Below are 72,089 nucleotides of genomic sequence, written 5' to 3' on the forward strand. Positions count from 1 at the left end.
GACGATGAAATGCAAATTCAAATGTGCTTGTGGTGGTTTATATTCAGATGTTATGTTGTGTGATGCGATCGTGTACAATGTAACTGATGTCAAACCCAGAGAACAGATTGTGACTCAGTCCGATCCATAATTTCAGCAAGTAGTGCAATACTAGGTCAGTACGATTCAGGTGCCCTGTCAACCGACAAATTTGGACAGCCAGCAGTTTGTCAGTTTGAGTCGTACCTTGCTCGCGACTGGCCCATTAAGCAACCCCTTGCGCGTGAAATGGCGTAAACAATTTTCCGTACCGCGTAAGCAGCTCGCTATACAGGTGGCTACACAGGAGAACTGAATTAAGTCATGCTCTCAGTGTTATTCATGGCACAAACCCTAAGACTGCCCCTCCTGACAAGAGCAATCTTACGCTTGTGGCCAGACTGGATGTGTACTATCCGTTTGTTTGCAACGGACCAAATATAATAATTCGGCCCACTCACAAAAATGTAGTCACAAGGCCCATGCAATTAATGCAGCGTATTCAAAGACTGCAATAGGCATTAGCAAATCTAAGCGAGCGAGCTGTTTCTTCAATGCTACGCCAGTCCAACAAACTTTCTGGTCATTTGCTTCTTTCTGGAAAACTTGTGAAATTTCAGATGGAATCTGGTACCTCTGTTACATTGGTAAATCGTCACACATATGAACTGTTAGGTTCCCCACGCCTGTCTAAAACTAGCGCGCACCTGACGGCTTTTAATAGACGAGACATTTCCGTTCTCAGAAAATGTCATTTGCCTGCCATGTATCGCTCGCTTACGCGATTGTGAGAACGTATTTTGCGTTGATTCTTTTGATTAGTTTGGCTTTCAAATTCTGGACAATATGTTGTCAGTGTCTGCATTCAGTGCTGAAGAGCGTGTCGCTAGTTCACTGATAGAACGTCCGTAACTCTTTTCTGAAGGTTTAGGCAAGGCTAACAGTTTTGTTGCCAATAGTACTATGAAAGACAATACTCAGATGAAATTTTGTCGGACAGAACTGTTCCTATGGCATTACTGGACAAAGTCGCAGCTGAACTTAGAGACTTGCAAGATAGCGGAAATATTGTGCCCATCCGAGCTAATCAATGGGCAAGTCCACTGGTTTTGCTCCCCAAACCAGGTAGCATTCACCACCTGTGTTGACTTAACGTCTAAGGTCAAGTCTACGGTCAACCCACAAAATGTGACTGATACTTACTCATTGTCACGCCCAGGGGGTCTCATGGACAAATTAGGCGCTGGTCACTACTTTTAACAAAACTTATTTGCACGACACGTATCTTCAAATAGCGCTCGATGAAGAATCACAAAAAGTGGATACTCATTTTCCTTTGTTAAAATATTTGCGTTTACCTTTTAGCAGTGCTTCCGTACTCACCATTTTCCAACGGTATTTGGAACAGCTGATTGCTGAGGTGCCGAACTGTTTAAACTGTTTGGACGATATCGTCGTAGCAGGTCGTAAACTTGAAGATCACTGGGATGAGGTGCTACCTTTCGTGAAGTTTGCCTACAACACCGCCAAACAAGACAACACAGGATTTACGCCATTTTTCCGGGTGCATGGGCGTGAGGCGACGACGTGGACGTGAGGCGATGACGTGGACGACGACTACATCGGTCAAGTGTTAACCAGAGCTGAGGAAGCTCGGCAGTTAGCTCGACTCTGCACACTGCAGGTTCAAGAAAACAATCGCTGAAGGTATGACGAGAGCCATCACCCTGTGGTCTGGTTCTTCACTCCTGTTCGGAAGGTTGGTCTCTCTGAGAAGCTCCTCAGGCGCTACTTTGGACCTTATGAGATTGTAAGACAGTTGTCTCATGTTACTTATGAAGTTGAAGATTTCGACCCCAACACAACGAAAGATCAGAGATAAGGTCCATGTCCTATGTCCAATTAAGGCCCTTAAGGGTCCTGAAACCCAGGGTAAATTCGAAGCTCCAGCGACAGGAAACAAGCGGAAAGGTGACGAAGAGCGCAGCGGCAAAAGAAATTCTAAGAAGATCACCACCAGGGCGAGAATTAGTGATCAGGAGTATGCGGAGCTGATGACTCGTTGCCAGACTAGGACGACGTAACACCGATACGCTGTTCTCTTAAGGAGGAAGCAATGCTGCACGAGAAGCCGAGTAGCTCCGTAGTGTAGTGGTTACAACACTAAACTGTTGCATGGAGAGTCTTGAGTTCAAGATGAAACGTCCCCTTTGAACAATTTATACAAGACTGTGCTTAAACTGACACACAATATTTTTAGCGCAACGCAATCTGACTTTCAAAATTCCCTACAAAAGAATGGCCCTGACTAACATTAATCTATACCTTTCACAAATCACTTACCTCACAAAAATCTTCATTACTCGAACTACTGCAATACAGCGAGCGCCACTACTGCCAGCTAAATAAAAGATTCAAACTACGGAAGGCACTAACTACTGATAGGGATAGTTAGCAAATGAAAGATTTTAATAGAGAACAAACACTGTATTTACCTTAATAATCATAATATATATAGCAGTTCATGACAAATTTCAAAACACCGCCATCTCTCTCCCCACATCCACCACTGCTGGCGGCTCACCTCCAACTGCGCAACGCTATGCGCTGTTCACATCCAGCTGCCGCTGCCCAACACTACAATGGCAGACAACAATGCAAACTAGCCACAGACTGCACACAGCACAGCCAGTGATTTTCATACGGAGCGCTACGAGGCATTACCAATATAAAAATCTAAACAGCCTACTTACGATGACTCCAGTGCACTGTACAGATTTAATTTCTACATTTGGCTGGAGTACATTCTAGAAGTATCCACAAATGTCAAGAACCAATGTACTGGAATGTTCCGTAGCTGTATATGTCCTGTATGTGTTCTGGCCAGAGGCAGTTTGCTCCACGCAGAATAAGTCTTCGTTCATTGAAGTTAGTGTTCGTCATTTATCTAATTACACCTTCTTCTATGTGACAATATTGTAGTGGCACCACCGTTTAGGATAGGGAAAGTTAGCTTTGTGTAATATTTTGAGCTCAAGTTACATCCAGGTGCGGGGCTTATCTCAGTGAGTTACGCATAACAACAGTTGTGAAGCACAATACCGGTCACAGGGCCTTCAGATTGCTGAAAGAGTATACATAGCGGTTTTGCTTGTCGAAATTCACAGGCAATAGGGGCCCACTGGCCTATGTAGCATGTTATGAGTACGTGACACGAAGCAGCACATATAGCAAAACAGAGGTGCACAGCTGCATATAAACAGGTGCAGGTTTGTAATGAGATTCATTCAGTTGTGGCAGCTCTCCTGGATGGCAGGGTGTGTCACACCACCTGGTACACGCAGCGCCAACTTCACAGTCTACAGTGGGTCGCTGGTTCGACCCTCTGAGGCTGAAGTGGGGTCCATAGCCAGCCAGCGGTGGGCCACTCCATGGCTCACGACCGTGGGCAGGCGTCCTGGCTGTCAACACATGCCGGAGGCAACCCGAGGCGGGGGCCACAGATTCTGACGCAAGATTATGGGCGCTTGTTGTCGCCGTGATCTCAGCCACGCCAGCGAGAAGCACGCAGCTGGCCGCCTGCGGCCCGCACTGAGTGGCGCTGAGTTTTCAGGGATGCAGACTGCTGAGTCGACTGCCGGTATCCTGACGGCGACGCAACTCCACTGGCGTACAGGGCAGACTCAGCAGGCCGTGCATGGGTCGTTGAAGCAGCCATTCTACTCCAAGCCATTTCGCCGACAGCAAAGTGGTGTCCTCAGCATTGTGGAACCCAGTGAGGCAGATCAAGAGTAATGAGGGTACTGTAGTTGTAAACAATAAATCACTTGGAAAGCTCGGACGAATCTTAAAACGGTGCTTTGTACCTGTTCCTGCTACATTTTGTGTTGCTGTTATATTCGGTGGCAGAAGTTGCCACTATAATATTTTTGTTAAGTTGTCCAACCCTTTAGAAAAGTTACTACAGGACCCAAATATATTATGATTAGATTCAATTGATCTGGCACTTAGCGCTTTGCATTTTCTATCAAGGTAACATGATAGAGGGGAATTTTTTGATTTGACTGCATGTCATCTTTATCAGTTATTGAGTCTAATAGTGGGCACACGTCTAGAACAATTGTTAGTGGACGCTAGGAGTTGTGGGGCGTCGTTTAGTGCATTTCTGGAGCTAATATGCCATAATTACTTGTCCCCCCGAGTGCGACATGAAACTATTGGTAGGGGATATCTTGAAGTACAGTATGATAACAAGCTGTTAGAGAAGTATGTTAAAAGGGTAAAGGATAGTGCCAGAAGCTTATGTCTTAATGATAGTGAAGCGGAGGTAGTAGAGCATATTCTTCAGGGGATGCGTCCTAGCGACAGTTGCAGCGCTCTGTTTTGTGAACGCCCATAGGGCTTCAGACAATTAGACGAATTGCCGTCCGGTGTGGCCCAGCAGTTCCAGGCGCTTCAGTCTGGAACCGCGCGACTGCTGCGGTCGCAGGTTCGAATCCTGCCTCGGGCATGGATGTGTGTCATGTCCTTAGGTTAGTTATGTTTAAGTAGTTCTAAGTTCTAGGGGACTGATGACCTCAGATATTAAGTCCCATCGTGCTCAGAGCCATTTGAACTAGATGAATTGATCAATACGGTACAAGCTCTCATCTATGCTGACCAATAACGGGGCAACGGAAAAGGTTCTCAGCAGTGGATTCCATGGGGCTAAAGTGTTTTGAGTGGAAGAGCAGTGGGCATGTTGTTAGAAACTGTGTTACAATAAGGTGTTTCAAGTGCAAGAACAGGGGGCATATTGCCGAGAATGTATGACGATACTGCGAGCGTTGATCCCGTGTTAGGGCGTTCTGTACGAGAATTTAAGCGGTTCCCAGCGATAGAGTTCCTTTTTTGCGCAGCACTAAATGAGGAACCTGTGTGTGCTCTGCTGGACAGTGGTAGCTTCGCATGTTTAGTGGATGAAAGATGGGTGTCTCCACACTGTGTACACTGCAACTTGCCGGACTTATCAGACAAATTTGGCTATTGCCTACTACCCAACGCAGAGAAAATGCCAATTTTGGGGACAATTAAGGTTAAGATTGGAATGGTTGAGTTTACGTGGAAATTTCCTGACCAAGTGCCCCGTAATCTGTCGGTACCGGCTATACTGCTTGCCGATTTTATCGGAAAGATAGGCTTGGTCCCCAGTGAGGTCGGGAGAAGATTTATTTCGAGTTTGCCAGGGGAAAGCCTTACAAGTTCTGTAAACATCATCTACATCGTCGGATTAACGGTTCCAGACTCGTAATGAATGCAGTGGAATCTGTTTCCGTGTATGACCTGGAGCATTTGTTGTCAGAGCGGAGACAGCAGATTGTCGAGTTGTGTACCAAGGTCATTGATGTGGTAATCGATCAGTTTCGTGAGATTAAAGAAGCTGAGTATAAGATCGAATTAAGGGACAAGGTTCCCGTAAGGTGCTCACCATACATGTTATCCCCACCTCGTATGAAAGCATTAAGGGAAAATATTCGGGAAATGTTGCAGGATGGCGTGATTAGACCGTCTAAATCTCCGTTCTCTTCGACTTTATTTATGATGCCCAAACCGCAAGGGGGGGGGGGGGAGGGGGAGAGCGTCCAGTGGTGGATTATAGGGCGCTTAATATAAAAATTGAAAAACGAAACGGGCTGAGGAAAAAAGATTTCAATAAGTACAAAAGAGTAGTGGATGCACAACAAACATAAGGAAATTCAGCAAGATCTAAGTGGAGGTCAAATTGATAGAGCCTATTCTGAAATTAAATCAATGCAGATAAAGCCAGGAACACAAACAAATATGGTCAAGAATAAAAACGGTGACCTTCTTTTCGAATTAGAGGATGTATGCACAAGATGGAAAGAGTATATTGAGGAACTATATGAAGGAGAAGATATTGCTAATGAGGGGGAAATTCTGACAGAAGAGAGCAGTGTGGATATCAACACGATAGTGCCACCTATACCTAAAGAGGAATTCAATTGTGCCTTGATTGATTTAAGTAATGGCAAAGCGACAGGCACAGATAACATCCCAGCACAAATACTGAAGGAAATTTGAGACTCAACAAAAGAGTACTTATATATACTTATGAAAGTAAATTATGAAGATGGAAAGGAACCACCAACAGATTTGCTTAACAGCAAAAGAATCATAAACCTAAAAAAAGAAAATTCTCTTGACTGTGAGAACTATAGAACTATCTCCTTACTATCCCACACTTCCAAAATAATGTTAGACATAATAAAAATCGAATAAAAAAGAACACTGAGGCAAACCTAGGAGAAGATCAATATGGTTTCGGATCCGGAAAAGGAACCAGAGAGGCAATATTAGCTCTGAGGATGGTATTAGAAAGACGAATTGGAGTTAATAGGAAAACCTACTTGACCTTTATAGATTTATAAAAAGCATTTGACATGGTTAATTGGAAATCGTTGTTCCGAACAATGAAGGAAACAAATTTTGATTGGAGGGACAGAAGTTCAATCGGGAAATAAAAGGCAGGAAGCAGACATAGAAGTGAATCGTGTGAAGAAGAAAGCTAAAAATAAGGAGGGGAGTAATGCAAGGATGCCCATTATCACCATATTTGTTCAACTTATTTATTGAAAAAACCATTGTAAAATTGAAAAGAATAAGCAAAGGAATTAAATTTAACGGGGAACGAATACAATGAATCTGTTTTGCGGATGATATAGTAGTACATGCTGATTTAGTAAAGGAAATGGAATTTATGCTGCTAAAATTAGCCAAAATCCTAAGAGAATTTAATCTAAAAATAAAAAAGAAGGGAACAAAAACTATGGTAATAGGGAAGACAAAAGGAAATGGTAAAGTTAATATTAAACTAGAAGATGATGTTCTAGAACAGGTTCAGAACTTCTGTTATTTGGGGAGCACAATCACTGACGACAACAAAAGTACCACAGATTTAAAGAGAAGAATAGCCTTGGTAAAGCAAGCTTTCCAGTATAAAAGGAATTTACTAACAGACAATCATATAAGCCTAGAAAGTAGGAAAAAGTTTGCCAAAACGTTTGTCAGGAGTGTCTTCACATACGGATGTGAAGCGTGGACTCTGGGAATTGCAAAGAGACTGGAAGCAATGGGAACGTGGATATGAGAAGAAAGACGAAAACAAGCTGGGTAGGCAGAAAAAGTAATGAACAGGTCTTAAGAGAAGTGAATGAGAACAGAACGCTGCTAAATTATATAAGAAGAAGAAAATAAAAAATGGTAGGACACATAATGAGACACAACCAGTTCCTAAAGAATATTTTTGAAGGAGAAGTTTTAGGGAAAAAACCAAGAGGCAGGCCAAGAGCAACGCATTTTAATAACCTCAAAGAAGATATGGGGATAAAATCGTATGAAGAATTGAAGAGGATGACAATGGAGAGAGGGACGTGGCTAAATCGACAAGGCATAGCCTTTAGTTTATGATGATGAGAGTGTATATCTCTCCCTGATTTGCATTCGTGTTTTTTCTGGTTCCACAAGAAAAAGGGTTTCACTACCTTCGACTTCAACAAGGCGAATTATCAAGTGCCTCTAGCGGAAAATTCTAAACCGGTGACAGCCTTTGCGACCGACTGATCACTTTATGAGTACAGTAGAGTTCCGTGTGGATTATCGACAGGTGCAGCTGTGTTGTCCCGTATCCTCGACAGAGTTTTTTCGGATCTTAAGTTTGTGTGAGGATAATTTGGTGATTTTTAGTAATAGTTTTGAAGAGCACGTTGTGTATGCTCGCGAGGTACTCCAAAGGTTGCGAAAAGCCAGATGTACTGTCAAATCATTTAAATTCGTTCAATCTGAAATATTCTTTCTGGGGCATACCGTGTCCCAGAACGGAGTGAGAATAGACCAAAGTCGTATTGAGGCCATTTATTCGTTAAAAATGTTAAAGCCATGGTTCGTTTTATAGGAATGATTCGAAAATTCATTCCTAATTTTGCCCTGTTAGCTGCCCCCTTAAATGAGCTTCGGAAGAAGAGTAGAAAATTTGAGGGGTTACCTTCGCAGCAGGCATCATTCGAGGCTTTAATGAAGGCGTTGGCCACTGCCCCTGTGTTAGTGATGGCCAATTTCAACAAGGAGTTGATGCATCCATGTCAGGAGTTGCTGCAGTTCTGTTACAAGAAGAAGAGTCGCAAAGACGCCCAATCGGTTACACTTCAAGTTGTCTTTATCCGTTGGAAGCAAAGTATTCCGCATACGAAGTTGAGACCTTAGCAGTCCTGTTCGCGCTGGAAAAATTTAAATTATATCTGGAACACAAATCATTTCTGTAGGAAATGGACAATAAAGTGCTCAGTTGGGTGCTTGCAAGACCAAGGCGAACAGACAGAATAGCGAGGTGGGCGATACGCATTTTGTCGATCAAGTTCGGGGTTAAGCATATTAGGGGCTCAGAGAATGTTGTGGCTGACAGCTTAAGCCGAATGTTCGAGCCGGAGTTCGAGGAGCAGAAGGACGAAAATGGAGGTTTCGGAGAGGTCAGAGGTCGGGATAGCTGAAACTGTGTGACTCTAGGTGATGGGGTTCTATCGCGAGAGTTCAATGAGCACAGTTGTGCCATTTTGAGCAGGTTGCCACTGCTCTTCAAAGATGTCACTCTGGAGCGGGAAGAAGATCTCGTACTGCACAAGCTTAAGCAAAGAATACAACACGGTGAGGTTGTTAGGCCCTATTGTCAAAAGAGGCAAGTTTTGTTTTGTTTCGCTGCCTCGGCCTCGCTAGGGTCTTCAAATACTATCACCAGTAGGATGACACTTGGGGATTTTTAAGACTCTCATGAAAATTAAGGATCATTTTACTTGGAAACGCATGGAGAAGCAGATTAAGCAAATAGTATCAGAGTGTAAAATGTGTGGGTTTAGCAAGCCGGTGGGGAGCGCCAAGCAGGGATTTTTAGCTTCGGAAGAGGCGATGGAGCCCATGGAGAGGTTGTATATTGATTATGTAGGACCACTTCTGCGTTCGAAAGTTGGAAACCGTTATATCTGTGCTTACGTGGATGCCTTCACGCGCTTTTGCCCGCAACGTAACCTCGAAAGCCTCCATACGGTGTATAAAGAATACGTTTGGTGTATTTGGACCCTGTCGTGTGTTGGTTTCTCACAATGCAACGTCCTTTAAGTCCACTGCTTTCGAAGCGGGAGAAGCTCATACTACCACCACACCAAATTATCCGAACCCGTCTGTGACAGAACGGGTGAACTGGAACTTGAGGGCAGCTCTGGTCGCATTCCACAATAATGATGAGGCTCGCTGGGATAGTTAATTGTCATGGTCAGGCTATGCCTTCAATACTGCTACCCATGAGCCCCATGAGACCACCCCAGCGAGATTAATGTTTGCTTTTAAATCTAATTCCTCCCTTGCGAATTTGTGGTCACTTCATTGCTTGCCTTACCAAGCCACTTGACTTTCTTTATTATTCTCCAACGCTACATCTCAAATGCTTTGCCTGTCTTCCGTTTCGGTATTCCCACAGTCCAAGATTCATTACCATAAAATGCTGTGCTCCATACGAGAATTCTCTTTAAATTAAAGCCTTGTTTATTATTAGAAGACTTCTGAGCAGGAGTGCCTTCTTTGCTCTTGCTGGTCTGCTTTTTATGTCTTTGCTTCGACCGTCATTTTGCTTCAAAGGTATCACAATTCCGTAACTTTATCTAGTTTGTGCTCATCAGTTTTGCTACTAAACTTCCTGCTATTCTGATTTCTGCTGCGTAATGTTACTTTCGTTTTTGTCCAGTTTACTCTCAATGTTTAATCTGTACTCATTAGACTAGGGGTGTGCAAATGCGCTATTCCCGGGCGCGGGCGTCCGCGTGCTTCCGCAACTTTTGCCGCGGGCGATGCCAGCCAGCAGTTCTCCCTCCATCTTCCTGCTGACGTCATTCCTGTGTTTCCAGCGTGCGCACTGGAAGACGGCCCGTGTACTTCGTGCCGTTAGTGTTGTCTGTACCTAAGGGTCTTTTGAGTTCGTGGTATGCCAAAATTTGTGAGTGTAAAATGGCTGAGGAGGAGCTAAGATCTTCAAAAAGAAAATCGATAAAATCTCTTTGCTTCAAACCGCAGTGTTAAGAAAATTACGTTTTTCTGAGTGTCTCCTTTGTAATGCTTTTCTATAGGTAGGGAGGAAGTACAAAGTGAAGCAGCATATGCAAATCCTTCATGAGAAAGTGGTAATTTCTTTGGCTGCTGAGTAAGGGGAAGCCAAACTTCTCGAGCTAAAATAGAAGAGAGAGAAGTAAGTTCATGTAGATACGTGTCGTTTCTTGAAAATGTAACTATTATTTATAAAGCATTATGTATTTTTTGCCTCGATGTCATTTCCTCCCCCTAACGTACTTACAAAAAGAGAACCATATCACTCAGAATGATGGTGCAACTAGAGCGAACTATCACATAGTACTTAAAATAGATAGAACAGAACGTTCCTTAAGAGATGATTAATTTGTTTAGTTTTCTTGCCGTTGCAACAATCTTATTTCCAGGGACTCTTTCTACTGTCGAAAGAGTTCCTCGTTGACATAGAAGAGTTTGAAGACGCGTCGAAGAAATGACAAACGACATACAAATGCCACTGAAAAGAGCAAACATTCAGCTTTTTATATCTTTACCTTTGGCTGTAAGCACGTGTGTAACGGACGTTGCTCAGATTGCTGTATTTGCGAGAGGTGTTGGCGGTGAGTTCAACGCCATGGGGGAAATACGTGATTTAGTGCGATTGCTCGCTGCAGTTACGGCTGACGAAATATTTTCTTGCTAGAAAACATTATTGACAAATATGAATTTAGTTGTGTGAAACTTTCGTCGATTGCAATGTCTCGTCAGAATAATGGTTTCTTTGGCTTAATAAGCAAAAAGGTGAAAGATGGAGGTATTCAGCAGGAATTAACAGTGATACAATGCATCCTGGCATCGCTTTTCTGCTGCCAAAATGTGCCAGAGTAAGTGGCGTGAGGGACGCTGTTGTACAAACCGTTAATGAACTGAGATCGGACGGTTTGGGACATCGACAGTTCAAATCCTTCCTTTCAGAGCTACACTGTAGCTATAGCGATATGTCAATCTGGCTATTTTCCGTATTTTTGTTAAGTACGCTGGTTGAGTCTAGATGTTCCTTTAGAACGTTTTTGCGCCTTGCATAAGGACATCGCGTTCCTGATAGACATGACAGGAACGCCATTTGAAGAGTTTGATGACACCCTGTTAATAATACATCTTACATTCTTATTTGACCTTACAAAGTACCTAAATTTTTTGAGTACAGCCGGCCACTGTGGCCGAGCGGTTCTAGGCGCTTCAGTTAGGAACCCCGCTGCTGCTACGGTCGCAGGTTCGAATCCTGCCTCGGGCATGGATGTGTGTGATGTCCTTAGGTTAGTTCTGTTTAAGTAATCCTAAGTTCTAGGGGACTGGTGACCTTAGATGTTAAGTCCCATAGTGCTTAGAGGGACGAGTCTTGATTACAACTACGCATTCGTTCTTCTATCGTCTGCTGGTGTCATCTGAACATGCACCTTTCTTTCGTTTTATCGAATGTATTGAACAAGGTACATTAGAACTCACAGGAAATTGGAACACGATGTACGAGCTAGTCGCACAGGAAATAAAAATATCAAAAATATAATTTCCATCAAAGGCAAACGTAGGGAAATATAACGACCGTTTTACAACATAATAACTGACGTGTAAGGCCTTGTGTGACGAGATAGCTCGTGAAAGGAAGTACACTAGCGCAAATTTATCTGGCTTTCTTCACTGAGATGTGGCACCATTAAGTTAGTAGACTGTTCTATCTGGCGTAATTAGTGCAAGGATAGTATCGACTATCCATCTTGCGACCCCTGTGCCAGTATCTGTTCTCGAGTAAGAAAATGCGATCTGCTCGCGCATCGTGCCCGCAAGGCGATGTTAACGCCTAATGTGTCCGCTGGTAGCCTCGCGTGCAGCTAATGCGTCCAGGCCTGCATTAGACTGCTCATTTCATTCAACAGACCCTTTAACTCCTCTTCATCTTCACCGAGGATAGCAACTGCATCAGAGAGTCTTATCGCCGAAAACCTGTGACCTTGAATTTTAATCCCACTCTTGAGCCTCCCTTTTATATCAGGCATTGCTTCTTCGATGTATAGACTGGACGATAGGTCAAGAGAGTGCACCACTCTCTTAGACTATTTTTATTTCAATTACTTTGTTTTCTTTAAAGTCAGCACCGCTGTTAGACTGATGTTTATTTGCAGTGTTACATTTACATTTACACTATCATGATTTCGGCTTTAAATGAAACAGGTTTACTGTTACCAGTCACCGTTTTATATATTTCCACGACGCGTTTCAAAGGCTTAAACCTCCATCATCGGGTGGATTTCGGCTTGAAAGTGCTTTAAGTGTTATACAGTGCCTAAGATGGCATACTCTCGTATTTAAAATCATTAGACACGTTTAAATACGAGTCTATGCCATCTGAGGCACGTATAACACTTTAAACACTTGATAATGGCACTTTGAAGCCGAAAGCACGATAGTGTAAATGTAAATGTAACACTGCAAATAAACGACAGCCTAATGGCGATACTGACTTTAAAGAAATATATTATGACTGTGGCCACGCATTATGAAAAAATTACATCGGTTTTGTTTTGGGTTGGGTTGTTTGGGGAAGGAGACCAGACAGCAAGGTCATAGGTCTCATCAGATTAGGGAAGGATGGCGAAGGAAGTCGGCCGTGCCCTTTCAAAGGAACCATCCCGGCATTTGCCTGGAGCGATTTAGGGAAATCACGGAAAACCCAAATCAGGATGGCCGGACGCGGGAGTGAACCGTCGTCCTCCCGAATGCGAGTCCAGTGTCTAACCACTGCGCCACCTCGCTCGGTGGTTTTGTTTTCCAGTGTTATTGTTCTCTCCAGTTTCTTGTGCATATTTCCCATTATGCGTCTGTACCTACAGCTAACTCCCATTTTACCTCAGAATTTCGAACATTTTGCGCCATTTTGCACAGTCAAATGCTTTTCCTAGGTTGACAAATGCTATGAGCTTATCTTCATGTTTCTTCCACGTTGATTCCGTTCAAACAAATTTCGGTCTTGCATCAGGTCGTAGATAAATTCATCGCACCATATTTTGACAGGGCACCTGCCAGTCATCTTAAGGTGAGCCATCGAAAACTGATGAAGACCTTATTCTTTTCTTTACTTCAGTTTCATCCCCCTGCCCCGTGTGGGCAGGGATGCACTGGCAGCGGCACCCTGACCCGGCTCTTCAGCTGAACAAAACACAAAAATGTAATACAGAGTGATTTTCAAAATGAGAAGAGGATAAAATATGAATAAAGTACAAAAAACATGGAGAATGTAAACGGGAGACATTGTCAGAAGTTAAAAACACAAACCGCATAAATAAAAACCACACTGAATGAAGACGTTGCAGAAACACGAGCATTACTTGTGACACAATGGAAATGTAGACCACAGCAGTAAGACCCATATGGCATGAAAACATTTGAAAACGCTATGTTTGTAGCAGAACACAAGCGGAAATCACGAATTACTCCACAGGTTAAAATGAGAAGGACTTGCCAAGGGTGGGGAGGCCAGAAGGAGGGAGAGGAGAGAATTGATGTGGATGGAGGAGGGGCAATCCGGGAAGGAGGGCAATGACAGGGAAAGGACAGGAAAGGAACAAGAAAAGGATAGGAGGGTAGGAGGTAGGATGCAGTAAAGGGAAGGGGAGGAGGGGGGGAATAGGAGTTAGGATGCTGTAAAGGGAGTACAGAGTTGTAGCAAGGTGGGTAGGTCATAGAAAATCCTCATGGGGGATGAAATATGGATACGGAAGATGAGGTAGAGTGCACAACATTCGAGGATCTGGAGGAATTTATAGAATTTAGGAGGGGTGGAGATTCAGGTGACATTGGTATAACAGAGAATGGGTCAGATCAAAGATCTGCAGGTACTAGGATGGTAGGAGGATGCAACCCTCAAGTCTGTCTGCATAGGAGTTTCAGAATGTGGAGTCTGTTGCGGGCTTTGTGTTTGATGGTAATGAGATGGGGAGTCCAGGTGAAGAGGCAGTCAAGGATGAGACCAAGGTATTTCAAGGTGGGAGGAAATGGATTGGACAGTCATAGACAGTAAGGTAGAAACCAACGACCTGGAAGGAACAGGTGTGCAGTGTATGATGATTGCCAGGGATTAGGAAGGATTTATCTTAGTAAGCCACTGGTGAATTGGTTAAGGTGAGTTTGAAGAGACCGTTGAAAGGTAGTCCAAGGGCAAAGAAGTTGGTATCATCAGCATAGGGAAGGAGATGGTTGCAGGGGGGTAGTGGTTTGGGAATATCAGCAGCGTACAGGAGATAAAGGAGAGGAAAAAGGACAGATATTTGGGGCACACCTGCAGTGGGGTAGAAGGTACAGGAGATGGTGTTATGGATGGTGACATAGGAAGGACAGTGTGAAAGGGACGACATGTTGATATGGACATAATTAATAGGGGGTCATATGTCTGAATTTCGAAAAGGAGACTGAAATTCCATACATGATCATAGTCATTCTGAAGGCTAGGGAAACAAAAATGGCAGCCGAAGGGTGTTAAGTAGGTGAGAGAGGAGATAGGTTAAGGAGCTGTTTGTTGGCCAGAACCAACTCTGGATAATAGGAAAGAGGTGGTGCTGATGTAGGTGGAAATGGATATAGCAGGAGAGAATGGATTCGAAAACCTAGCATATGGGACAGTAGGGGGAGGTGACAAAAGGGGCTTTGTTGGGTTTAGGGAACAGCAGGATGCAGGAGGTTTTCCACATGTCAGGTTGAAAACCAGTTGAGAGGATGGTGCTGTACAGAGGTGGCAAGGGCGGCGAGGAAGGAGGGAAGTCACTCCTTCACATGGTGGTGCAATCGCGACCAGGGCTGGTGTTGCATTTGGTGCAGAGAATGAGTTGACCATCAGGTGCTATAATGGGAATGTTTAATTGTGTCTGCAGCATATGGTCCAAGTACTGGAAGCTAGGAACAACTGGCAGGACAGTGGTAGCAGTAGATTCATGGATGGCAGGGAAGAAAGAGTTGTCAAAGTGAGTTTCGTCAGGGGTGGAGACGATGGAGGAGAAGTAGGATGCGAAATGATTAGCCTTACTGAGATTCTCATGGAAGGGGACGCTGTCGAGGAGCAGTTAATGTGACTTGGGGTCGCAGCCAGGAAAGCGATAGAACACAGACAAGTACAGAGAGAGTGTCGTTGAGTGATGTACATGTCCTATGAAAGTGCTGGCTTTCCTTTGCTGTAGAAAGGGTACAAATGTGTCTCTCTATTTGTTGGTGCTGAAGGAGCATGTCTCGGTCGCGAATGTGGAGAATGGATAGATGTGCTGGAGGAGGAGGACAAGATCCCCTTGTATGGAGTCAATAAACTGATACCACTGCTGGAGGTCTGTGCTGTCAGTACTATGGGTATTGAGGCCTGCGGAAATCACATAGATGGACAAGGTGCAATCAGTGTAGGTCAGTAAGTCATGTAGGATGGGAGTAGTGGTACAAAAAGAGATGGTGGTGCAGGTGATCATCAGGGTGGAGAGGAAGATGCTGAGAATAAGGTGCTCAGTATGGTTGTTAGGCAGGGGTTGTAGCCTGACAGGATACGCTTGAGATGGCCAACAGCAACTACATCTTACGCAATGGGGCAGGGATTGTAAGTACGATGGTGGACTTACGGAGGGGGTATCGACAACATGGTAAGATAGAAGGAAGGTTTCATTGAGGGTAAAGGCATCTGTGTAGTGAAGGATGCTGTACTGCTGTTGCAACATGAAGGATGATGGAGGAGATGGAGGTAGGAGAAAGGCTTAGACGAGAGTGTCAAGATATATGAAGACTAAATGTGCTCCATTGTGGGAGTAAGAGGCGAAATTTTTAAGATGGAATGGGCAGCAAGGGAAGTCTGCTGGAAAGGGTGGATATTCTGCAGGGAAATAGTGACGAAGCAGATGATTTCTTCAGTAGTAGGGGGTGGGCAAAAAGAATTCTTGGGATGGATTGGCTGATCTATAGGACACGTGGGAAATGTGAATTTGGGTTTGCTGGGAGTGGGTTTGGATTTACCATTATTGGAAAAGGTTGGGTGAACTTCGCTGCAGGTGTTACAGGAAGGAAGGGGGTGAGGTTGGGACATTGTTAAAGGGAGTGTTCTGCTTTGCAGTGTGGGCAGATGGGTGCATTTTCGCAGGCAGAGGTGAGATGATTATTGTAGACAAAACACTTCTGGAAATGGCAGGATTTGGAAGGGCAATAGGACTGCTCAACTTTATGGTGGCTGTTGTAGACGAGGGCGCCCAAAAGGTCAGTGAAGGAGGCAGACTCAGTAAAAACTCTCATAAGGAAGGTTATAGGTGGTATGGGTGGAGCGTTTAACAAGAAATGACAATGTAAATACATTAATGGACAATATCTGTGTTTGAAGGTTATGTTTAATCTTTTAACCAATATGCTCGACCAAAACTTAACGGAGTAGTCAGACATACACAAGTATGCATACTTCTGTATTATGGTAGCGATATTTGTGTAATAGAGTAAGAGTTCTGAAAAAAACTGTATGTTGCATATGTTTGCAAGGCTTCCACTAACAGTAGTTAAAATCACAGGGATAACAGCAACCGCAAATAAACCAAATTGTCAACAATTGTTGATTACATTTGGATTGAGTTCATATACATTTTAGAACCCAATGTTTGTGATCACACGGTTAAATATACCAATAGTTCTCGGGACAGACTGGCTTACAGAACACAAAGTCACATCAGATTTTCAAACGAGCACAGACGAAAACATAGTCACATTACAGTTTGATCCAGTGACTAATCTAGAGGCGAATCTTACGTTAATATTAGAAACTAAGATAGTCAATGATGATGACAGGAAATAACATCATTACAGCCTACTGATGAATCAAGAGGACATAGTTGATAATGTATATACATCAGCGAAACTCAACACACATGAGATAGAGCAGATGGCTTCTTTTTTTAAGTAGCCAAATGGATGTTTTTGAATGAGACCAGAAATTATAAAAGACTTCGCTCGTACCTTACAGATTAAGGTTACACAATCCACTCTTTATAAGAGCATATCCAACATCAGTTTCCATGAAAATGTTAGTCTAATAGGAAACTGACATGATGGTTTATTGGAATTTCATTGAATCTCCTAACAGTTGGTGTATAAACATCTTAGTTGTAGTCCAAAAACACGATGGAACTGTGAGAGAAGTATTAGATGCTGGAGGTGTTTATAAAACAATTGAACCTGACAGACAGACCACCTGTAGTGTAAGAAACCTTAACGGAATTTACAGGGGCAAGATACATCAATACAATGGATCTCACTAATGGGTATTAGCAAATACAACTTTATAAAGCCTATAGAAAGTGCACAGCTTTTCTATTTGAAGGACAATAATATCAGCTTCATATATTACTCCTAGGGCTGAACGTTTCAGAGTCAGTGTTTGTAAGAGCCTTAGGTAAGCCATTGGAAACAACTTAAGAGATGAGATTTTAATGTACATTGATAACATTGTAGTTATATCTACCACATGGAATAAACACTTACAGATGCCAAATGGATTTTTCAATAGACTAAGATAACAATGATTTACAATTAAACTGTCAAAATCTGGTAGGAATGAGGTGACATTTTTGAGATACAAAGTGATTACAAAAGGAATCAAACTCGACCCAAGTAGGCCAGATACTATTAAAATTTGTCCAGAACCTACAAACATAGGACAACTAATGTTGTATTTAGGAATGGTGGGATTTTATGGAAAATTTCTTCACAAGCAGTTCCGAAAGTATCACAATTATTGAAATTATTAAAAGTAAACATATCTTGAAACTGGGATGAGCATTGTTCAGAGGAGTTTAACGATATAAAGGGAAGTGTAGGGAAATTACCTACACTATTTCGCCCAGACTTCACATTACGATTCTAGCTGTCAGCAGATGCATTTGATTGCAGTCTGTGATGCTTCATATTTCAGGAACACGTTGTGCAAAAGCCAGTAGGCCATACACCAACAGCTTTGGCCAATAGAAGTAGACTTTTATGCAGCAGACTCACTACATGGGCTCTCTTTTTGCAGAAATTTACATTTTCCATAAGGCATGTAAAAGGAACAGACAACTCAATACTACACTGAAGAGCCAAAGAAACTGGTACACATGCCTAATATTTTTTAGGGCCCCCACGAGCATGCAAAAGTGCCACAACACGAATTGGCATGAGCTCAACTAATGTCTGCAGTAGTGCTGGACGGATGTGACACCATGAAACCTGCAGGGCTGGTCACAAATCCGTAAGAGTACGAGGGGTTGGAGATCTCTTTTGAACAGCACATTACATAGTATCCCAGATATGCTCAATGATGTTCATGTCTGAGAAGTTGGGTGTCCAGCGGAAGTGTTTAAAATCAGAAGAGTGTTCCTTGGGTCACTTTGTAGCAGTTTTAGCAATTCTTTACACGTGTGGTCTCGCATTGTCCTGCTGGAATTTCCAGAGTCCGTCGGAATGTACAATGGACATGAATGGATGAAGGTGATTAGACAGGATTATTACATACATGTCACCTGCCAGATTCGTATCGAGACGTATTAGGGGTCCCATATCACTCCAACGGCATACACCCCACACCATTACAGAGCATTCACCAACTTCAACAGTCACCTGCTGAAATGCAGGATCCATGTATTCATGAGGTTGTCTCCACACCCGTAAACGTCCATCCGCTCGATACAATTTGAAACGAGACACGTCCGACCAGGCAACATTTTTCCAGTTATCAACAGTCCAATGTCAGTGTTGACGGCCCTAGGCTAGGCGTAAAGCTTTGTGTCGTGCAGTCATGTAGGGTACACGAGTGGACCTTCGGCACCGAAAGCCCATATCGATTATGTTCCTTTGAACGGTTCGCAAGCTGACTCTTGTTGATGGCCCAGCATTGAAATCTGCAGCAATTTGCGGAAGGGTTCCACTTCTGTTTAGAACGATTACCTTCAGTCGTCGTTGGACCTGTTCTTGCAATATCTTTTTCCGGCGGCAGCGATGTCGGAGATGTGAGGTTTCAACGGATTCCTGATATTCACAGTACTCTTGTGAAATGGTGGTTCGGGAAAATTCCCACGTCATCTGTACTTCGGAGATGCTGTCTCCCATCGCAAGTGAAGCCGATTATAACACCACATTCAGCTTCCTTTAAATCTTGATAATTTGCCACTGCAGTAGCAGTAATCACTCTAAACAACAGCACCAGACACTTGATGTATTATATAGGCGTTTCCGATCGCAGCGGCGTATTCTACGTGTTTATATATCTCTGTATTTGAATACGTATGCCTATACCAGTTTCTTTGGCACTTCAGTGTAGATGCCTCATCAAGATTACCTGTTGGCTTACAATCAAACGAGGATGTAAAGGACAGAGGAACATTTGCCATAAACCTCTAGAAAATTATATTCAGACGCTCAGTCGTATGTTAACAACTCTACAGCAGTGAGATAGTTGTTTCGATAGATTTTCAAAGTATACAATAAAACAACCCTGATCAAGATGAAAATTGGTAGATAACGATGGATTTTTGCTTCATAAAAACAACAAAATCGATAAAAGGTTACTATGAGTGCCTGAAGACAGCATAGATTTACTTATATAGTATGTGCACTTAGATTATGCACACTGTATACCGCTTATATGTATCATGCATATGAAATAATACTAATACTTTAAAAATATGATTCGAAAGGTGAAGGAAATATTACACTTCTCTGAGATAGGCCAGAAGGTAAAAATAAGTACTTTAGGAGTAAATTGCTGTAACCCATTATTAAAGGAAAAGTTTGGGAGTTAGTGCCATAGGATTTCTCTGACCCAATGCCTAAAGATCAAGGAGGATTGAGATGCATCCTGGTCATTGTAGAATGTTGGGCAAAGTTGGTACAGTTATTCCGTCTAAGAAAAACTGCAATCAGTAGCAAAGTAAATAAATTACGAGATTATTACTTTAAAGCAGTCGGTAAACCGAAGAACCTGTTAACAGACGATGAGAGCCAGTTTACGTCGAAGAACTTCGAAGAGTTTTGACATGGGATAATGTAAATCATATTTTGATTGCGCGCTAGTATCCGCAAAGATGTACATGAGTTGGGGCACTTCTTTCGAACTTTTTGTACGACTAAACTCTTTAACACAATTAATGTTAAATGAACTGCCACACTTGGTCACTAACGTGTCACCAGGAGAGCAACACGGCAACAAGTAGAAGAGTGTTAAATGGCCAGAAGAAAACTTCGGCCTGTGGCCGATGCTATAATAGAATATTGACGAATAGATGGCTAGAGAAGCTGAGAAACGGAAAGAGAGATAGGTAAAAGGCACCCCTACATCGTGCAGTGTGGGATATGTATTCTTGGCTAAAAGTTACCAGAAAAATGACTGGTGTGGAAAGACAATGAGCAAGTTTTACACACTGTATAAGGAGCCATTCATGACAACCAGGATTTCGCAGACAACGACAGTAACACTAACCAATCCAACAACTGGCGCGGAAAGGGCATTTATAATACGTAGGAATTTGGAACATTCATAAAAAATTAAAGAGCGATTAAGTAATAATTCATTTCCTTCAAAACTGTATGGTGTAACAAGCTTATTAGGAGTTTCTAACAAATTAAATGATCCAGTAATAGCATGTAGTTAGTGCTCAGTAGAGTTGATATGATGATGGCAGCACATCGTTTATAACAGTCAGGTAGAGGTAAGGCTAATATGTGCTAATACTATACTATAAAATTATGTATGTTGTTTTATGTGTCTTAAATTAGTGGCAGTAATAGGAAGGTGATTACGTTATGAGTCGTGATGTTGACAATGTTAGGATTGAACTCGACGTGAGGTATTAAGTTGGGCAGTGAACCCAGCAAGAAAAAAAGTTGCCTATCAGAGTTTCCACACTGATAAAGATATTGATATTGCTGCATGTATGTAGTGAGTTAAGTAGCAGCTCCAAGATGAGGAGCCTGTTCTCGATTATGAGGGTGTTACGTATGCTTTTGGTACAATTGCCAAGCTTGTGCTTTATGATGAAAGAGATGTTGAATATCTACAATAGTGTTAATACTGATAGCATTATGACTGAGCAGAAATTAAACCTTTTTTCAGTTCCTCCCCTTGTAACCATTTTACGAATTGCTAAATGTTACTTCTGACTCTTATAAGTTTTATAAGGAATGGATTATGAGGAATTAACATTTACGTGACATAAATTGTTTCATATGTTCTTTTGTATTTGACATTTTATATCGTTTTTAGTCTGATTATAGTGGATTTTACAGTGAAAAGTAAGCTTCATAACTACACCCAAAAAGGTGTTCTACGAATCTTTGCATACAAATACAGAGGTTCTTGGGTTGTAATATTTCTTCAGTTGGTTTACTAACGAGAATTATACCACTGCTGTACTATATAGCTGAAGTATTTTAGGTGGTACATTGTCTAATCAGCTTAGGTTATAAAGGTAAAAACGTTTCAGACCGCAACTACATCGGTCTGTTACTTTTACGAAGCGTAAAATAAATAAATAAAAGGTTGACTTATCGCCTGTGAAGATAAACTGAAGAAATGATCGAAGTTCCTTGCAGACTGCATTTAAAAATGGGGTTCCACTGATATAAAAGATGTTAGTAACCTATTGTTTTAAAATATTGTAAAACTACTAATCTTTTGCGTGAACTTGTTTTTCGGTTTTCCTTCCTTTTCTGCTTGTTCGTTAATAAGGGACGGCATATGTAAGGGTACAAAGTCTGCCTTACATATATTGTTTTATACCCATGTTGTGTAGGTTTAAAAAAATTAATAAGCAGAACGAGTTGAGAATCAGAATGTTTCTGGTTAAGGAGATAATTATCTTTATTTCGTTTTTAGAATTGTTTCTTTTTCTTAGCCTGCGGTTGCTGTATTCTTGTCTAATATGTTCCATTCGAGCTACGTGCGACGCCAACAGCAGTCGGTCTGCCGTAATATCATCGAAAATAGCAGCAAAGACAGTCCAAGCTGAGCGTAGCTCCCAAAGAATACCGAAGACCGGAACGTAGAGCTGAAAGAATGTCAATGGAAAATTCAATTATTTCTGCTTGTCTGTGTTAATGAAGAAATAATAAACATTCATTCTCTATTTGGTGAATGGTGCTACTCCTTTAGTAAGGAATGTAATACAAAATAAAAACGGATTACGTCGAGTCAGTCGACATTTGTTCCACTGAAGGTGCAAGATGCTCCAAGTTCCTCGCAATCTGCATTTAAAAACCGAGTTTCACTGAACTCTTAATGTTATCACCTTTGCTTTTAATTTCACCGAAGATTGTTTTGACTATCCTATACATTGAATCTGTCCTTCCGACGATCATTCCTTTTTCGATATTTCCATATTTTTCATGCATTCATTTCCTCTTAGCTTCCCTACACTCCCTGTTTATTTTGTTATTAAGTGACGTGTTTTTCTGAAATTGCCTGGACATTTTTGTACTTCATTCTCTCGTCGCTCTGCAGAAGTATTTCATCTCTTATCCTTGGTTTCTTCGCAGCGTCCTTCCCTGTACCTAAGGTTTCTTTATAATTACTTTGATTGCCCTCTTTACATGTCTATTCCTTTTCAACTGTACTGCCTACCGAGCTATTCATCATCACAGTGTCTATATCCTCATTGAACTTAAAACGTATCTCTTCATTTCTTAATAGTTCCATATCCCAGTTATGTGTGTATTTATTTTTCATGACTAGTCTCTTAAATTATAGCCTACTCTTCAACACAACTAAATTGTGATCTGAATCTGTATCTGCTCCTGGGTACACCTCATAATCCAGCATCTAATTTCTGGAATTCTCTGCCTGAAGATGATGTTATCTGACGGAAATATTCCTGTACCTCGCGGCCGTTTCCAAGTATACCTCTTCCTCCTGTGATTCTTGAGCTGAGTATTCGCTATTACTAACTGAGATTTACCGCAGCGCTCAATTAGCCTTCCTCCTCTCTTGTTTGTACTGCCAAGGCCCTATTGTCCCCTAACCCTTTCTTCTGCTCTGTACCCTACAACCGCATTCTGATCCCCCATGACTATTAGATTTTCATCGGCTTACCCGTTCAATATCCTCGTATACATTCTCTATTTATTCACCTTCTGCTTCAGACGTAGGCATGTATACCTGAAATATCTTTGGCGGTGTTGGTTTGCTGTCGATTCTGATGAGAACATCACTAAACTGTTCACGTAACACACTCCCTTCCCTACTCTCCAGTTCATAACGAATCCTACTCCCATTATACCATTTTCTGCTGCTGTTGACATTACCCTATACTCATCAAAAATGATATCCTTGTCTTCTTCCATTTTACTTCAGTTACCCCTTCCCAGATTATCTAGTTTCTCTAGCACGTTCAAGGGTCTGGCACTTCACGTGCCGACTCGTAGAACATTATGCTTTCATTGGTTATTCATATTTATCTCATGGTCACCTTCCCCTTGGCAGTCCCTTCTGGAGATCCGAAAGGGGGCTATTCTAGAACCTTTTGCCCATGGAGAGATTATCGTGACACTTTTTCAGATAAAAGCCATATGTCCTGGACGTTGGTCATTGTTGATTCTCCCCCCCCCCCCCCCTCTTTCGTGGGCATTTATTAAACCTAAGAGAATGTGCTGAACCTCTATTGGCTCGTCCGCCCTCTTTCGCAAGGCCGTTGGCAGAATGAGGGTGACTTCTAACACCGGAAGTCTTCGGCCGCCAATAATGATGAGTTTTACTCCAAATTAAAGTGGTGGCTGTGTAACGGTTTTAATACGAGGGCTTCGAGAATTTATACTGACGAGTCATGTTCCGCCTAGCCCTGCAATGCTCCTTCAGCCTTTTGCAGTGGTTACAGTGGTTTCTTAGGGACAAAAGTGTAACTAATAAAACATTTTATTTTAAAAGAAAAGATCACGAAAATCAACATTTCTTCTTGCTTTCGAAGAGGGCTACCTGCTTAATCTGTCTCCAATCTGTATGATCATTAAAGATGTGTCTCTACCGTTACATATAATAGAAAACTGAGATAAATATATGCTTTTGACATTGTGTGTGTATTGTATTGTGTATTAAACTGGGGACCTAGAAACAATGGAGAGGTTCCGTCCCGCCATAGGCCCCGCCTGGTTGATAACCCAACAACAGGCCACAGCAGTCCACCCACCCCACCGCCGCCCCACACCGAAACCAGGGTCATTGTGCGGTTCGACGGTTCGGCTTCGAGTGTACGGACATGTGGAGACTGTTTGGTAGGAATCGCCGACATAGTTTATCTGAGGCAGAATGAGGGGAACCAGCCCGCCATTCCCGAGGTAGATGGAAAACTACCTTGAAAACCATCCAGAAGCTGACCCGCACAGCGGTCCTCGCCACTAATCCAAAAATGGTTCAAATGGCTCTGAGTACTATGGGATTTTACATCTGTGGTCATCATTCCCCTAGAACTTAGAACTACTTAAACCTAACTAACCTAAGGATTAGTGCTTGGGACGGCACGCTTTCCTGCTCGGGAAGCAGCGCATTAGACCGCGCGGCTAGGTGGGCGGGCTACCCTTGACATTAATCCACACACTCTCCTCTCAAAAGCTCATCAGCTAGCATTAATTTCAAAGCATCTGTAATTGATGTTGTTGGAATTTGTGTACAGAGAACGCAATAAACGCTTAAATCAGTTTAGAATTTCTCTCTTGCAAGTCTCATTTATTATCTAGCTGTCAGCGAGCTGTCAAAGAAACACCAGCATGCTCCAGTGCCCCCCAGCAAAACGGACAACAGCAGTTCTATTAGTCAGATTATATGTCAGTGTGAAATGCATTTTGTTGCTGATTAGATTGTGATGAGCCTGCTCAGTGGCAGATAATTAACTAGTGGAAATGCTACGAGATTATGATATAAAATGATCTGTCCATTACCGGGCAATGAACAATGCTGAATAACTTTTGTTCTGTGTTACCACTAAAAGGACTAATAAAGCACCTTTCCGGCACAATTCGATCAGTGTGCACACTTCAGACACCTTATAGTTTCCCATAAAAGGATAAGACCCTTAAGTTTAAAATACGTAATGGCAAGTTCATTGAAGCATAGATAATAATTACCAAGGTAGAAACATGTTACTTGGTGTTCTGCAAACATTTTTATTTATTTGTTCTCAGACACCTTGCGATAATTTTCCTGGGTTTCCGCCTGTCAGCAAAACGACGTAGTTAATGTTTGTGTCCTACATTCACAAATGGAAGTGCCATACAAAATGAGATTGTTAATTTAAGAAATAAACCTAGTGATGTTGAGCTGTAGTTACAAAGACGGATTAAATACACCTATTATGATGTTTCCAATTTCACGATGTGATTTTTTCATTTATGCATAAATGAATATACTAACAAAAACATAATGTAAATGCTGGAAAAAAGGAGATCCTATGCTGTAAGACACGACGTACCATGAATGAACTACCAGAATGGGATGCGTATCGATGGATGTGATGCAGTTGTACGGAAGACAAACAGTTGATTACAATTTCAGAAAAAACATAATGGTTTATCCAAGATATTATTGGTGTGACGTCACGTGCGCTGCACTGCTGTTGAAATTGCTCGTCAATATTTTATAAAGTTTTGGTGTTCAGTTACATATTTTAAAGTTTATTTGTGTTAATATTTGCTGTGAAAGTAACTTATTAGTGGATTTTCATTAATCTTATTGTTTCTTCCTGTGTTATTGACTCGAGTGGTCTGTTACTGGAGAGTGTGCTTACGTCGTTCGCCCAAGTCTCGCGCCTCTGTAGTGTGTTTACATTTCGCGGCGTGCCGTGGCAGCTGTAGCAGATATGAACTTAAGTACTGACAAACTTATTTGTGCACTATTATACAATAATTAAATTTGAAATTTCTCAGCGGATTTTTGTGATGTTTGTGGCGAAATAACGATTTAATATACTTTTGGGAAGTTTCTCTCGCTGTGTTTTTAGAGTTGTCTGTGCGTTGAAGTCGTTTAGTAAACTTCGTGCTTTAGTTTTCAGCTATAATTTTCTTATGGTTTCTAATGAAATATTTCAATAAAATTTTCACTCAGTGCTTTAACTTGGTTGAGTGTTTCAGTGGCCGCTTGAATTTTTGGTTTTAGCTAATAATTTTGTGAAATTGGTAGTGGTATTAGCTATGATGTAGTAGTGTTAATACAAGTAGTTGCTTTCTTAGTAGACAGAGTTTCGAGACCACTACTGCTAGTTCTATAAATATCTCTACTGGTGTAACTAAACTTAGGTAATGTAGATGTATCCAGAATGAATCTGGGTCCGGCACACAGTTTTAATCTGCCAGAAAGTTTCATATCAGCGCACACCCCGCTGCAGAGTGAAAATCTCATTCTGGAAACATCCCCTAGGCTGTGGCTAGGCCATGTATCCGCAATATCCTTTCTTTCAGGAGTGCTAATTTTGCAAGGTTCGCAGGAGAGCTTCTGTAAAGTTTGGAAGGTAGGAGACGAGGTACTGGCAGAAGTAGAGCTGTGAGGACGGAGCGTGAGTCGTGCCTGGGTAGCTCAGTTGGTAGAGCACTTGCCCGCGAAAGGCAAAGGTCCCGAGTTCGAGTCTCGGTCCGGCACACAGTTTTAATCTGCCAGGAAGTATCAATGTAGATGTAGTTTTTTTCGGTACCTGTAAATATTACAATGAGTGAGAAGTGCGGGCTTAGTCGTAGGTTTGTGTGTAGTGGGTTACGGTGTGGGATTTGTACAAAGTATTTTCAATGGGGGGAATACAGTGGGGAAGCCACTGGGCATTCTAGCAAGATCCTCTCCTGGGAATGCAGAATGTAGGAATAAATTAATAGAACAGCAGGAGCGTAAGATCTGTGCCCTTCAGGTGCAGTTACAACGCTCAAAGGAGGAACTAGATAGGTTAAGGAAGGTGAAGAGTGGTGGGGAATGGGAAATGGCAAGAAGGCAGGTAGGAGAAGGAGGTATTCAGACAGAGTATGTGCAGTAGATGTGACCGTCAGAGTTGAGTGGAGAGGACCTCTTGTAGCTGTAGATTTATGGAACATGCAGCAGTCCTCAGCCCTTAGGAGGCTTAGGTCAGATGCAAAGTCTAGCAGAAAGAAGAACGTTCTGCTGCTAGGTAGTTCGCACGGTAGAGGTGTGGGCCAGCAGTTGCAGGAAGTGTTGGTGAACGAGTACCAGATCACCAGCATTGTGAAGCCTAGTGCAGGGTTGGCTCAGGTGACTGACTGCATAGGGGAGTTATGTAGCAATTTTATGAAGGGGTATCAGGTACTGATAGTGGATGGAGTAGGGAACAGCCTTGATACGACCGGGAATATGATGTAGGTGGTGACATGGCAAAGATAGCTACTCAAACTGGTGGCACTAATGTGCATTTCGTGCAACTTGTTCAGCCTGCACCCCATTAGGTATGCGAAGAGGAGGCTGGCAAAGCTTGTGGGTGACAGTGTAATTAGTAGTGATTGGATCACTCATGGAGAAACTTCTGTAGTAGTTGGAGTATGAGCTGCACCTTTTTCACATTGAAGTCAGCTGATAGTCCCTCTAACTAAGGGCTCACCGTCAGAGGACGTCATGTTTCTAAGCAGACAAATAGAATGGGTATTAGAGATAAAGTTAGTCGTATGTCGGAGCACAATTTCAATAATTTGGCAATTCAGAGGCTTTCTTTATCAAGATAAAGGTTAGTTGGCTGTTTTTCAAGGAGTTCCTTGTGGGGTGGAGTAGTGGCTATGTATATTAAAACCACTATTCCATTTGAGTCTGTAGGCGTATCATGGCACTGCACTGAACAGACATTTGAATGTTGTGCTGGGGCAGTTGAATTTAGTGAAACTAACTTCGAATTGTTGTTGTTTATAGGTCCCCTAACTCTGACTTCTCTGACTTCAGGGCATTTCTGTTCAAGCTAGAGAGGGTTCTTCATTCACTTTGTAGAAAGTAAAAATTTGTTATATAGGGTTACGTCAATATTAATTTTGTATATGTTTGTGCAAGAAAAAGGATTTTGGTAGATCTCCGAAATTCATATGATCTGATGTGGACTGTTTTTTTTTTTTTTTTTTTTTTTTTTTTTTTTTTTTTCAACTAGGGTGCAGGGGAACAGTAGCAAAGCCATAGAAAATATTTTTATTCATTCTTCATTACTAGAAGGGTTTTCTATTAGTAAAACGGTAAATGGCCTTTCAGACCATAATGCACGAATTTTGACTCTAAAAGGCTTTTGTACTCAAACAAATGCCACTTATAACTGCAAACTATGTAGGAAATTAATCCAACAGCAGTAAAGAGTTTCTTAAACCTAGGCAAGAAACAACAGTGGCAAAATGATTATAGTGATGATAACATAGATGTTAAATGTAATGCTTTTTTTAACACTTTTCTCATGCTCTTTGAGAGTTGCTTACCATTAGAGCATTCTATATGGTGTACTCTTAGTAACAGGCAGCTTGGGTGGCAGAGTAGTGGAATAAAAGTATCATGTAGAACAAAGCGGGAATTATATATAAATGTTAGTAGTCACAATCAAGCTGCAGGAACCCAATAGAAACAGTATTGTAAGGTGCTTAAAAATATTACTAGGAAGGTAAACAGTTTGTGGTATGCAAATACAATAGCTAATTGACAGGATAAAATTAAAAACATATGGTCAGTTTTGAAGGAAGTGTCTGGTCAGCAGCACAAGGTGACGATATAAAGTCCTTTCGTAGTAAAAATATTTCTATTACTGATAAATCATATATATGTAGAGTATTTTACAATCATTTCCTGAGCATTGCTGGTGAATTAAATAAAAATTTGGTTTCTACAGGGAATCATATAACTTTCCTGGCCAATACCTTTCCGAGATTGATGTCTGAAACACTCCCCTGTGATACAGACACTGGGGAGATTGAGTCAATGATTAAATCAGTCCAGACTAAGGACTCTCATGGTTATGATGGAGTGCGTAGCAGAATATTAAAGTGTTGTGCTGCCCATGTTGGCCATGTATTTAGCCATCTTTGTAATTCTTCCTTCAGGAATGGTCAGTTTCCTGAACGATTAAAGTACTCAGTAGTAACGCCTCTTCATAGAAGGGAGAAAGGGATAATATAGTTACTTTTAGACCTATTTATATGCCATCAGTGTTTGCTAATGTTATTCGTAAGACTGTGTATGTAAGGATAATTGATCGCTTTATATCACACGATTTGCTATCAAATGTACAGTTCGGGTTTAGAAGTCGTTTAACAACTGAAAATGCTATATTCCCTTTTGTCTGTGAAGTACTGGATGGGTTAAACAAAAGGTTTCGAACGGTAGCTATATTTTTAACTGAGGTATTTGATTGTGTTGATCCCAAAATATTGCTCCAGAAGTTGGACCATTACAGAATACGCAGAGTAGCTCACAGGTGGTTCACATCTTACTTCTACAACATACAGCAAAAGGTCATTATTCACAGTGTTGAAAATGGCTATGATAAGGTGTTGGAATGGAGTGCAGTCAAGTGGGGAGTGCCAGAGGCGTCAGTGTTGGGGCTACTGCTGTTCCTTATTTATATAAATGATATGCCCTCTAGTATTACCAGTAACTCTAAAATATTTCTGTTTGCTCGTGACACTAGCTTGGTAGGAAAGGACTTGTGTGCAACATTGGCTCGATTTCAAATAGTACAGTGAATGACCTAAGTTCATGGCTTGTAGAAAATAAACTAATGCTAAATCACAGTAAGACTCAGTTTTTACAGTTTCTAGCACACAATTCAACAAAACCAGACGTTTTAATTTTACAGAATTGGCATATGATTAGTGAAACTGAACAGTTCAAATTTCGAGGTGTTCAAATAGATAGTAAATTGTCATGGAAAGCCCACGGTCAGGAACTTGTTCAAAGACTTAATGCTGCCATATTTATTATTCGAACGCTATCTGAAGTGAGTGATCCTTCGACACGAAAATGTCTACTTTGCTTATTTTCATTCGTGTATGTCGTATGGTATTATATTGTGGGGTAACTCTTCCCATTCTAAAAGGATATTTTTGGCTCAGAAACAATCGGTTCGAGCAATAAGTGGTGTAAGTTCACAAACTTTTGGCGACCCCTGATGACGAATCTGGGTATTTTGGCATTGACCTCTTCCTTACTGTCATTTCTTGTCCCAAGAATAAGCAGCATTCACTCAATTAATACTCGGAAGAAATCCAACCTGCATTTGGATCGAACTTTCTTATTTGTGCAGAAAGGTGTGCAGTATACTGCGGCATCTATGTTCGATAGACTACCACTCTAATTCAAAAATCACACCAGTAATCCACGAGCTTTCTAATTATCTGTTATTAGTTGAATCTTGTAATTTCTTGTAGTGACACGTTCCATGACCTTAGAGATTTGCTCCTCAATGCGGCACTACGGAACTTGACGGGTAAATGAGTAAATAAGGAAGATCTGTAGAAGCTGAACATGTCTATTAGCGGTCCCGCTCTGCCACTTATGAAAACAGTTATTCGGCTTGGCATTAGCTCACAGAGTTGTTGGCTGTCCTTTTGAGGCATATAGCGCCAAATTCTATCCAACTGGCGTGTTAGGTCGTCAATATTCCCACGGTTCTGCTCGTAGTACTCCTAATGTCCTCTTTTTGGGAGACATCCAATGATCTTGCGGACCAAGGTAGGGTATAGCACGCGCAAGGACACACTCTCCCCTAACGAGGGGACGAATTTTCTTACTGAAACGTAAGATAACCGATCGCGGAATTAAAAAGCAGCTACAGTCGGTTATTAATGGAATGGGCTCAGGACCAGATGAAGTACCTATAAGATTCAATAAAGATTTTGCGAAAGAACTTGCCCCCTTTCTAGCAGTAGTTTATCGTAGATCGCTTGAGCAACAAAAGGTATCTAACGACTGGAAAAAAGCGCAAGTCATTCCCATTTACAAGAAAGGCCGTAAGACAGATCCACACAATTATAGATCTATATCGTTGACGTCAGTCTGTTGTAGAATTATAGAACATGTTTTATGATCAAGAATTATGACGTTTTTGGAAAATTAACAGCTCCTTTACAAAAACCAACATGGATTCCACAAACAGAGATCCTGCGAAACTCAGCTCGATCTGTTCCTCCATGAGACCCACAGCGCAGTGGACAACGGCGCTGAGGTTGATACCGTGTTCCTTGATCCCTCAGTAAGACATCTGACACAGTCCCGCATTTCCGTTTAATGAAAAAAATACGAGCTTACGGAGTATCGGAGCAGACCTGCGATTGGATTAAAGACTTTCTTGCAGATATAGTTCAACTCGTCACTCTTAACGGAAATAAATCGACAGATGTAAAGATAATATCCGGAGTACGATAGGGAAGTGTGATAGAGCCGTTTCTGTTTACAATATATATAAATAATCTAGTAGAAAGCGTCGTATGCTCTTTAAGGCTATTCGCAAATGATGCAGTTGTCCATACCGAGGCAGTAACGCCAGAATATAGTTAGAATTTGCAGAACGACCGCCAGAGAACTGATGAATGGTGCCGACTCTGGCAGTTGATCCTGAACGTAAATAAATATAACATATTGCGCATACTTGGGGATAAAATCCACTATTACAGGGCTACACTATTGATAACAGACACCTGGAGACAGCGTCGGCCGTAAAATATCCAGGTGCTCTGGATAGTTATCCAGAGCGACCTTAAGTGGAATGACCATATAAAAGAGATAGTGGGAAAAACAGACACCACACTCACATTAATCGGAAGAATCTTAAGGAAATGTATCTCATCCATGAAGGAAGTGGCTTACAAGGCGCTTGTTCGTCAGAGTCCTGTTCATCTATCTGCGATCCCTATCAGGTAGGACTGATAGAGAAGATTCAGATGATCCAACGAAGAGCGACGCATTTCTTCACGGGATCGTTTAGCTGGCGAGATACCGTTAACGAGATGCTAAACTAACTCCACTGGCAGACGTTACAAGAGAGGCGTTGAGCATCACGGAGAGATTTACTATTGAAATTTTGAACTGCACCTTTCAGGAGGTATGGGACAACATATTACTTCCCCCCCACGTACATCTCGCGTGTTGACGACGAGGAGAAAGTTCGAGAAATTACCGCAAATACAGAAGTTTACCGACAATCATTCTTCCCACGCACTATTTGCGAGTGGAACAGACTTGGAGGGATCAGATACTGATACCGAAAGTATCCTCCGCCACACACCATTATGTGCTTGCGGCGTATGATGTAGGTGAAGATTTAGTAAAGGAATGTGAATGCTACTTAAATGTAAAAGATGGCACTCCTTTTTTCTAAGGAGCAATACTATTACTGAACGACACAGGAAAGGAGTTAGAGATCTGATACAGAATATAATTAAATGGGGCATTGTTGAAAAGGTTGCAGGCGTATATAACAACCTGGTGATTGTAGTAACTAAAAAAAGATGGATCTGTAAGACTGTAAGTGCCTAGCGTCCAGTTAGGGCTTTAAATAATGTAGTGTTACCAGAATGTGATCGGCCAGAAAACATCGATGAGTTGCTGGAAAAATTTAAGAGATATAATTATTTTACATCCATGGAGGTGACATATGGTTACTGGACTCTGCCACTGGCCCGTGAATCTAGAAAATATACTGCTGTTTTTATTGAAAGCAGGTGTTATCTACATAACGTGGTACCCTTTGGTTTAAATATAAGTATGTGTGCATTTGTCAGAGCTATGTAACAAGTGTTGAGGGGTGAACTACTTAAAAAATAACAGTGTATGTAGATGATATCTTAATTTCGACTGCCACATTAAAGAACATTGTGTTGTGTTAAATAAGGTTTTAGATGCTCTTAAAACAGGGGGATACAATTCAAATTGGAAAAAACTGATTTTGCTAAGAAAGAATTAAAATTTGTAGGTCACATTATTAGTGGGAAGGGAAAAAGCCAGGCTTGGAAAAATTAAAGGCTATTCGGGAATACAGATTTTCGAATAGTAAAAAGAATTTATAAGGGATGTTCGAATTATTTGGACTTGACAGTTGTGTTGTACCAGGCCAATTATTTAATACACCGTGTTTAAGAAATATGTTGAAAACAGATGTACCATGCAAATGGACCAATAAATGTTAAATTGCATTTGAGGAATTAAAGGACGCTTCACGTGAAAGCCAAACACTTTATCATCCCGATTTTTTCAAACCTTTTTGCTTAATAGCGGATGCATGTGGATACGGTATTGCAGTGGAGTTGCTTCAAGTATACGAAGAAGGAGGCGAAGAGATTAATAAAACTATTGCATTCACGAGGAGATCGTTGCAACAATCTTAGAAAAATTATTACGTTTCGGAACAAGAGGCGTTAGCGATCATTTTTGGCTTGGTAACATTTAAACAATACCTGTTGGGACTCAAAGTAATATGCGAAGGCGTGTAAAAGAAAGGGTTGAAATGTGTGACACATGCCAAAATGTCAGAGCAAATAATAAATAATTCCAGGACTAATGTATATTGTTGAGCCACAAAATAAATTGGATCTTGTACCTGTGATATTTTTGGTCCATTACCTATGTTTCGACGTGGTTGTGAATACGTTTACGTGTTGGTACATGGATTAACAATATTTGTGAAACTATACTGAATTAAGAAAGCTAATTCAAAAGTGTAAATAAATTGCAGGAAGAGAGTACCTAAGGCTATCTTGTCTCACGATTATCTCCAATAAATTTAAAAAACGTTAAGAAAGCCGAAACACTGAGCATATAAAGATTTCAGCGTATTTTTCGCAAGGAAATATGCGTGAAAGGACCATGAAGGAATTGAAAAGATAGTCATACTTATGCCATAGAAGACATGTGGATTTGGTGCAACATATAGAATATTTTGAAGACGTAATCAATAATATAAAGCATGAGGCTACAGGGTTCGCTCCATGTGAATTGATGTGTGGGGTAAGACCAAGTAATTTACTGTTTGAACTGATAGTTTCTCATTTTTGCAGACATGGCTATATGTGCAAAGGAAAACATTGCTGGAGAAAATATTAGGAAACAAAGCATTGGAACGTAAAAGACGATACGATGCTAAGGCTCCACCAACGAATTTCCAAATGGAAGAACTGGTGCTAGCCACAACAAGGGAAAAGTCAAAAAAGATTACTACAGAAACGAAAAAGTTTATGGATGAATTTATGGGTATATTTAGAATTACTGAGAAACCACACCCAGATGCGTATCGATTAGTATACTGGAAAATGGAGAAACCATTGGGCTCAGGAAATATGATCGATTTGAAAAGATAAATTAGTCCAGAGGTAGACGTGAACTAAGCTTGGGGGCCTTAGAGGGCGTTGCAACCCATATAATGCTAGGTGTTTGACAAACGTCAGGTGCTCGAGTTACTGACATTGCTATTTCACTTTCGTTTTGTATTATCAATCTTTCTCTTCTGTCATTCTGAGCTGAATCTATCACTTTGCATTTTCTTCTCTATCAGTGAAGGTATAGTGTTTGAGAGCCTTAGAGGTCGTTATGGTGTCTTATGACGAAATAACTTTTATGGTGAGAGAAATTTATGTCAAATTATAATGGACTGGCTGAAGTGACAACGTAAGTATGTTGCTGTAGCAAAATAGTTCAGGAACAGAGGTGATGAAGTAAAGAGAAAGTATAGAAAGGGTGCATTAACCTGCTGAAAGCCGACAGTAAGGATTGACTTTAGTAATATGAGAAGTTATTCCATGGCATGTGGAACTGTACAAAGCATTAATGTATCAGTTAAAATAATATCAGATAGGAAGGAATATGGCCACATAGTTAAAGGAAGTTTAACAGATATGACGAAAAATTAAAAATTTTGATTTGTGGTCAGTAGTGGTAAAAAATATGATGAAGAAGAAGAGTTACACTGCATAAAAGTGGTAACTATGTATTACAAAAAGTTTATAAATAATGGCTTGTGTGTAATGTGTTTCTCACAGTTAAATGCTCCCTAGTTGAATTAAGGTAAAGAAAATGTTTAACTTTCGCTAGTTTTTTTTTCAGAAAAGTGAAACTCATTTAGTGCTGGTACTAAGGTAGGATAAAATACCATTATTAAATGGAAGGTCACAAATCGCTGTGACTTTAAATAGAAAACTGAACAAGTAGTGAAGTTCAAAAGACTTTCATGGAACATGAATTAAAAAATGTTTAGAAAGTTATTAAAATGTTGAAAATTTGTTTTGAAAATTTGCATGAAATCTAGCAAATAAGAAATTATTTTTCACAAATAAATTAAAAGATCAGGTTAGGTTAGTTGTAGAGTGCCAAGCCTGGAGTAATAAATTTGTAATTTTAATAAACGAAAAGCACCAGTTTGCTTTTGTTCTACAATATTATTTTTATTGCTAACCGGTTTTCGGCTTACAAGGCCATCTTCAGGCACTTACTGAGTATTATCACCAAAGAAGTTAAATGTTAGCAGACAACATTGGAAAAGAAGTAACACATCTAGAGTGAAGTAGAAACGTACAGTGAGTAACATCTTTGCAATTTGTAATTTTAGTTTATAACAGCGAGAATTTTGTGAATGATTCAAAATTTGAAGCCAGGATCGATAATTTGTATAGTTCTCCTGTCTAGAGCATGTGTATCGACAGAATGACTCATGCGGTGCACAGTGATAGATCGTCTGAAGAGGGTTCAGTCGAGTATGTAGTTCTGATTTTCATCTGCTAGAGGACAGTAGTGGACAGGACTAAATAGGAAGAACTATAATGTAGTTAAGAATTTTGACCACCAGAGTCCAGTAGTGCACAGAGACAGTCAAACAGTTCAAGAGAATATTTTTCGGAATTATTCTGTTTATTTCTTGAAGGCCTTCTTGCTTATTTATGTTTGTACAGTTTTATATATGCTTTTAGTAGTGTGAATGATGCGTGGATGTGGTATAAAGGAAATATGTAAATCATTGTTCTATTGATGAACGCTGTACGAACTAGAATCAGAAAGTTTTAAGACAGTGTGAATGCACACGACGGGGAATTTTGGATAGTAATATGTTAAGTAAGTTTGCGGTAAAAGGAAATCTAATTCGAGTGCAAATGGAAATAGGTGATAACGTAAAGTATAAACAAAATCTCAGAATGTGAAATATTTATTTCCAGAAAAAGTACTGTTCGAAAGTGTGTTATTTGTTGATTGGTTAGTCATGAAAAGCGCTGGCTAACGAGAGAGAATAATGTTTTTCTATTGCCGTTAAAGGAAGCTGACCAATCAGAATGGAGTATTCTTCTCACGTGTTTTCTCTTGGAGGTATAGAATGATTACAACAGTCTAAGAAGTCGGAGCCCAGCCGTTCAATGGTGCGGTCGTGTGTAGTATGAGCTCCGAAGGAAGCTATAATTTGCCGGTTTTAGTTGTGCTAAATGTTTCAAAAGTGTTTCAAAATGAAGCCGTATTTATTCCAGTGTGTTTTTTTTTTAGAAAGTACAGATTTTGTAAATAATTTTGTGTACGAGAAAAGACAGTAATTCTGCACGGCATATTTAGCAGATCGTTGACTAAGACCTTGAGTGTATTACACACTAATAAACTTCATAGTATGGAGAGGATATTCGTTTAAGAACAATCCATGCTTAGTAGCAGTACAGATTTCGGGAAATACGTCACCATAAATTTAATAACGTGAATGAAAGGATTTGTATGTGGGTACGTTAAGATTAGCGTGGACTTGGCAGTGAACTAACTGCCATCTGTTAAAGTGACGGTTTCGTGATTGTGTTAGATTCAGCATTACGTTTTTTGATTCACTGATTTGTTAACATTGAAGAGGAAAGCTTCGGAGTATTCGACATTGAACTTCACGAATACCTTGAATTATTCAACTCATTGAAATCATGGTCACAGTATAACATGCGAACTAGTATTTATTCTGTCCCTGCTGAGTTAAATTACTCTGCGGTAGAAAACAGAAAAAGATATTTTAACCAGAATGTCGAGGGATCCAAAGACAAGCCGTACGCAATAGAAAACTCTTCCAACATGGTAATCCAGCGCGTTTCCGAATACGCAGTAAAGGTTCGGTGATAAGTTCGAGCGATGTTACTAGCTGCTAGAATGTCCGAAGTCATCTTGCACGGTCATTATATAATAGCCACGCACCGTAGCTGAGTGCAGTACTAGACATGTTGCTAGTGTCTCCTAATGATGGCCACGGTGTCCAACATCGATTCTGCTTTGTCGATGTCGACGTCTGGATCGGAGTCTATCTTGACATTAGGCTGGGCTATGTGTATACCATCCTGACAACTGTCTCAACCGCAATAAAGACTACAGAAAGCTTGAACCGGACGACGATTTGAATGCCGCTATCATCAAATACATGCATTGTTTCCTACTTAAAGCACAATCCTCTCAACGTCGATGCTCTGATTCTCTCTATGATCACAATTGATGAATACCGTGACTAACTAGTAGATGAACAGATAGTTACCCGACCAGCTCTTTCGACTAACGTTTCAGAGCTTCAATACTTGGTTTTATATTAGAAATGCTGCGCCAGTAAGGCTTTTTAACGTTATGGACTTAGCTAATTATTGCACTATAGGGTCAACGTAACTTAAGGAATGGGTAGAAAATAAATGTATGGTAAACACTGACCAGAAGAAGGGGCAGGATGATAAGATACGTGCTACGAATTCAGGGAATGACTTTTCTGCTACTAGAGGGAGCTGTAAACGGTAAAAGCTGTATATTCCACAAAATATCATTTCCAGAGTCCATCTTACTGCGAAGAAACAGAGGCACAGTACTCATCTGTAGCTGACATGTGTAGACAGAAAAGCGAAATGTAATCTGAATATAAATAACCTTACACAAAAGATGGCAAAACTGTGACGAAACGTGTGGACAAATACTGTGCTTCACTCGAAGTTGAATCTTTTTAATAACATAATCCAAGTACATGTTAGCAATCAGAACATTTTCGCAAAAACTTGTTTCATACTGTCATAAGGGAAGATGATTTTCTATCAATCATTTCAAGGTGACACATTAATCCTCAACAATCCTTCAATGCAATCCATATTATTTACATACACGGCTGGGAAAATGTGGGCTTCTTTACCTCAGTGTGGTGTCGATTCGCTTCTCTAAATCGTGAAATTTCATCCTCAATTTAACGGCAGGAATTTAGTTGTGGATCCAATGATTCGTAGCTATATACCACCCTACTGAACCGTTTCAAACAGAGGAGTGAAAACAGTATAGCATACATCAGACACATACATAATACCGATATACGACAATGGGCTCGAGAAACATTGGGATTAGTGGCGTCAGCAGAATGAAACGTTTAGGGTATCATAACTGTCGCTACCTGTTTGTAACTCTTCTCATGAAATGAAACCGCTTCAGCTGTAATATTATATTATTCTTGGGTGCGATCACTTCCACAGCACATACAGTTGGATTTTGAGGTGCAGTTGCAGTCACGTCATGATACACAACATGTTATAGGAAAACCCATCTTCATAGTCAGCCCCATTCAACGAATTATGTGCTAAAAAGCCATATTTCTTAAAAGTAATCAGATATGGTGGAGACAGCTACCGTAAAACCTTACGTCAACTTATGCAGGTGAACACCAATTATCATATCTAGGTGACAGACCACACGCAAAAAACTTTTGTCGTCCTAATAGCAGTATGTCAAAGAAAATGGACTGCTATGTAAGGATTCCCTTTAAAATGAAAAACAGAGGTAGACATCGATGTGGGAGGTGCACACCAGATTCTATAACATCAATATTTATTTTTTTGCGTGACCAAATACACACATCAAAAAAAGTTTTGCGTTGCCCCGGTTCCCAGAACTCCTGGGGATAGACGTTGACTGCGGATATTGTATCACAGACACAGTAGCTTTGTTCAGTGATGTCACCCACCCTAAAACAACCATGCATGAGCAGCGTCTATTAGACGGAGAGAGCCCGACAGCGGATCAGTTCCAATCATTCCACCAGGAAAGAGGTACACGGCTAATGTGGTCTGTAGTTCAGCCATGACTAGAAGGTCGGTACCACGGTTCGTCGTGTCCGCATTGTACTTTGTGCCAGGAAGGGCCTTCAACAAGGGACGTGTCCAGGCGTCTCAGAGTAAACAAAAGAGATGTTGTTCGGACATGGAGGAGATACAGAGAGACAGGAACTGTTGATCACGTACCTCGCTTAAGCCTTCCAAGGGCTACTACTGCAGTGGATGACCGCTACCTACGGATTATAGCTCGGAGGAACTCTGACAGCAACGCCACCATGTTGAATAATGTTTGTCGTGCAGCCACAGGACGTCGTGTTACGACGCAAACTGTGCGCAAAAGGCTCCATGTTACGCAACTTCACTCCCGAAGTACATGACGAGTTCCATCTTTGCAACCACGACACCATGCAGCGCGGTACAGATGGACCCAACAACATGTACAATGAACCGCTAAGGATAGGCATCACGTCCTCTTCACCGACGAGTGTTGCATATTCATTCAACAAAACAGTTATCGGAGACGTGTTTGGAGGCTACACGGTCAGGTTGAATGCTTTAGACACACTGTCCAGCGAGTGCAGCAAGGTGAAGGTTTCCTGAAATTTTGGGGTGACAGTTTGTGGGGCCGACGTACGCCGCTGGTGGTCATGGAAGGTGCGGTAATGGCTCTTCGATACGTGAATGCCATCCTCCGACCGATAGCCGGCAGCATATTGGCGGGACATTCGTCTTCATGGACGACAATTCGCGCCCCCATCGTGCACATCTTGTGAATGAGTTCCTTCAGGATAACGACATCGCTCGACGAGAATGGCCAGCATATACTCCAGACAAGAACCCTATCGAACATGCCTGGGATAGTTTTAAAAGGGCTGTTTTTGGGACGACGTGGCCCACCAACCACTCTGAGGGATCTACGCCCAACCGCCGTTGGGGAGTGAGACAATCTGGACCAACAGCGCCTTGATGAACTCGTGGATAGTATACCACGACGAATACGGGCATGCATCATGCAAGAGGACGTGCTACTGGGTATTAGTGGTACCGGTATGTAGAGCAACCTGGACCACCACGTCTGTAGGTCTCGTTGTATGGTGGTACAACATGCAATGTGTGGTTTTCATGAGCAATAAAAAGGTCGCAACCGATGTTTATGTTTATCTCTGTTCCAATCTTCAGTAGAAGTTCCTGAACTCTCGGAACTGAGGTGATGCATAAAATTTTTTGGATGTGTGTATTTTGACTGATAAACAATTGGTATTCACTTTATAGCACTCGTTGATGAATATTAATCCTTTGTAAGATCTATTTTTGTGTCACTTGTCTTAACTAAATGCGTCTCATGTTGGCACTTGTGACATGTAACTCTTTGATGAACATCATTACTGGGAATGTTTGTTTCAGTTGCACATGTTAATCTGTGTATTTCGTGTGTATATGTATTTTCATTTGTGACATACATCTCCGTGATGAACAATATCACTTTGTGTGGTTTGCTTTATTTTCACACCTCTTTTTTATGTGTCCTATGTACATCTGTGATGTTATTAGCATGTTGAATGTGTTCTGTGATCCTCATGTCGAGGGCACAACTGAAAATGTAACATCACCACAATATCTCACATTAGCGAGCGAAGTTTCTATTTTTCTTGCTTTTTTTCCTTTTTTGAAGGGTGTTTGTGTGACTGGTCAAGTGTCCGCAGATGGGCTACATTATTATGCGTAGCAGAAGCTTAAGAGTCATACGTAGGAGCTGTGAAATAGCTACGCTGGTAGAAGTTTTGGTCGCCTCCCAAAGCTAGTAGACCAGGAGGAGGGGAAAGTCATACCTCATACATCGAGCGCCAGAGATGCAGACATGGGGCCGTTCTGCACTGCAGGTGTAGGCTAGCCTTAGAACAGTCACCATGCGAAGGGCCCGGTAGTCAACGAGAAATCTGCTTCGAACCCCTGCAGGTAATGAGACGGAGTGCAGTCATAAAAGGGTGAAGATCAAAGTTATGGAGGCGCGTGAAACTGGGCAGTATGCAGTAGCTTAGGGCCGCCTTTAAAAGTAAGAAACGATGACTCATCGACCCTTGCTGGCTCTGTTATACAGCAGAGACACAAAAGCTTCACGAATGCACACAGTGGGGTGAGTAACACTACGGAACTGCCGAAGAAGAATCAGCCTGCTTAAAATACTGTTTGCTGGACACTAAGAACATTGCCTATAAATCACGAACACTAGAAAATTCTTAGACGAAGCCTCTCACAAAGACAGCCTTTACAAAGAACTGTGTGACTAATTTACACAACAACTGAGGAACACGAGAAAGGCCTGAACAACATCCTGGATTACGACGAACGCTGGGCACAGCCTAGTGGAAAAGCGAAATAAACACCAGCCCTTGCAAGATAAAACACTGCATTGTAAGGCCCGGTCACAAAACGGCGGTCAGTGATTGAAGGCCTTTGTAAATTGAGTCCGCCAATGACAACGCTGAGTGGTGAAAAAATTCTACGAGTCTGTGAGTTATGGAGAGTCAAGAGAGGTGAAGTCAGTAGAAGAGCGTGAAAGCAAGAGGACATGGAAGGTCTTCCTCCCATCGCCTACTTAGTTTGCTCCTTGTTAAGTGGATGAGTCCTTACGGTACAGCGCTTGGGAATACATAACATGGGTGAGCATTACAATTTCCTCCTCGCGACACCCTGATAACGCCTCTTCGGGTATGCAACCCACGGCGAGCAGTCAACTCATGGCCATTCTGAGGCCTCGACGTAAGGCCGACTCGTCGCAGCACATCTACGGGACAACGCGCCGTAGCGTCCCAGAGTCTGAAGCCAACATCACCACACGACAAATGACTACGAAGAATGGTGACATGATTAGTTGCCGCTCGTTATCCTTAATAACTGAGTTTTGCCCACTCCCAGTCAAATCGCCACTAAGGTGTGTAGTTTGTTTACTAGGTACTGTAATCAAAGAAAATATTTTATGTCTCAGTCCTCTACTCTATCTGTTCTACTTGTATATGAGTCCTTAATCTCACAACGTTTTGGTGTTTGATTTCACTATATGATCTTGGTAGTTATTTAACTTTTGACTTCCAGTTTGGGGCGATCTCATTATTAATCGTCATGTCATACTGGAGATATACGCTTTGACTTCTGAGATGTACGTTATTTAGTACGGTACATACTACGAAATTAGGCATTATTGTTGCTTTGGTCTTTAGTCAGAAGATGAGATTGATGCAGCTCTGTTAGTGTCCTGTGCAAGTCTCTCCATCTCCTAGGAATCGCTGCAACCTACATGCACAAGAACCCGTTCATTGTTCCATTGTCTCCCTCTAATGTGTTTACCCCCCCCCCCCCCCGCTCTGCCCCCCCCCCTCACACACAATTACCTCCATTACACAACCGCGTGTTGTGACTTGTCAACATAGCCATGCTTTCAGTCAAATTTTGACGCAGAATTTTCTTCTCCGTAGATCAATTCAGTACTTTCTCACTGATCGTCGGAACTACCCATTATCTTCTGAATTACTATGAAACACTGCCTTCCAAATGCTTCTATTTTTATCCATCCCCTAACGGACCACTTTCCACTTTCGTACAAGGCTAAACTTCAGATACTTTCAGGAAGGACATCCTAATAGTTACATTCATATTACATGTTAAAATAATTCTTGTTTAAAGGTGAGATTCGTTGGAGGTGGCCATTATTTATTTTATGAGTCTACAGATTGGCTATACAGCGTATATACAGTAATAGTCGGAATTTTTAAGTACGAGCCGAGATTCCTGAAAGAGTAACCGCATACTGCACTCTGGTCTCTTACTGATAATACCTGTGTCACATTTACATCAGCTACATGTGTATCAGCTTTCTTTGTTATAAACTATTTGCTTGTTTATTAAACAACAATTCAAATTTCAAATTTTTTTGTACTTATTTCAGGTTTATATGTCCTGATCACCGTCTCACTTCGCATATTAAATGTATAGCGTGTTTCAATAATGTCAAGGTTTTCATCCTAATTTATGTTTTTACGTGTTACAATCATTTGCAGAGGAAATGAATCGATATCACATCTACTACGTATTAAGTAAAAGAACGAGCGAGAGTTCATACTATGTGCCTGTTATAAAAGCCGAAGTCCATGTTACGCCGTTTGTTGAGAGCTGAGACTGGTTATGTAATAAATATGTGACGATGATTTACTGTTTGTAATTTTTGCTTTGCATGGGCTGTTTTTCGCAAATGTCTAGTGATAATCAGATGTGATGCGCAATTCCAGCCTACAGTAGGCTTTTTTATTGTTACAACTGGAAGACGACACGTAACCTTCTTCTCTCTGCGAACTGACGTCACATTCATATGCTTCAAATGAAAGCCACGATGTAAACAATACGATATTCACTTGATTCTGCTTGAATTGTCATCGAAACTTGTATTGGAGTTAGCTATATAGTGAATTAAGCATAACATCTGTGTAAGATATTACAGAAAATTTACTTGCATGCAAATTTGTATTTCCAAAGAGCCACATCTCGAAGATATACAGGATGTGTCGAAGTATTTACGGTAATCGTCTACGGGTGATGGATGCAACTAGGTATGGGAAGGGGAGGCTGGCAAAGGTTGTAGGTGACAGTGTATGGGATGGTGGTGGGATCACTCATGGAAAAATTCCTGTACTAGTTGATGCTAGAGCTGCATCTTTTTCAGATTGAAGTCAGCTGATAGGTATACCTGCTCAAAAGAAGTCCATCTAACAAAGATATCACCTTCAGAGGACGTCAAGTATCCAAGTTGAGAAGGAATTAGCATATTTAATCAAAATATAAGAGGTATTAGAGATAAAGTTAGATGTTGATTCTGATATTATTGGTTCATCGGAGCACCACTTAAATAATTTGACAGTTCAGAGGCTACCTTTACCAGGATACAGGTTAGCTGGCAGTTTTTCAAGGAGTTCTCTGCGGAGTGGGGGAGTGGCCAAGTACAAAAAGTGCTCCATTTGAGTCTGTAGACATATCCTGGCACTGCACTCAACAAGTACTTGAATGTTGTGCAGGGGTAGTTGAATTTAATAGAATAAAACTTCTAACTGTTCTCGTTTATAGGACCCCTAACTCTGACTTCAGAGCATTTCTTCTCAAGCTAAAGACGTTTCTTGGTTCACTTTACTGAAAGTAGCAGAAATTAGTTATATGTGATGATTTCAATATTAATTTGTATATGATTGTGCAAGAAAAAGGATGTTGGGGGATCTCCTAAACTCATATGATCTGATTCATGCTGTATTTATTCCAGTCAGGTTGTAGGGGGACAGTAACACAGCCACAGATTATTTTTTATTCATTCTTCATTATCTCTGTAAAAGGATGAATGGCCTTTCAGACCAAGAGGCACAAATTTTAACACTAAAAGGCTTGTTTACTCAAACAAATGTTACCCATAATCACGAAGTATGTAGGAAAGCTAATCCAACAGCAATAGAAGGTTTTTTTTAAAAAATCGTTGAGAAACGAAAATGACAAGCTGTTTATAGTGCCGATGACATAGATGACAAACATAATACTTTCCTCAACACATTTCTCATGCTGTTTGAGACTTGCTTTCCATTAGAACGATCTAAACAGGGCAGTAGCAGCAAAATTCAGTCTGAGGGATGACGAGTTGGAGAAGGATATCATGTAGAACAAAGTAGGAATTATATCAAAATATTAAAAGCAGTCACAATCAGGCTACAGTAGCCCATTACAAACAATACTGTACGGTCCTTGAAAATGTTATTAGGAAGGCAAAGAGTGTGTGGTATGCAAATAGAATAGCTAATTCACACGATAAAATTAATGGTTAGCACCATAAGGTCGACGATATAAAGTCAGTTAGTAGTAAAAATATTTCTGTTACTGACAAATCAGATAAATGTACAGTATTTAACAACGAATTTCTGAGCGTTGCTGGCAAATGTAGATAAAACGGCGATCTAGGGGTAGCATCTTTGATTCATAATAAAAGCGTTTTCGGTACGGGTTCGCATGGCCCGCTGCTTAAATTTTGATTAATATTCAGCATGGGCAGGCGAAGACTTCCAGCATAAGAAGTCACCCTTCATTCTGTCAACGGCCTTGTGAAAGAGGACAGAGGGACGGGGAGAGGTTCAGAGAACTCTCTTGTCCCAGGGGTGGGAAACTGACCCAAAAGGCGCAAGAATCAGCAATGATCAACGGCACGAGGATGAAGAAAGGAATGAAAACCATTGCATTAAAGTCACATAACGTTTATTCACAGGACACATGACCTGTAATTGAAAAGTGTCATGATAATCTTATCGTTGGTAAAAGATTCCGGGGTAGTCCCCCATTCCGATCTCTGGGAGAGGACTGCCAAGGGGGAGATTGAATACTCAACGAAAGGATGAAGTTCTACGAGTCGGGATGTGGAATGTCAGAAGCTTGAAACTAGGCAGGGAAACTAGAAAATCTGAAAAGCCAAATGCAAAGACTCCATCTAGATACAGTAGGGGCAGTGATGTGAAGTGGAAAGAAGGCAAGGTCAGATGAGCAATTTGGTAATAACAGCAGCAGAAAATGATATAACGGGAGTTGGATTCGTTATGAATAGGAAGGTAGGGCAGAGAGTGTGTTACTATGAACAGTTCAGTTATAGGGTTGATCTTATCAGAATTGACAGCAAACTAACACCGACAACGATTGCTCGGGTATACATGCCCTCATCGAAAGCTGAAGATAAAGAGATAAATTATGAGTATACTGAAAGAGTAATACAGTATGTTAAGGGATTTGAAAATCTAATAGTCATAGGAGACTGGACTGCAGTTGAAGGACTAGAAGAAAAGACTACAGGAGAATATCAGCTTGGGACAAGGAATGAGAGAGGAGAAAGACTGAGTTCTGTAACATGTTTCGGCTAGTAGTAGTTAATACTCTGTTCAGGAGGTCTACTTGGAAAAGGCCGGGTGATATGGGAAGATTCCAGTTAGGTTACATAATGGTCATACAGAGATTCCGACATCAGATACGGGATTGTAAGGCGTACCTAGGAGCAGATATAGACTCAGATTTCAATATAGTAGTGATGAAGAGTAGGCTGAAGTTCAAGACATTAGTCAGGAAGAATCAATACGGAAAGAAGAGCGATACAGGAATACTAATGAATGACGAGATACGCTTGAAGTTCTCTAAGGCTATAGATACAGAGAAAGGGAATAATACACAGGGCAGTACAGTTGAAGAGGAATGGACATCTCTAAAAAGGGCCATCATAGAAGTTGGGAAGGAAAACATAGGTATAAAGAAGGTAGCTATGAAGAAACCGTGGGTAACAAAAGAAATACTTCAATTGATCGATGAAAGGAGAATGCACAAAAATGTTCTGGGAAACTCAGGAATACAGAAATACAAGTCGCTTAGGAATGAAATAAATAGGAAGGGCAAGATAGCTAAGACGAAATGGCTGCAGGAAGAATACGAAGACATCGAAAAATAAATGATTGTCGGAAGGAGAGACCCAGCATACAGGAAAGTCGGAACAACCTTCGGTTACATTAAAAGCAAGGAGGATAGCATTAAGAGTGCAACTAGAATTCCACTGGTAAATGCAGAGGAGAGAGCGGATAGGTGGAAAGAACGCAATGAAAGCCTCTATGAGGGGGAAGATTTGTCTGATGTGATAGAAGAAGAAACAGCAGTCGATTTAGAAGAGATGGGGGATACAGTATTAGAATCTAAATTTAAGAGAGCTTCGGAGGACTTGAGGTGAAATAAGGCAGAAGGGTTAGATAACATTCCATCAGAATTTCCAAAAATCATTGAGTAAATGGCAACAAAACGATTATTCACGTTAGTGTGTAGAATGTATGTCTGGCTTCCGGAAAAGCATCATCCACACAATTATGAAGACGGTAAGAGGTGACAATTATCGCACAATCAGCTTAGCAGCGCATGAATGGAGAAGAAAATAGAGGGTGCGGTAGGTGACGATCAGTTTGGCTTTAGGAAAGGTAAAGGCACGAGAGAGGCAATTCTGATACTGCCGTTAACAATGGGAGCAAGACTAAAGAAAAATTAAGACACGTTCATAGGATTTGTCTACCTGGAAAAAGTCATCGACAATGTTAAATGGTGCAAGATGTTCGAAATTCTGAAAAAAGTAGGGGTAAGATATAGGGAGAGATGGGCCGAATACAATATGTACAACAGCCAAAAGGGAATAATAAGAGTGGACGACGAAGAACGAAGTGCTCGTATTAAAAAGGATGTAAGACAAGGATGTAGCCTTTTTTCCCTACTGTTCAATCTGTACATCCAAGAAGCAATTATAGGAATAAAAGAAACGTTCAGGAGTGCAATTAAAATTCAAGGTGAAATGTTATCAATGATACGATTCGCTAATGAAATTACTGTCCTCAGTGAACGTAATGAAGAATTACGAGATCTGCGGAACGGAATGAACAGTATAATGAGTACATTGTATAGATTGAGAGTAATCGAAGAAAAAAGAAGGTGATGAGAAGTAGTAGTAATGAGAACAGCGAGAAACTTAACATTAGGATTGATGGTCACGAAGCAGATGAAGTTACGGAATTAAGCTACCTAGGCAGTAAAATAACCAATCACGGACGGAGCAAGAAGGACTTTAAAAGCAGACTAGCAATGGTAAGAAGGGCATTCCTGGAAAAAAGAAGCCTACTAATACCAAATATCGGCTTAATTTTGAGGAAGAATTTTCTGATAATGTACATCTGGAGTACATCATTGTATGGTAGTGAAACGTGGATTGTGGGAATACCAGAACAGAAGATAATCGAAGCATTTGAGATGTGGTGCTACAAACGAATGTTGAGAATTAGGTGGACTGTTAATGTAAGGTTTTAGGTTGAGGAGGTTCTGCCCACAACCGGAGAGGAATGGAATATGCGGAAAACACTGATAAGTAGAAGAGAGAGGACGACAGGATATGTGTTAAGACAGGACGGGATGACTTTCATGGTACCAGTGGGAGCTGAAGAGGGCAAAAACTGTTGACGATGACAGAGATTGGAATACATCGAGCAAATAATAGAGAACGTAGGTTGCAAGTGCTACTCTGAGATGAAAACGTTGGCATAGGAGAGAAATTCGTGGCGGACCGCAACAAACCAGTCAGAAGACACATAACGAAAAAAAAGAGAGGGGCAAAAAAAAATTGTGGTACGAAAATCGAATAGCTAATTCACAGGACAAAATTAAAACCATATAGTCGGTTGTGAAGGAAGTGTCTGGTCAGCAGTACAAGTTCGACAATATAAAGTCAGCTCGTAGTGAAAATATTTATGTGACTAATAAGTATGATATAGGTACAGTATTTAACAATCGTTTACTGAGCATTGATGGTGACTTAAATAAAATTTTTGTTTCTTCAGGGAATCAGATAACTCTATTAGAAAATTGGTTTCAAGATTGGTGTCTGAAATACTCCTCTGTGATACTGACAAAGAAAATAATCGCTCAAGACGAAGAATTCTCCTGGATACGATGGAGTGCCTAATAGAATATAAAGATACTGTGCTACACACATTAGCCCTGTACTTAGGCATATTTGTAATTTTCCCTTTAGGAATGGTCAGTTTCCTGAACGATTGAAGTGCTCAGTACTAAAACCGCCTAGTAAAAAATGGGAGACAGAAATAATGTAGACAATTTAAGACCTATTTATATGCCATCAATGTTTGCTAAAGTTATTGAAAAGGCTGTGTGTGTAAGGATAATTGATAATTTTATATCACGTAATTTGCTATTAAATGTACAGTTCGATTTTAGAAGTTGTTCAACAACTCAAAATGCTATATTCTCTACTCTCTGTGAGGTACTAGATGTATTAAACAAAATTTTTCAGATGTTAGGCATATTTTTTTGATTTAACTAAGGCAATTCATTTTGTTGATCTCAAAATATTGCCCCTGAATTTCGACATTATGGAATACGGGAAGTAGCTCACAATTGTTTCACCTCTTACTTAAACAAGAGACAGCAAAAGGTCACATTATTCACAGCGTTGAGAATGGCTGTGGTGTGGGGTATGACTGGGGCATGGTCAAATGAGGGGTGCCCTATGGATCAGTGTTGGGGTCACTCGTGTTCCTCATTTATATAAATAAGATGCTCTTTAGTATTCCAGGCAATTCTCAAATATTTTTGTTTGCTGATGACACTAGCTTGGTAGTAAGGATGTTATGTGCAACACTGGTTCTGTTTCAAATAGTGCAGTTCATGACATACGTCCATGTCTTCTAGAAATTAAACTAACGTTAAATCATAGTAAGACTCATATTTTACAGTTTCTAACACACAATTCAACAAAACTCAACGTTTTATTTTCGCAGATTGGGCCTGTGATTAGTGAAACTGTTCATATTTCTAGGTAGATAGTAGACTCTCGTGGAGAGCCATTGTTCAGGATCTTGTTTAAGAACTTAATGCTGCCATTACTATTCGAACGTTATCTGAAGTAAGTGATCGTTTTACACGAAAATTAGTCTACTTGGCTTATTTTCATTCACTTACGTCATATGGTATTATATTGTGAGGTAACTCTTCCAATTCTCAAAGGATGGTTTTGGCTCAGAATCAGGCAGTTCGGACAATAAGTGGTGTGAGTTATCGAACCTTTTGTCGACCCTGTTCACTAGTCTGGGTGTTCTGGCATTGACCGCTGAATATATATATTCATCACTGTCGTTTTTTATCAACAATATTATTATACGTCTGGTTTTAAACTGTAGTTGGATCCGAAGATATGGCTACAGTTGCAGCAGGACACCGGTAGTGAAATATCGTCGAGAATGTTGACATTCTCTTAATGCTTTAGTACAGTCTAAGGCAGAAATTAGCTATTATAATTATTTATTTTATGTTTAACGTAACAGCAACCCATTTCAGTCATGTTTTGCTCATCATCAGGCGTTTATGCCGGCGGGAGAAGCCGCGCACACCGTCGGGTCTAGGAGTAGAGTTTCACTATTTATACATAGTTATGTCGACACACTGCATTCAGCCAAGACGGTGTCTTCCTTCTTGTGTCTTAGCGTGTGCTGAAATGTCTTTCGTCAGTCAACATAAACACATTGTGAACTGTTCATCGCTACACTTATCACGACATCCAGAGTGCACTAGTTTTTCTAAATATATTACAGACCTAGTACATTCTCCACTAATGCAATTAACGTATTGTGCAGGATACGGGTTGTGTAAATATTAATTTTGTAGCTTGCTGTCGCATTAAAATACTTCACGATTATATTTACTGTCACTTCTATTCTCTCATTAATTTACCTCATAATGATATTTATTTATGCGCTATCGTACCGAACTTGTTTTCTTTCTCATTAAATACGCGGTAAATTTTTATTGAACACATTTCTGTTTTTCCTATCAGCATTAAAATGTCTTCTGTTTGAGTGAGGGCGCTGTTAACATTGCCGCCGGTTCCCTAAACACAGGCTATATAAGTGGTGCTTTACACCACATAGGTTTCAGTTATCATGGCAGCTCATTGGAATCAGGAGACGAGAGTTTGAGCTGTCGCACTGATCGAGGACGGGAGCTACCGCCCGTCCAAGGCGGGTGAGGGATGCTGCACCCCAAAAGTGGCGGCGAGGCGTTGGTGGAGAGAATATGTCGCCACCGGCGATACCGGGCATAAAAGCAGGAGTGGACGAACCCGCGTGTCAGTGACAGAGATGACCGACGTCCGCTAGACAACATACGCGCCAATCCGTTCCTCACTTTCCATCACCTAGGAGAGATTCCTGTTTCCTGGCAGTGCAAGAACTGTCACAAGGAGCAAACCTTCATTATATATCAGAAGATTGGCCTCATGGCTTTTGCGGAAGAATACGTTGCCTTTGACCGGAGCAGAGGAATATTTTCTGAAGATAATTTTTTTTTTCTTCTATGTGTAATACCACAGTTCAGGTGAAATATCAGTAAATTGTTTGCGTATAGTATCGTATATGCAAACGTTTTATGTAAAAACAACCTTTATAAAATCGGCATTCTATCTTCCACAACAATTACACTTTTACGATACTGCATTTATTCAGTATATGTTTTTGTTGAATCTGTGAGCGGTTTTATTAACATCAAACTGTTTCGGTATTACTAGGTGTACTGCCCACGAAGAGAGCGGATTTGTCCGAGGTATCTCGTGGGAACAGAAAGAGGTGGACGCTATTCTGTTGCCGTTTGAGGCCATATCCAGGGCCTCTGTTGTAAATTAAAGGCATTCTCAACGTAAAAGCCTACGTTAATATTCTGCAGAATATGAAGAAGCCAAGTGTTAAGATGCTGTATCCTCAAAGCGACGTCTGCATGTAAAAGTGTTTCCATGTGTTTCAAAAACTCATTTATCATTATTAATATCATTATTATCGTATTTAACAACTGCGAGCACGTACTAACGTCAGTTCCACTTCCTTCTTTGCTGTTGTTTCATGTTGTTGTTTCCCCACGTCACCTTTCTTCTGTTTATCTTGTTTCCAATTTATTATTTCTTCTGCTTTGAAAAATCTTCTAAATCCAATATTTTATTCTTGAAAACGTTTATCTCCGTTAGTTCCGATTCTTTAATGTTGTTTCGTTCTAATCCTTTGCATACTTCTTAACCCACGCCATTGTTAATTTATTCTTCCGGAAGTAAAATAATATATGTTTCTTTAGCCTGTCCGCATTCATTCGGTAGATATGTTCAACTAGATTAATCCTCGCTTAGCCACTATGTGTGATATTTTCTCTATATTTTATAGACCTCTTCACTAACACTCGTTTTCCAACCATTTGTAGTTTGTATTACATCCACGTTTTTCCAATAGTCCATCTGTCATTATTATTGTTAAAGTTCTTATGTCGTCCGCAAACGTGCTTCGGCGTGTATTTTCGCTATCGGTATTAGAATTCTGGTATAAGCATCATATAAACATAATGTATGAGAATTTTTACAATGCTGGCTCTAGTCATATTCATCAACTTCCCTTTTGCGGTTGCTTCCTGTCACACCATCGACGGGATTTATTTCCGCAGCATTGTTGCATACGCAGAAGTTTAAACTGGCCGTGGTTTCTATATCTCACAAGGAGACCATTAGACCCATAAATCAGAAATTTTGTTACGTCGTAGTTGTGTTGTAGAGGGAGTTGTTCTGAGAACGTGGCATGCAGCTTTGCATCCAACGGCTCCTAGTTTTCGAGGAAATCGATTTTGAACTTTTTGCATTCCGCCTGTAGAAGTAACGTGAACTTTGTTCCAAGGTAGTGAGAGTAGCGAAGTGGCCATAGTTCGCTGTTATCCTACTAACGGTACAGGTTCAAATCCTGTTTGTGTACTTTTTTCTCAGTCTCATCCTACACAATATCTGTCATGCAAAATTATCTCAAAATAGTGGTCTCTGTCATAGTAATTATATAACAAAGGAATTTGTACCGGAAACGTTCTTCAAATGAATATTCTATTTGTGGTCCATATTTGTCATTCGAAATATTTAGATTACGTTCTATTGATTCATGGGGAGTGCAGACTGATCACACTTTCAGATCAAATTTTCTAGATGAAACTGAAGCAGTTACTTGCACATGTAATCCACTTTGTCAGACCGTGATATTTATTTTTGCAGGTAGGTTAAAAGTTTCGCAAAAAATTCAAAATACGACCAACGTTCTAAAGGCTAATAGAGAAATGCTTTCGAGGGAATATTCCATAAAATACATCTTTCAGGGCTGCGTCAGTTAAGTGCACTGCTTCGAAAGTAATGATCACATATGTGCGGTTCACATCGAAAATTATCGCAGTAATAATAAATTCTGGAATTCAAATTAACTATGTTTCCCAGTATCGCTTCTGAAAAATCTGTGTGCCTGGAAGGCAGTAACATTCATCAGCTGTGCGTGGTATGAATGTGTATCTAAGTGGCCTCTACGACAAATACCGTCAGTAATTATGTACTAGTGCAGCAAGCGATAGTGAGGAGGAAGATTCTATACTACATTCTGCAACAAACGAGCTACACATTTGAGGAAAGTTCCCTGTATTGAAATTACTACGTTTGAAACGACTATTTTTGAATAACTTTGCGCAGGATTTGAACCTGATAACCTCGAACTATAGCCGCTGTGCTGCTCTCAATCGCTTAACACAGGTATCACATTACTGGTATAGTCAGTACGCGAAATCCATCAATTACACTCTTGCTCATAAATTAAGGATAATTGCAGAATGTGGTGTCACACAATGTGGCACTACACAAAACTGGCGCTAATAGCATAGGCACATAGGGAACACACAAGACACAGATCTGTAAGTCCACGGTATTGGTGATAAGTTGAAAAAACCACCCCGAAACACGTGCTAAAAAAACGCCTCTGTTTCCTGCTTATGTACTCCGACATCAAAATGGGATATGGTCACCATGCACACTTACACAGGCCGCTCAACGAGTTGGCAAACTCTGGATCAGACTGTCGAGCAGCTGCTGGGGGTATAGCCTCCCATTCTTGCACCAGTGCCCGTCGGAGCTCCCGAAGTGTCGTAGGGGTTTGAAGACGTGCAGCGATACGTTGACCGAGAGCATCCCAGACTTGCTCGATAAGGTTTAGGTCTGGAGAATAGGCAGGCCACTTCATTCGATACGCTTGATATCTTCTGTTGCAAGGTACTCCTCCACGATGGCAGCTTCTTGGGTCCGTGCGTTATCACCAATCAGGAGGAAGTTGGGATCCACTGCACCCCTGAAAAGGCGGACATACTGGTGCAAAATGAGGTCCCGATACACCTGACCTGTTACAGATCCTCTTTTAAAGACATGCAGGGGTGTACGTGCACTATAGTCCCACCCCACAACATCAAACCACGACCTACATACAGGTCCTTTTCAAGGACATTAAGGGGTTGCTATCTGGTTCCTGGTTCCCGCCAGATGAAAACCCAACGAGAGTCACTATTCAAACTATACCTGGACTCGTCCGCGAACATAACCTGGGCCCTCTGTTCCAATGATTATGTACTGTGTTCTTGACACTAGGCTTTAAGGGCTCTCTTGTGACCAGGGGTCAGTGGAATGCACCTTGCAGGTCTCCGAACCAATAAACCATATCTGTTCAGTCGTCTGTAGAATGTGTGTCTGGAGACAACTGTTCCAGTGGCTGCGGTAAGGTCCCGAGCAAGGTTACCTGCAGTAACCCGTGGCCTTCTTCGGGCACTGATGGTGGGATATATGTCTTCTTGTGGTGTTGTGCACTGTGGGCGTCCCGTACTGTAGCGCCTGGACACCTTTCCTGTCTGCTGGAATCGTTGCCCTAATCTTGAGATCACACTCTGTGGCACACGGAGGGCCCATGCTACGACCTGCTGTGTTTGACCAGCCTCCAGTCGCCTTAGTATTCTATCCCTCCTCATAACGTCATCAATATAATTTTTTTGAGCCACTTTCAACACACAGTCACCATTAGCACGTCTGAAAACGTCTGCACACTTACTCACAGCATCAAACTTTGACATGCCTCAATACAGCTCTGCCTATGTGGACTGCTGCCAGCGCCACCGTGCGACGACCACAGGTCAGATGCACCGCATGGTCATACCTCGAGTCTATTTAAACCCACAAACCGCCCGCCACAGCGTTGTTTCACCATGTATGAGCATTATCCTTAATTTATGAGCATGAGTGTAGAAGCCGTTGGATGAAACACCACTAGACAGGGATTCAGGACTGTTTCCTTCACAAAATATCTACGACACATCGTAGTCTGTATTTTATAGGTCCGCTGGTCTCCTTGTCAGTTCGATACCACATTGTTTGATCTGATTCAGCCAATCTCTCTCAATCTGGCTTCACGGCTACAATTCTCATCACATAACCGACAGAGCAACATATGATCTTAATCAGAATGTTTAACTTTCAATAAACCTCTCAGCTATGACTGGACTTGAATTCTCAGACACTATAAAAAGCATTCATGCAGTGTGCAAAAGACAAGTACCGTACGTTCTTCAAAAATAAGTACATGAAATAAATAGACGCACATTTATTTAGAGGATCAAAGCCCCATCCATAAAAAAGCACGGTCCTTCTGGAATGGTTTCACGGCCAAGACGGAATTAAACTAATGGGATTCGTTCCACGGTCACCGGATCTCAACCCTATTGGGAATATGACAACTTTTGGGCGGAGGTATCGGGATAATTGCCAGTTGGGTCCAGAAATGCAAGTGATCTTCGGAAGAATGCAGAAAACACGTGGTGGGAAGTAAACCATCAAGACATAGACGCATTGGAGAAATCCTACGCAATAATGATGGATGGGTCGGCTACTAGAAGTACACACTTAAATAAAAGCCATGCAGTAGCTGTTCTCACTATCAGTAAAGCGTTGCTTTGAAGCAGCTCTTCGTCGTAAAAGTCCATCACCTTCCTGTCTCCTTCACTCAGTTCTTGTACTGCAAGGAAACAAAAATTTTTCTTAGTTGGCGACAACTAGGGAATGAAATGACGCCTATGTTGTATAGGAGACATTGTATGTCTCAGAATGAAAGTAGGAGAAGTAGGAGACGAGGTACTGGCGAAAATAAAGCTGTGATGGTCGCCAGTACGATAGCTCAGAGTGTTCGGTCCGAGTGTTAGATGCCATCTGTAAAAAAAAAAAAACAAAAAAAACAAAAAAAAAACTTAAGGAATCGACGACGAACTGAAACAGGTGTCTTGCGACGTCCGCCCCAAACGAATGCAACTAACAAAATGAAATTTAAAAAAAAAGGTTGGTAGAGCATTTTACCGCTAAAGGCAAAGCCCGAGTTCAAGTCTCGGTCTGGCACACCGTTTTCTTTTGCCAGGAAGATGCATTGGACGACTCTCTCACTCAACACAATGGCTGTGTGTGTGTGTGTGTGTGTGTGTGTGTGTGTGTGTGCGGGAGTGATTAAAAGACTTGCAACAAAAAATATGCATTCAAGATCACTGTGGACTGTTTTAAGGCGCCGGAAAACTACAAAAGTGATATTTACCCAATCCAAGGTATGCACATTAATTAAATTAAATTCATGTGTAACTTATTACATCTGTAATATACGGTATGTAGCGGAGTTATTTGAATCAACAGAAGTTTCACTTCGAGTCACAAGTCTTAAACCTGTTTCAGACACATCACAAGACAATGACAAACGAAAAGATCCCGTTAAAGTCCCATTTGATGTATTGTCTGAAAAACAGTGACGTATAAAATACGGTCTGAAATATTTTTGATAACCCAATGATAGTCGACGGAGTTTCAGGACAGGAGCTGTATTACCGTACTTCATTAGATACATTTTTGGAACATCGGTGCCTGAATAATTTGTGAGAAAAAAAGCAATACAGCTTTAAAAAATTAACGTTTTCGCGTGGCCTACAAAGTGATCAATTTTACGAGTAAATTACGTATCTCGTAAGTTACTGTACAGGAAACGTCCTTTTTTCTTAACTGATTGCTACAATGCTGCTTAAGTTTAAAGACTGCGACTGTGAGGAGTTACTATGTCCAAATCGGTGCCAAATTAAGCTTTGTAGTGGTGTTATGTCCTAAATCACTCATCCAGTATGGCCATGGATTCAGATGAAACGTAGGATGCCAAAACTGTAAGTGAACAACTGACTTATAAAAATTGTATCACGCGATACCGCCACTACAGCGACGAACAGTGAACAAAATAGTTCTATGCTAAGACAGTTTATCTTTAAGTAACAAACTTCCGTATGCATAAACGCCTGATGACGAGCAAAAATGATTAAAACATGATGCTATTACATTAAACATGAAATAAAATATTATAACAGCTAATTTGTCCGTTAGCCTGTATTAAAGCAATGAGAGAATGTTCACACTCTTGACAACATCTTACTAGCTATGTACTGCTGCGACTTCAGCAAATATTCAGATTCCACTACAAACGTATGTTTAAAGCAAGATATTGCCCCTCTTCCCCAGTTGTAATTGAATACGACGCAACGAAATCAACTAAAGGAATCCTATGAAACTCTAGACTTCGTAACTGCCAGTTGACTGATAGAGTTCGGCATACTTTGCCAGTTACTCCTACAGTATTGTTTAGCAGTAATCAACGCTTTTATGTCATTTTCACTGCGGTTTTGGTGATGGAGATGGAAGAACGGAGACATTCGATGATCACCACAATAAAACCTTACGTATTGATCTTCAGAATAACAGCAGAATAACCACACAGAACAAGCTGACCACAAGAAGCCCATAAAGTAAATATGAATCTGCATCCAGAGTCAGATTTTAAGAAACTTACGCTATAGTTGTTGTGGTTGGGCAGGGAGGGAACGTGTGTGTGTATTGCAGTGTAGCAGACTGTAAAACAACTGTTTACCGCTTCCAAATCGAGATGACAGTTACTGCAAAAGCAGAAACAGGAAAGAGAAGAAGTGAAAGACGCTGCCAGAAAGATGCGATCGTATGCCATTCCTCTGAGAATAACTGGGATATTATAGGTCTGTGTGGGGTACCAAGATGTGTCACGCATGTGTGCAGGCCTGCAACCGCCGTTAAAGGGGGATGCCACAGATGTAAATACAGGACCAGGTCAATTCGAGGAGCAGTCTCCGGTAGCAGCTAGTGAAGGTTACGAGCTATGTTACCGAAATATCGTGCAAGTACATCGCTGATATCCGGCAGAACACCCGACAACTCAAGATGTCATCAGATCACCGGGAAAGCCTTAAGAGCTACAACAGTGGTTATACTTTAACCACTATGAGTAGATACTTGTCATTCCATCAGTACTTATAGGCTTAATGACTGTTTGTTTGAGGATGACTTATTCCAGACATTACTGTATGTATTTGGTGCTCCTTATTTCTTGTTATATTGGCAACTGCTTCTTCTTTCAGTTTAGCAGCAGTTTGAATAGAACTGACACTGCACATATTTGCTGGTGTCAGGTTTTGTATAGTATTTTATGCCTGCTTTTCAGCAGCTTCTCCTTCGGTGTTCACCTTGTGCAACGGAAACTGAGTTCTCCGTTCACTTGTATTTCTCTGATACGGAGACATTGTCAATGAGAGAACTCTTAAGAAAAAGATTTTCAAAGTCTGTAACGATCTAAAGGTGTGTTACTGTCTCATAACGTATCCAGTACAGCCAATCGACATGCTCCGGGCATATGTATCGCGTCTGATGGATTAGCTTTTGAGATTTCAATGCGCTTACGGCAGAGAAATGGAATAACTGTGGCAGTTACTGATTTATGATGTTTAGTCTGTAGTCGGAGCATCTGAGTATTATTAGTGACTACGCTGTGGTTCATAAGCGTGAGTAAAACCCATTTAATTATAGTTTTGGTATTCAAGCCTCATTAGCTCTGTCTTTCAGACACAACAAGTGCTAACTTCAGCGCCAGGCATCGCATCGTCTGATTAAACGAATTCTACCTGCTAATTCTGTCTGCTCGTAGTAAAACTTAAACTCTGTAACAACGCAGAATATGTTTGATTACGGTGTGATTGCCGACGTACTTCATGGATGAAATACAGTTATCATGTCAAATTCACCTGATATTTGCTTGCAAGTTTGATTATATAATCTGAGTTATTGTCTTTAAAGGTGTGACTTCGGTATATCACTTTATGTTTCTGAGTCCACGGAGATAATTCCACGCGGAAACTGCAACTAATGCCTTTTTCGTTGCAGTTTATCTATTATAGTGACCATTGGGACAACAAGGACGAGACACAAACAGCAGTGCTTCAGTACACTGAGGTATCGTGTTTGCTTCTGAAGTGTGGGCTGCTTTTGACCACAGTTCCAGTCTCACGGATGGCCAGATTTCTTAGCCGTTTCCTGACAGACCTATAGGCAGTCTGATGCAAAACGAATAAATAAATTGTTTCATACGGTGTATGATGGAGTGTACTTTGCAAACCAGTGTCACCCCCTACTTGTTCTGTTACAGTCACGTGTGTTCCCAAGAGGAGTGAATGCTGGTGAGCCTCCGTGTTGGATCGAATCTCTTTAATTTTATTTTGATGTTCTTTCAACGAGATATACTCAGAAGGACACAATACACTAGTTCATTCTTCTGTGAATGTTCAAGCTCAAATCCTAAAATGTGATGCAGTGATGTAGTGACTGTGATGCAGAACGCCTCCCATGCAGCGCCTTCCACTGGATTTGGCTGAGCATCTCCATGACGTTTTCACACATACCAAATGATATATAAAAATATATAAATGAAAATATTCACATGTTTCTCGTGAGTAAATTATTTTGTTTAACGACATGTATCACTAGGATTGACCAAATAATTTTTTGAAAAAGTATGCTGTAGTAATTTTGGTTTATTGGTTTGTGTATAACGTATTTTGTAATAAAGGCCAGTGTTCCCTCTTGAGCGTGACATTGTTCTTAAAATTTGCTCTTTATTCCGATGTGCTACTTGCATTTAGGTTATTTCTCGTTTAAATTCTAAGTACAAGTCAACATCATTTTAATTCTTCTATTTTTATGAAATAGATCATGATGATTGTCGTTCAACTCAAATCCACGCTGAGTAACCTAACATCGCGGTCTCACGCACAGGTTCCCGAGCGGGAGGAAGTGCCGGTCTCCTGCACGAATACGCCAGGCGGATTAGTGTCGAATTCCGGTGTGTCGGCGAGCCTGTGGATCGTTTATAAGGCGGTTTTCCATCCACTTCGGGGAATGCGAGCTGGTTCCCCTTATCCCTCCTCAGTTACACTATGTCGGCGATTGCTGAGGAAACACAGTCTCCACATTCGCGTACACCATAATCACTCTACCATGCAAACATTTGGGCTACACTCGTCTGGAATCAGATGTTCCCGGGGGGGGGGGGGGGGGGATACACTGAAGCCCAAACCGCGCAATAACACTGGGTTCGATGTGAGGCGGTGGTGGGGTGAGTTAACTGCTGTAGGCTATTGAGGGGTTGTGTACCACTAAGGGCTACGGCGGGGACGAAGCTTCTTCATCGTTCTAGGTCCCCAGTTCAATACATACATCCATACGACCCAACGTCGGGTGACGAATGCGATGTACATGAACATCGTATTGCTATAGATAAAATTATAAGTTTTGTTACTGTGTTTAAAAAGGGTCTGTTCGTTATATTATGTGCGTGCTACTGTTTCCCAAAAAATTAAGGACAGCAAATCTCTCGTCAGGTAACTATGACGAGAAACTGGAATTATATATATATATATATATATATATATATATATATATATATATGAGAATTAAGATTTAAATTACGAACATGATACAGATTGCACCACAATTTTGATGTCCGTTTTTGAAAACCATGTTCTTTTTAACTCGTAGTCTAGATTTAACATACTGCGAGCCTAGATATTTCTTCTTTCCCTAACATGCCATAAATATTTTTATCCTACAAACTTTACCAAAGTTGTGGATTTTGATTATGTATAAAACTGTCTATAATTTTCTGATTTGGTCTATATCTCAATGTAAATAGAGATGGTCTTTAATAATGTACTAACAATTATATGAATTTACATATCTATGTTTCATGCTATGTACAAGATGATAATCCAAACAACTGCCGCAGTGACACCTCGAGAATACGTAGTGTTTACACCACTTGTATGGCAATAGCCGGCTAGAGGTGAACATGAACATTTGTAATCAGCATAGTTGTAATTTTACTAATTGTACACAGTAATTTTACATTTTACATACCGATTTGTAGTGATCTTCATTATACTGGGAAGTGCAATGTGGAACCACTTGCACCACTGATGGTCAGTATTTTGTAAATTTTAAAATATAAAATATATTTTAGTTGTCCATAGATCGTGTTACAAAACAATTTATTGAGATATGATATCATGATGGTAAGTTGCTTTGTTCAATCAAACTCTATTCATTTTCTTGGAGACCGTATGGTAGGAGAAAGGCTCTATCAAAACCGGTCATCCAGTAAAAAGGTTTTTTACTGATTGTGGCTTGTGAATTCTTCTTCACTTATGAACCACATCATGGTAAAACGAGAGTCTTGTAACCTACTTCGTTTGTTGAGGGACTACGTTTTCTGATAATAATTCCGTTGGATCTCAGCATGACACCTATCTTACTCGCCGTTAATTTAATGTGATCCTTCGACAACAAATAACTCCGTACACATTCTCCTAGATATTTTATGAAACTAGCTGCTTCCACTTCCCTCCATGAATCATGGACCTAGCCGTTGCTGGGGAGGCTTGAGTGCCTCAACGATACAGATGGCAGTAACGTAGGTGCAACCACAATGGAGGGGTATCTGTTGAGAGGCCAGAAAAACGTGTGGTTCCTGAAGAGGGGCAGCAGCCTTTCCAGTAGTTGCAGGGGCAGCAGTCTGGATGATTGACTGATCTGGCCTTGTAACACTATCCAAAACGGCCAAGCTGTGCTGGTACTGCGAACGGCTGAAAGCAAGGGGAAACTACAGCCGTAATTTTCCCCGAGGGCATGCAGCTTTACTGTATGGTTAAACGATGATGGCGTCCTCTTGGGTAAAATATTCCGGAGGTAAAATAGTTCCCCATTCGGATCTACGAGCGGGGACTACTCAGGAGGACGTCGTTATCAGGAGAAAGAAAACTGGCGTTCTACGGATCGGAGCGTGGAATATCAGATCCCCTAATCGGGCAGGTAGGTTAGAAAATTTAAAAACGGAAATGGATAGTGGAAATTAGTGAAGTTCGGTGGCAGGAGGAGCAACACTTCTGGTCAGGTGAATACAGGGTCATAAATACAAAATGAAATAGGGGTAATGCAGGAGTAGGTTTAATAATGAATAAAAAAATAGTAGTGCAGGTAAGCTACTGCAAAGAGCATACTGAACGCATTATTGTGGCCAATGTAGACACGAAGCCCACGCCTACTACAGTAGTACAAGTTTATATGCCAACTAGCTCTGCAGATGGCGAAGAAATTGATGAAATGTATGATGAGATAAAAGAATTATTCAGGTAGTGAAGAGAGACGACAATTTAATAGTCATGGGTGACTGGAATTCGACAGTAGGAAAAGGGAGAGAAGGAAACATAGTAGGTGAATATGGATTGGAGCTAAGAAATGAAAGAGGAAGCCGTCTGGTAGAATTTTGCACAGAGCATAACTTAATCATAGCTAACACATGGTTCAAGAATCATAAAAGAAGGTTGTATACATGGAAGAATCCTGGAGATACTAGAAGGTATCAGATAGATTATATAATGGTAAGACAGAGATTTAGGATCAGGTTTTAAATTGTAAGACATTTCCAGGTGCAGATGTGGACACTGACCACAATTTATTGGTTATGAACTGTAGATTAAAACTGAAGAAACTGCAAAAAGGTGGGAACTTAAGGAGATGGGGCCTGGTTAAACTGACTAAACCAGAGGTTGTACAGAGTTTCAGGCAGAGAATAAGGGAATAATTGGCAGGAATGGAGAAAGAAATACAGCAGAAGAAGAATGGGTAGCTCTGAGGGATGAAGTAGTGAAGGCAGCAGAGGATCAAGTAGGTAAAAAGACAAGGGCTACTGGAAATCCTTGGGTAACAGAAGAAATATTGAATTTAATTGATGAAAGGAGAAAATATAAAAATGCAGTAAATGAAGCAGGCAAAAAGGAATACAAACGTCACAAAAATGAGATCGACACGAAGTGCAAAATGGATAAGCAGGGATGGCTAGAGGATAAATGCAAGGATGTAGAGGCTTATCTCACTAGGGGTAAGATAGATGTTGCCTACAGGAAAATTAAAGAGACATTTGGAGAAAAGTGAACCACTTGTACGCATATCAAGAGCTCAGATGGAAACCGAGTTCTAAGCAAAGAAGGGAAAGCAGAAAGGTGGAAGGAGTATATAGAGGTCTATACAAGGGCGATGTACTTGAGGACAATATTATGGAAATGGAAGAGAACGTAGATAAAGATGAAATGTGAGATAAGATACGGCGTGAAGAGTTTGACAGAGCACTGAAAGACCTGAGTCGAAACAAGGACCCGGGAGTAGACAACATTCCACTAGAACTACTGACGGCCTTAGGAGAGCCATTCCTCACAAAACTCTACCATCTAGTGAGCAAGATGTATGTGACAGACGAAATACCCTCTGTCTTCAAGAAGAATATAATAATTCCAATCACAAAGAAAGCAGGTGTTGACAGATGTGAAAATTACCGAACAATCAATTTAATAAGCCACAGCTGCAAAATACTAAAACAAATTCTTTACAGACGAATGGAAAAACTAGTAGAAGCCGACCTCGGGGAAGATCAGTTTGGATTCCGTAGAAATACTGGAACACGTGAGGCAATACTGACCTTAAGACTTATCTTAGAAGAAATATTAAGGAAAGGCAAACCTACGTTTCTAGCATTTGTAGATTTAGAGAAACCTTTGACAATGTTGACTGGAATACTCTCTTTCAAATTCTAAACGTGGTAGGGGGTAAAATACAGGGAGCGAAAAGCTATTTACAATTTGTACAGAAACCAGATGGCAGTTATAAGAGTAGAGGGACATGAAAAGGAAGCAGTGGTTGGGAAGGGAGTGAGACCGCGTTGTAGCCTCTCCCCGATGCTATTCAATCTGTGTATTGAGCAAGCAGTAAAGGACACAAAAGAAAAATTCGGAGTAGGTATTAAAATCTATGGAGAAGAAATAAAAACTTTGAGGCTCGTCGATGACATTGCAATTCTGTCAGAGACAGCAAAGGACTTCGAAGAGGAGTTGTAAGCAATGGACAGTGTCTTGAAAGGAGGATATAAGATGAACATCAACAAAAGCAAAACTAGGATAATGGAATGTAGTCGCATTAAGTCGAGTGATGCTGAGGGAAATAGATTAGGAAATGAGACACGTAAAGTAGTAAAGGAGTTCTACTATTTGGGGAGCAAAATAACTGATGATGGTCGAAGTAGAGAAGATATTAAATGTAGACTGGCAATGGCAAGGAAAGCGTTTCTGAAGAAGAGAAATTTGTTAACATCGAGTATAGATTTAAGTATCAGGTGGTCGTTTCTGAAAGTATTTGTATGGAGTGTAGTCATGTATGGAAGTGAAACATTGACGATAAATAGTTTGGACAAAAAGAGAATAGAAGCTTACGAAATGTGGTGCTACGGAAGAATGCTGAAGATTGGATGGGTAGATCACATAACTAATGAGGCGGTATTGAATATAATTGAGGAGAAGAGGAGTTTGTGGCACAACTTGACAAGAAGAAGGGACCGGTTGGTGGTACATATTCTGAGGCATCAAGGGATCACAAATTTGGCACTGGAGGGCAGCTTGGAGGGTAAAAATCGTAGAGGGAGACCAAGAGATGAATACACTAAGCAGATTCAGAAGGATGTAGGTTGCAGTAAGTACTGGGAGATGGAGAAGCTTGCACAGGATAGAGTAGCATGGAGAGCTGCATCAAACCAGTCTCAAGACTGAAGACCACAACAACAACAACAGCTGCTTCCAATCATTATGTGTTATCATTCAGTAACGGATATTTGTATGTCCTCACTGGAAGTCACATTTCTTAATGGTGAGGGTCAACTGCAACTTTCTGAAACAAGCGTATTCATATATTTCGCTACATTTTTCTGGTGTCACGACCTGTCTGTATACAATAGCTTCAACCGCGAAAATTATCGTGTAACGTACGATGTTAGGTAGTAGGTTATTTACTTTATTAAGCGTCATAGTAACAATGAATCCGATCGCAATTCAAGCACACAATGTAAGTACTTATGGGAATTTTTTGTATTCATTTTACCACAGACAAGACGGCCACAAAATGTAAAATCACTTTTACTTTTAGCTTCATTACAAGGTGGCCGTGTATACCGATTTCCTATGATCATAAGATTTCTGAGTGACACATTTCCACTGTAAAAAGAATGAGTATAGTATAATCGTAAATCTCATTCATTATTATATTTCGGCAAGTAAATGCGCTACTTTCCAGCAAATACTTTCAGAGACCTCGTATGTTCGAAAGACTCTGCAGCTCCCAAAGAGTGATAAACTGTGTAATTCCATCGACCACCTTACTGAGTGTAGGATATCAAGAAATCTGTACAGAAAGCAACGATGCGCACACGCTTCAGCATAGGGAGACCGAGTCGTGGGCCTGTGGCTCAGCACGACTTGCGTCTCTCATCGTATCTCATAGATTAAATTTTAGACAAAGGTCCGAATTGTTTCTCTCTTATCTAACTGTAATAACAGAATATATTTAGAAGGGTATCTCTGTTTGAATCGTTACTTAGTAGCGTGTATCACTCCTTATCGCCCCAACAGCTTTAGCGACGGATCATTATAATTACTTTTCGAGACATGTTAAACACTGGATAACAGTCCTCGTCCTGAGCAACTGAATTCCGGCCACTGATGACAGAAATTTGTCACAGCTATTTATTTATTTATTTATTACGCCGGGGACCTAGAAACGACGGCGAGGCTTCGTCCCGCCATAGCCCTCAGTGGTTCACAGCCTCACAACAGGCCACAGCAGTCGACCCACCCCACCGCAGCCCCACACCGAACCCAGTGTTATAGTGCGGTTCGGCCAACAGTGGACACCCCTCGGGTACGTCTCGTACCAGATGAGTGCTACTCCTGATGTTTGCTTGGTAGAATGGTTATGGTTTACACGTACGTGGAATCTGTGTGTCACAGTTAAGCACGCTTTTCTCAGTTTTATCTCAGAGCTACAAGCTACAAGCTAGTACGGCCTTCACCTGACCTGGGGGAACCCGCAAGTAGTCTCACGTCCGTGCAGTGTTCTGCAAACAGTTCACAATTCTGTTGCGATTTGGGGGGGGGGGGGTGTAGCGCTGATGCTTCGTCGTGCTGAGAGTTCATATTAGATAGCAGGCTTCTGTAATGTTAGCCCATTTGAGGTGCCAGCAGACGTACCTTCTTTGCACGTAGAAGATCACCGCATGAGAATGTTTCCATAAGCTGTGAAACTGTGTCATTTTGTCTACTGAGCTTCGTTTCAACACATTCATATCCTGCCAACAGCATGTATCAACATGTATCGCAACTCATATTTCAAAATGAAACGTTGTATGTGCACTGCATACGTGTAAAAGTTTTCTGTCTCCTTCGATGAACCAAAAAATTTGCAGCCTTTTATTTCTCATTGAAAGGCATTACTGTACATGTTTCTTCGGGCTTGGAAGCTACTCTATTTTTATTGTTTACTTTAATTAACAGACAACCGTCGACCCACAATTCACTGGATCGATAGAGTTACTCGCGATGTCGACGTCACTGGAAGGAATGTCGCAGAAATTAACTTATAAATATCACATATGTAGCTCTCAGGTAATGTAGGTGACTTTGACCGCATGTCGTGTTCTTTATTTTTTCACGGCTTAAAACGTTAATTGGATTCGACGTAATTCTGTAACTCTGGAACTTGCACAAAGAAAGATGTCATTAGGTAACATACAAGAGGAAATCACAAACAAAATTAATTCAGTTTTATCTCCTTTTTCAACACTTAGCGATACTGCAAAGGCCACTGCTAATTATCATGTACATTAAATGAACTGCAGATTCGAGCGAATAGTAACTGTGAACGATTATGTCGGAGAAACGATCAACGGAAACTGAAATTCGCCCTACACATTCAGACTGCGTTGTGCCGTGCTCTGCTTACCGATGCGCCGTTGTGTCATGCATTCAGTCTGCTACACCTGCGACAGGGTGTGTAAGTTTCGCCGGCTACCTGGAGAGCAACGAATTTCACAAATTTCACTTTCTTTTCTTAGCAGAAAATATTTTTACAATGAGTTTCTTGCCATGTATACTTCTTGTACAAAAGAATCCAGGGAAGGTTTCGTGGCGTAATATTGGACAGTTCCCTTGCAAGAAGTTGTTTAGTGAAGAAGAAGTTGGGTATCGATAAATCTGTCAGGCTCCTCTTAAACGAACTTCATTATCAGGTAATGTTTTATGGATGGTGGTAAGTTGCTGAAAAATGTGTATTCCTGAATGACTGATACCTTTGTAGACCAATATCTGTAAAGTTAAATCTTGGTGAAGGCATTCCCTTGTTTTCCCTTTTTCTTTAATATTGACTCCAAGAATTGATCTGTATATTTCAAAAAGCGATATATTATTAATGACAAAGTTTGTCAAAAGATACATACAGTGGGAAGCAATAGTTTGTATGTTAATTCACATGAGCAGGCTTCTGTATGACACTCTTTAATTCATAAGAAATATTAATAGTTTAACACATTTTGAACTCGAAAAACTTTACCTTGATGCGATGAATTACCCAAAAAGCTTATACCATATGGCTTTATAAAATGCATGTAAGTGTTCGCTGTGTCTAAAGACGTCCATATTCCCAATAAAGATTTGTTTAGGTAGCTTAACAATTTGTGGTATGCACCTCCCTAATTTTAAATTTTAAATTGCGCATGGGTTGTAGATTTTGTACCCTATAGTAAAATATGGTTATGTATAGCTTGGCTGCTCAGCGGTCGTAATTGTCTAGCAATTTGTTGGCCGCTGATTCCCCATACTGTTCCCAGAACATCGATCGTTGTATTTTCTTTTAGTCGGCAATGACTTTTTGTATCTCAGTCATGTATAATAAACCGCTCCATTTTTTGTATGTTAAACAAACAGAAAAATCTACAGTTTCTCAAACTTGTGTCCGCGTTTCATCCTACTCACTGCCACTAACAGTGGCGTGGGCGAAAACCTGTTATTTGTTTTTTAGAACCCATGAAGCGCAACATTTGCCTTGAGGTTCCTACAAAGATTAGTTGAATGTTCCACTGATAATTTAAGGATAAATCTTTTACATACACGGGTAGCACCGTCAGTAAGGCCCAAGCCCCTCAAAGACATTTCAGTATTTCAAGAGAAGCTCAATTGTAGCACTAAAGTTCATTTTGGTAACAAATATGTACTGTACTCAGAATATCTCCAAACATATACTCTTGTAAATTTTATTTGTTAAACAGATATGTACGTTAAATGTTACAGTCGTTTTGTCAGGTTACAAATTTTCATGTCAGAATGATCTTCAAAGATTCACTATAAAATTACAAAAGTCCATAAAAATTAGAAAGTACATTCAAGAGAGATTACAGTTTATCATCTCGTCTACAACTAAATCCAGACGGAGCCCAAATACGGTTAAGGAAGGATGCGAAAGGCAGATAAGCATTTGAATCATTGTCCTTCCGAAAGCAAGTCTATTGTCAAATTATTCTTTTATTCCTATATTAGCAAGTTGAAACGCATTTCTGCATGAATGACAGTTTTTTCTCTTTTATATATTGGCATCATTGTCATGATTTCATCTAGTAGTTCATTTACGTTTCAATGATTCTCCTGTCCACTTACGTCTTCATAGAATCCGGGATTACATCTGCTGCTTCTAGTGGCATCTTATGGTACGGTCATGTAAATGAAACATGAGATTAGAAAGTGAACATTTATTGTCTATAGTACAACATACAGTCACCTACAATCTTAATCTTACAATTGCCATTGCCTGCTTTGGCCCAAATAAATAAATTCTCTTCAGAATTAAGCGCTTTTTTCTTCTAGTTTAGACGTTAAACGGCTTGTCTAGAACCAATGTACAATAGGGAATCTTCGCTAGTAGATTGAGAAAAGTGCGTACGAATTGTCATTTACATCTGTAGGGTCCTGCCCACTCGTCGCTTATAGGGTGCCTAAAAGGATGTTGCGTTCTCGGAATGCTATACAACAATTCAAGCAATTCACTTTAAATGTTTTTATTACAATAAAGAACATAGACAATACTTATCTTTGAATTTACAGTGGTGACGCAAGCGGGGAGAGATTTTTCAAATAATTTGTGTCCCTTTGTGTCCCTCGCTATAGACAATGTCCAAGTAAGCAATGGATATGGATAACACGTCACTGCTATTGTAGTTTTTTTTTTTTTTTTTGGTCATCAGTCTACTGACGGGTTTGATGCGGTCCGCCACGAATTCATTTCCTGTGCTAACCTCTTCATCTCAGAGTAGCACTTGCAACCTACGTCCTCAATTATTTGCTTGACGTATTCCAATCTCTGTCTTCCTCTACAGTTTTTGCCCTCTACAGCTCCCTCTAGTACCATGGAAGTCATTCCCTCATGTCTTAGCAGATGTCCTATCAGCCTGTCCCTTCTCCTTATCAGTGTTTTCCACATATTCCTTTCCTCTCCGATTCTGCGTAGAGCCTCCTCATTCCTTACCTTATCAGTCCACCAAATTTTCAACATTCGTCTATAGCACCACATCTCAAATGCTTCGATTCTCTTCTGTTCCGGTTTTCCCACAGTCCATGTTTCGCCGGCCGCGGTGGTCTAGCGGTTCTAGGCGCTCAGTCCGGAACCGCTCGACTGCTACGGTCGCAGGTTCGAATCCTGCCTCGGGCATGGATGTGTGTGATGTCCTTAGGTTAGTTAGGTTTAAGTAGTTCTAAGTTCTAGGGGACTGATGACCACAGATGTTAAGTCCCATAATGCTCAGAGCCAGTCCATGTTTCATGCTGTACTCCAGACGTAGATCCTAAGAAATTTCTTCCTCAAATTAAGGCCGGTATATGATATTAGTAGACTTCTCTTGGCCAGAAATGCCTTTTTTGCCATAGCGAGTCTGTTTTTGATGTCCTCCTTGCTCCGTCCGTCATTGGTTATTTTACTGCCTAGGTAGCAGAATTCCTTAACTTCATTGACTTCGTGACCATCAATCCTGATGTTAAGTTTCTCGCTGTTCTCATTTCTACTACTTCTCATTACCTTCGTCTTTCTCCGATTTACTCTCAAACCATACTGTGTACTCATTAGACTGTTCATTCCGTTCAGCAGACCATTTAATTCTTCTTCACTTTCACTCAGGATAGCAATGTCATCAGAGAATCGTGTCGTTGATATCCTTTCACCTTGTATTTTAATTCCACTGCTGAACCTTTCTTTTATTTCCATCATTTTTTCCTCGATGTACAGATTGAAGAGTAGGGGCGAAAGGCTACAGCCTTGTCTTACACCCTTCTTGATACGAGCACTTCGTTCTTGATCGTCCACTCTTATTATTCCCTCTTCGTAGTTGTACATATTGTATATGACCCGTCTCTCCCTATAGCTTACCCCTACTTTTTTCAGAATCTCGAACAGCTTGCACCATTTTATATTGTCGAACGCTTTTTCCAGGTCGACAAATCCTATGAAAGTGTCTTGATTTTTCTTTAGCCTTGCTTCCATTATTAGCCGTAACGTCAGAATTGCCTCTCTCGTCCCTTTACTTTTCCTAAAGCCAAACTGATCGTCACCTAGCTCATTCTCAATTTTCTTTTCCATTCTTCTATAGATTATTCTTGTAAGCAGCTTCGATGCATGAGCTGTTAAGCTGATTGTGCGATAATTCTCGCACTTGTCAGCTCTTGCCGTCTTCGGAATTGTGTGGATGATGCTTTTCCGAAAGTCAGATGGTATATCGCCAGACTCATATATTCTACACACCAACGTGAATAGTCGTTTTGTTGCCACTTCCCCCAATGATTTTAGAAATTCTGATGGAATGTTATCTATCCCTTCTGCCTCATTTGACCGCAATTTCTCCACAGCTCTTTTAAATACCGATTCTAATACTGGATCCCCTATCTCTTCTATATCGACTCCTGTTTCTTCTTCTATCACATCAGACAAATCTTCACCCTCATAGAGGCTTTCAATGTATTCTTTCCACGTAGTACCGGTCTACAACTGTCCCGGTCTGGTACTGTCCGAATACCGTGCGGTCGAGGCTGACATGAGTGTCGCTTACATTCTCTTCGGCTAGGGGGCCCTCGTGTCGTGGAGGGGTCCTTTTCAGCAGATTATTGTCTGACGTCGTCTCACCGCCCTCTTTGCTCTTGTGATCTTCGTCTTCGTGCCGGCGCTTGCCGATACGTCGGAACAAAATCAACTGCAGAAAGCGAAGTAACTTCGCCATGTCAGAAGTATATTATATTCCTTGCGGAGAAGGGAACATAAACTAGTGGTAGCAAGTAAGTACTCGAGATCATACTGTATTCACAGTGTAATTGTGTCTTGGAAGGGGAGGAGCAGGATTACTAGTCTCGATGGTCGCTTCCCCTACTCAGTCTTGTCTGTGGGAACTATGGGTTGCATTCTACCAGTACCATGGCGAGCGCGGAGTTACGAGAGCTCAGTCAGTAATAACACTATTTATTCTGCATATCGACATAGCAGTGCCTGTGATGTCGAGAAGAACGATGCCAATTACCTTCGGACATTCAAACATGCCCGGAGGAACTGCGGCGACTACAGCCATTGTTAAATACATGAAATGTGTTTGTAGTTACGTGTACGAAGTACCATCTGCTGTATATGGGAATGACGGCAGCGAAAATCTGTGCCGGATTGGGACTCTAACACGGATTTCCCGCTTTACGCGAGCGGTCGCTTAACGGACTTGGAAGATTGGTTCTGGCCGTTAGTTGTGCACAGATAATCAAAGCGGTTAAGACGAGCGCTCCCGTAAAGTGAGAAATCCTGGTTCGAGTCCCAATCTGGCACAGATTTTCGTTGTCGTTATTCCTTTATTTATCAATTGTTTGTTCGTTTTCACAACTGCGAATGCATTTCATGTATTTATTCCACGAGTCTTCTGAAGAGAAGTTGCCTCGGTGGCATGTTTGGTCACTCAGGCAGCGGTTGCTACCTCAGCCTAATTACCAAGCTGCTTGTTCAGTTCACGTGAGTACATGGGCACGCAAGGCAGTGGGGCGGGCCTCTGCAGAAGGCCGCAGATGGCGCGGCGGCAGTGCTGATGCAAGGTACAGACGCTTATGGCAGCCACCGGGCTTAGAACACACAGTGTCTGAGAACAGCAGTT

General features: G+C 41.0%; 1 non-coding gene across 1 annotated transcript; it reads left to right on the forward strand.

Moving 5' to 3' along the window:
* The first annotated feature begins 26,699 nt into the window (after positions 1 to 26,699).
* On the forward strand, positions 26,700 to 26,774 carry Trnas-cga (transfer RNA serine (anticodon CGA)). Its single transcript has one exon. It is a non-coding gene; the product is annotated as a tRNA-Ser (tRNA).
* Positions 26,775 to 72,089: the final 45,315 nt, after the last annotated feature.

Source organism: Schistocerca cancellata, chromosome 1, assembly GCF_023864275.1.
Source record: "Schistocerca cancellata isolate TAMUIC-IGC-003103 chromosome 1, iqSchCanc2.1, whole genome shotgun sequence".
Taxonomy (NCBI): Eukaryota; Metazoa; Arthropoda; class Insecta; order Orthoptera; family Acrididae; genus Schistocerca; species Schistocerca cancellata.